This window comes from Lytechinus pictus, chromosome 7 (assembly GCF_037042905.1).
Source record: "Lytechinus pictus isolate F3 Inbred chromosome 7, Lp3.0, whole genome shotgun sequence".
NCBI classification, from domain to species: Eukaryota; Metazoa; Echinodermata; class Echinoidea; order Temnopleuroida; family Toxopneustidae; genus Lytechinus; species Lytechinus pictus.
This window is the reverse complement of record NC_087251.1, coordinates 20,188,200-20,260,288: the sequence shown is the minus strand read 5'-3', so window position 1 is coordinate 20,260,288 and position 72,089 is coordinate 20,188,200. Positions and strand designations below refer to the sequence as shown.

General features: G+C 35.7%; 1 protein-coding gene and 1 long non-coding RNA gene across 3 annotated transcripts; both read left to right on the top strand.

Annotated features, from left to right (window-relative positions):
- The first annotated feature begins 29,177 nt into the window (after positions 1–29,177).
- Positions 29,178–29,493, top strand: LOC135154625 (uncharacterized). Its single transcript, XR_010293995.1, has 2 exons — positions 29,178–29,247; positions 29,422–29,493. It is a non-coding gene; the product is annotated as an uncharacterized LOC135154625 (long non-coding RNA).
- An 11,634-nt stretch (positions 29,494–41,127) lies between these two features.
- LOC129264796 (vam6/Vps39-like protein) lies at positions 41,128–68,766 on the top strand. Of its 2 annotated transcripts, XM_064102174.1 has the most exons (20): positions 41,128–41,340; positions 41,916–41,981; positions 45,535–45,642; positions 48,446–48,540; positions 49,708–49,815; positions 50,988–51,080; positions 53,935–54,121; positions 54,661–54,781; positions 55,470–55,587; positions 56,565–56,694; positions 58,323–58,333; positions 58,479–58,646; positions 59,080–59,184; positions 60,260–60,401; positions 61,054–61,214; positions 62,003–62,219; positions 63,002–63,130; positions 63,774–63,922; positions 64,259–64,408; positions 65,986–68,766. In XM_064102174.1, the coding sequence occupies exons 1-20, from the start codon at positions 41,268–41,270 to the stop codon at positions 66,136–66,138; spliced, it is 2,484 nt and encodes an 827-aa protein (XP_063958244.1). In that variant the 5' UTR covers positions 41,128–41,267; the 3' UTR covers positions 66,139–68,766. The 2 variants fall into 2 exon arrangements, with proteins under 2 accessions (XP_063958244.1, XP_054758715.1); XM_054902740.2 differs by lacking the exon at positions 58,323–58,333 and having other exon boundaries at positions 58,468–58,646.
- Positions 68,767–72,089: the final 3,323 nt, after the last annotated feature.

The window sequence follows — 72,089 nt, the reverse complement described above, 5'->3', positions numbered from 1 at the left end:
TAGATTATTCAAATCTTCTTTCCGGATACATTCCAAGAGATTTCCACTTAGATCAAGATAATTAATTCTAGGTAAATTCGACAAGTCAGGGATAGTCATCAGATAATTGCCTCGCATATCCAAAAAGTTCAAATTAAAAGAACCCTGAAATGCTTCCTTCTTGACCATCCGAATCTGGTTGTAAGATACATTTAAATGGCGAAGGACATCAAGTCGCATGAAGTTCTCAAGAATTTGAAGTTGGTTATGAGACAGTGAAAAGTATCGAAGTCTGTTGTGTTGATCAGAGCGTCCCCAATCCACAGTCTGAACTTCGTTATGAGACAAAGACAAAATCTCTAAACGAGGGAGTTTTCTAAGAAACGTAATATCTCCAATAGAGTTCTGATCGAGATACAAAAACACGAGATTGTGTGGATGATAATGATCATCATTTATCATACTGTCGTTAATGCAATTATCAGAAATGTGGAATTGTTCGATCTTATTGTTGATCAGAAACAATCTTTGAAGATTAGGCATCAAACACAAGTCCAGTGTGAATGTGTTACTCACATGAGCATCTGAGATTTGAAGAGAGTCCTGTTCTTCTTGAAGAGGGTTTGCATTCAAGGACAGAATTCGTATATTTCCGTTTTCATTCTGTACCATATTGGGTGTAGTTTTCAAATAATTTCCGTCAAGAAACAATTGAGTGATGCTGCTGTTCTTGCTGACCCATGATTCTGGGACAGCCGAAAGATTGGCATATCTTATGTCTACGAAGAGCAAACCTTGAGGAACAGTTGTAGAAGGGAATATCGCCTGAATTGGGTTTCCAGAGAGGATAAGAATTTTGAGCGAAATCAAACCACTGAGGTCAGGCAGGAAAGTAATTTTGTTATTACTTAAATGTATCTCACTTAATTCATTTACATGACCAATTTCATGAAGGTCGAAGTTTATCAAGCAGTTAGATGTGGCTTTGAGACAAGTCATAGGTGGTGACAATGGAGATAACTTTGTAATGAAGTTGAAAGATAACTTAAGAATTAATGGTTTGACATTGGCGACGTCGTGAAAATCCCCTGGTTCAAGATTACGTATGAAGTTTGATTCGAGGTGGAGGAAAAAAAGATTCGGTAGATCACGTATGGCCGATATGTCAACAAGACGATTATTCCTGAGTCTGAGATCATATAGACGGCGAAGTCCCTGAAAAGCTAGTGGTTCCAAACTAGAAATTGTATTGTAGCCAAGACTCAATCGGCGAAGATACGAAAATGAGGAGAATGTGCCATCCTCAATGATGCTGATCTTATTACTATCTAAGATGAACTTGTCAATATCACTTGAAACATTGGAAGTTGGTACTGAAGTCAACAACCTGCTGTAGCAGATGACCGAGCGGGCCGGCCGGCACGTGCATTTATCAGGGCAAGTGGTAATGCATACGACAGAATGGTCCATTAAAAAAGAAAAAGTAAGTAGACCAAATATCCCGAAAATGCGCCCTGAAAACAACCAACAAAGAGTACAGGACTTCATCTTCAGATATTCTTCTCGCGGCAACGCAGACCTAGTTGTCGACTTGCAATACCGCGATCAGTACTTATCCATGGAATGACCAGTTGAAATGGGTGGATGGAGAAGGTACTTTGTACAACATGTTATTAATACTTCAGTCACATTTTCCTTATAAGGGAGGGGGCGTTATGCGCGTCGAAAACAGCCGTTTTATTCATTTTTATTTAAACCACCTATACGTAGCTGGTACCAAAAAAAATAAGCGGCTGTTTTCGACTCGCCGAAGGGGAAATGTGACTGAGGCATAAGCTCAGTTAAATTGGATGATTATATTTAATGGGAAAAGATTTAGGCATAAAATAAGGTTGGTACCGGGATAATTTCCAATTAGATATAGAGGTTTTCAAGAGTTGCACTATCAAAGAATAGCGCTCATTCTTCTTTTTCTTCTTAATTTCTTCTGTTTTCTCCTCTTTCTTATATGTTTTTCACTAATTGAAAAATGACAGCGGAGGCCGCCTTTGCTGTAGTGACGTGCCTGAACATAAAGCTTTCATCAATTTTTAGTGAAGTACTAGTCTAGGTGGATAAGGATTCAGACCCTATGAAAAGCGCACAATGGAAGTTATTGAGCCAAGATAAGCTACATACAGATATATCCTTGCAATGTCCTAAACAGTGGCGGATCCAGGTAGGGGCACAACCGGCCCTTGCCCCCACCCCCTTGAGAGGTATAACAAATATTCGTTACGGTAATAATGTCGTGCATGCGCAAGTAAGATTTTTTCAGGGGCGGGCGCTCGTCAAATTAGTCCTGAACTAAATCGCCGTTAATTGGGAGTGAATACCTTTTGGGGACTTGTTAGTTTTTTCTTTACAAAAATGCCCCCCCCCCCCCCCCCCGCCTTGGAAAATTATGGATCCGCTTCTGGCCTGAAAGGTTCATTTAAAGAGGAATCCAGGCAAGTAACTAGATAAATCAGGATATCCATTAAAAAGGTATGCCTTAATCAGTGACAAAATCATTCAAAATTAATTACTGGCACATTGTGGCCCAGTGGATAAGTCTTCTGACTTTGAAACAGAGGGTCGTGGGTTCGAATCCCAGCCATGGCGTAATTTCCTTCAGCAAGAAATTTATCCATATTGTGCTGCACTCGACCCAGGTGAGGTGAATGGGTACCCGGTAGGATTTATTCCTTGAATGCATGAGTGCTGAGAGGCAGCTCGAGCTAAAGCCGGGGTAATAATAATAATAACTACGCGCCTCGGAATAGAATATTTCTAGATAGATGGCGCTATATAAATGCCTATTATTATTACATTCTTGAATTACCCTTTAGAATGATTTTTTGAATTCTTGTTTTAATGGAATTGTACCAGTTTTGTTCTTTTGAGTAATTTTTACAAAAGATGTACCAAAGATGTGGCACGCGAAGCTGAGAAACGAGTATGACTTACCGCCCTTTCACGCGGTTAAAAAATATCGTAATTTGAATGCTGATTCCTGTGAATAATAAGGCTAATGACGAATATTTAGCACGGGTGAAACCAAACTAGAACATGATTAGAATCACGAACGCTAATCACAGACACGATTACGATAGCAATCATCATTACAATGATGATTCAAGATTCACGTGTGAAAAGGCACATACTTTTTCTCAACAGTTTTGTTCTTATAGGAAAAGAAACTCATTATGAATGACCAAATGAAGTGGATGGATATAGAAAATATTTCGCACAACTATGGGCATGCTGGAAAGAACACTAACCGCCTTTTCACACGGAAAAAAAATCGTAATTTGAATGATGATTCCGGTGAAAAATAAGGCTAATGACGAATTTTTAGCACGTGTGAAACCAAACTACATGTAGAATCACGAACGCTAATCACAAACAATCACAAATTCAAATTCTATACTCTGGTAGTGAATTCAGTTAAGTTTCACTCAAACTACGGTACGAATTTTTCCGTGTGAAAGGTCCGATGATATAAAGACGAATTGCAATCATCATTATGCTGATTCATGATTCACGTGTGAAAAGGCCCAGTGTCACATAGTGTGATCACATTGTGTTCACAGATGGACCATGTGAAAATATTATTTACATTGTTAATGCTCAAATTAAAAAGTGTGGACACCAGAACATCGTGCCTGTTTACAGCGTGTTCAACGTCATAGTTGATTAGGTGATAATGTGTATCGTGATAATGTGTATTGAAATGCTTAAAACTAACAGTGTGAGGGCGATTTCCCATTGTGTTCCAAACTGTGAACAGACTGCGGCACACACTATGGGACACTGTGTGCTTTCCAGTAGTAACATAATGTTCAAACAGAGTACGATCTCCCTCTCCGTGCGGACATCGCATGTTTTCCCCACGACTTCCGTATATACGATATACCTACAGTCTGTAATTCCGAAGGTTCGTAATTCCGAATCACGTAAATTGCCAAAACCTCGATGCTCGTTAATCCGAAAACGAAAAAAAAAAGGTTGTTTAATCCGAACATTTGAGACATTTTCCGAAGGTTCGTCATTCCGAAAGTTCGTTCCGAAAACGAAATAAGGTTCTTTATTCCGAAGGTTCGACCGTTGATCCGAAAACTGAAATAATCTGTGACGAAGCCGGGAAAACCGGAAGGGCATGCGTGGTGGAGGGGGGTGTAGAAACATCGATGCTGTTATGAGGATGGGATGGCAGGGGCGGTAGAACGTATTTTCGTTTGAGGTGGGGGCGAAGCCAAAAAAGGGCACTAATATAACAATATGGGAAATTTGCTACAAAGATCTGCCTGAAGTCGTAGTGTGTTTTGTAGTAATTAAGTTGAGTAAAGCCTTTTTCAAATGATTTCTGATTTGATAAGATATCAGGGTTGGCGATTTTTTTTCAAGTAAAAATAAAAGGATTTATTTGATTTATATCAGATTTGTTTTCTTTAAAACGGATTTTTTTTTTTTTAACAAAGCGCAAACACCAAAAATATAACCCTTTACACTGACATCGATTTTAAAATCATACATTTCACTGCTAAAATTATTCTTAACAATCTATTTCATAATTAAATCCAGTCAAAAAGATGACTTTTTTGCTGTGTCTGTATACTCGGGTGTACATAATGTAGAGAGCTTCTACTGACTGGTTCAATCCCAGTTGAGGAACTGTTTTGGTACAGGGAATGCTGTAAAGTTGGTGTTTCTATTCAAAGCTCTTAACATGAAATGAGGATCAGTTTATTTGGAAGAAATCCATGACTCGGAGATTTAAATTCTCAAAAAGAAAAAAAAATTGTATTCAGGCCAAGGAATGAAGATCATATGTTTGTATGTTTAAAACATAATTTAGGGTGTACAGTTATTGTGATTTTTTTTGGGCAATTTAACAGCGGTTTATTTACAAAAAAGTATGTGTGATACATAAAGAAGAAGCAAAAACATATTATTATTATTACTTATTATTTGTACTGCGCTTTTCCCATTAGGCCCAAAGCGCTAACAATGAATTAATTAAATGTAATATTTTAAAAACTACAAAGTACGAAAGAGATGAGTTTTTAATGACTTTTTGAAAATTGCTAATGTTGGAGACTGTCTAATTATTAGTGGTAGGTCGTTCCAGGATTTTGAAGCCGACACCGTAAAAGTTCTGTCACCAGCTAATGTACGAGTTAACGAATATGTGAGGCGAAGGTGATTTAAATGTACATCTTTGGTTTTGCAAGATTAACCTGATTTTGTTGATTTTATTTCAATTGTTATGAGTAGATATGAAGGTTTTATTCATGTTTTGATGGCATAATATTCACTATAAAATCTTTTTTTTTTGGTAAAAATAATACTGCCACTTCAGTAACGCAAAAAAAAATCAATCATTTTTACATGTTCCAATGTAAGTGATTTAAATCAATGATTTTTGTAAAAAAAATCATAGTGATTTAAATGTACATCTATGGTTTTGCAAGATTAACCTGGTTTTATTAATGACTGGATTCCAATTGCGTTGAGTAGATATGAAGGATTTATTCATGTTCTGATGATATAAAGTTGATAAAATCATTCTTTTTTTTAATATAAAACGTAAAACTGCTACACACAAAGAAAAATCAATAATTTGTACATGTTTCAATGGGAGTGATTTAAATCAATGTTTTATAAAAAAAAATCATAGTGATTTATATCGCGATTTAAATCACGATTTTAATCAACGTGATTATATTCAGCCAACCCTGTAAGATATATATTTAGGGTTTATTTTTCCGCAAGGGGGGGGGGTGAGCGGTTTGGAAAATTTTTCAAATCTTAACTTGTAAAACTTGCTTTTTTGGTCAAATTAATATAGCCCTATTACTATCAAAAGGGTATCCTTGCGAGCACGAATCTCAATCTAAACTTTTGAAAATTAAACAATTTTTGTAATCATGAAACAGATGTTTATCTAACTAAAGAATTAACGCGAAATATGAATAAGATGCCCGCCCTCCCCCGGTCGAAAATAAATTTGGCGCCCCTTGTTTCAGGGCACTTCTATATCATATGTCTTATATTTTACCTACTCTCCTAATAAGTCCATGTAAAACTGGGAAGCTGTTACTTTTAATAAACATGGTATATAGTCACACAAAATATCAAATCTCCACCAAAATGTTTAATGAGAAGATTAGACTACTGTTTCCATTCCATCTTCATTTTTATTAAAAAAAAATTGAATCCACAATAATTCGATTTCACTTGCACAGGAAAATTTAGCATCTTTTATCCCCCCCCCTTTATAGTATGAATACATTGTATTCCTATTGATATTGTCTTTCTTTCTTTTCCATAAGAAATCAAAAGTTAATTCATCCAATGATTCATAAACCCATTTATATAGGAACAGGAATAGATGCTCGATAAAGGACTTTGTTATAAAGAATAGACGTGCGCCTTCAATAGTTAAATCTTTCCCATGAGTGTTATATAAGTCCACCTCAACAAAAAGTTGATTTGAATAAAAGGGGGGAAATCCGTAAAGTAAATAACAATGTAAATTTCATCAGAATCAGATATAAAATAAGAAAGTTATGACATTTTAAAGTTTCACTTAATTAATATGCACATCCTGGTCGGTATGCAAATGAGCAGACTGATGATGTCACCGACTCACTATTTCTATTATCATGAAATATGAAAAATTCTAATTTTCTCTTCTAGTGAAACATTTCTATTCCTCCCTGAACTTGTGGAATTTTAACAGTTTATGGTTAAGTCCAGTTGGTCTTTATTTTTCAAATCTGTAAAATTGAAATACTGTATTATTCAAACAATTAACAAAAATAAATAGTGAGTGAGGGACATCATCGGCTCTCTCATTTGCATGTCACTGAGTTGTCGTGCATATAACTGTTTTGTGAAAAATAAGCAAAACTTAAAAATGTCATAACTTTCTAATTTTACATCCGATTTTGATGAAATTTTCAGCGTTGTGCTTGTTTGATTTTTCTCTATCAATTCAAATCAACGATTTTCTGGGGTGTACTCGACCATTAAGGTTTCTTTATAATGTCGATCAACGGTTTCAAGGGTAAAAAATACTCCTAAAACTGGAAGAAAACCAATTATTTCACCAAAGGAGATATCATAATATTTATGCCTTATGTTAACATGAACCTGAATTTAGTACTTTAGTTTTGTCATTATTAATCTTTAGTCCAGAAAGTTATTGAAAGTCTGCAAAAAGCACTTTTAGTCTATCAACTGATTTCACATTGTGAGCAAAAACTGTCATATCGTCTGCATAAAGTGCTACTTTTTTAGTTTCTTTATCTCCAAAGTTAATTCCTTCTATCACATTATCTGTTCATAATGTATGAGCCGTTACTTCAATCTAGACTAGCTAAAAAGATATAGAGGACTTAGAGGATCCCCTTGTTTTACTCTTACCCCCTTTTTAACCAGAGAATCCTCTTTCATTTAAAACGCAAGTTAAAGTGTCAGTATAAATTATATAAGTCTTTTAGTCCAGGATAGGCCCCATAGAAAATTGACCAAACCTTGTTTTTTGATATATACAATATTTTTTCATGGTTTCTTGTCAATTCGAGGGTGCTAATTACGAATCTGAATGATGCCACTCGTGTAACCTTCAGCATTTTCCGCAAATTGGCAAAATATAATATGGCCGCCAAAATAAACAAATTACACATGAAAATCATAAAACTGCCAGCAGATTGGCTATAAAATGTATGTAATTGTGTTGCAGGAGTGAAATACTCTCTGAAAAAACGATTTGCCGCCATAGACCGCTGTATTCAACATTATGTACAATATGAACGGGGGGAAATAATTTTCACAAAAGTGAGCACTAAATGCAAGTAATTGTGATTTTTAGTATTAAAAAAGCCACCAAACGCCCTGACAGTATCATATATAATGTTAATGGGGACAAAAGAAAGTCACAAGAGTGAGTACTAAAATGCATATTATTAAGATAAGCGAGTGGAATACTGGCTAAAAATTCAATTTTAACGGAATGTAATATTTAAGATGCAATTTATGTGATAATTGCTGTATTTTGAAATTCAAAATGGCCGCCATAGGCCCATTATACATTATGTACATTGCGAATGGAGAAACTAATTTTCACAAGAATAAGTACATAAAATGCATGTAATTGTGATATACAAGTAAAATATTGTCTGAAAACACGTTTTCTAGCTAAACATACATGTATCATTTCTCTTGTCATGCATGAGATAAATGCTGTATTGTTAAATCCAAAATGGCCCCTATAGGCCCTAACAGTATTATCTACAATGTAAATGGGGACATGTAATTTTGTAAGAATTTGGATTTGCTTGTCTATGAAGTCCATATAATCCTTTTGTATGAGTGAAATATTATTTCAAAGCAAGATTTTTTATAAAATATAGCATTTCTTTTGCCATGTAAGTGATAAATAATGTATTTTGACATTCAAAATAGCCGCTACAAGCCTTAACTAAATTATGTTACAAGCGTTTAGGGAAACTTATTTTCAGTGGGAATCATAAAATATGCATGTTGCTGTGATGTACGAGTAAAAATATTGTCTTAAATATGATTTCTAAATAAATATATCACATGTTGGTCATGGAGGTAATAAATGCTGTACTTTGAAATTCAAAATGGCTGCCATAGGCCCTAAAAGTATTATGTACATTGTAATTTGTTATATATAATTTTGACAGAATTTGGCTTTGCTTGACTATAAGTATTGCATATAATTGTGATGTAAGAGTGAACTATTGTCTAAAACCATGATTTCTAACGAGATATATCATATCTGGTGTAATTAAGGTGACAAATGCTGCATTCCGAAATTTAAAATGACCGCTATAGGCCCTTACTGTATTATGTACAATTTGAATGAGGACAGATAATTTTCACAAAAGGGCATATGGCGGCCATTTTGAATTTTGAAATATAACATTAATCACGTAAATTTTATATGACATGATACATTTCTTCAGTAATCATGTTTTCAGACAATTTACTCATACACCACCATTTAGTCAAGCAAGCGAAAATCTGTTAAAATAATTTGTCACCATTCACATTGTTACATAATAATGTTAGGGCCTGTAGCGGCTATTTTGACTTTCAAAATCCAGTATTTTCACCTACCTGGCAGGAGAACTGATATATCTTGTTAGAAATTATGATTTCAGACAATATTTTACTCCTGCAACACAATTACATACGTTTTGTAGCCAGTCTGCTGGCAATTTTATGATTTTCATGGGTAATTTGCATATTTTGGCGGCCATATTGGATTTTGCCAATTTTGCAGAAAATGCTCAAGGTTACACGAGTGGCATCATTCAGATTTGTAATCAGCGCCCTCGAATTGACAAGAAACCATGAAAAAATATTGTATATATGAAAAAACAAGGTTATGCCTCTTCTATCCTGGACTATTTGACCCATCTCTGAAAAGATGTACCAAAGCCAAAAGCCGTTAAACCCGGGCATCAGCCTCATAGGCGGATCTAGGGGAATTAGAATTGAACTGCTCTAGAAAGAAGGAGAATGTTCTTTTTAAAGACAATCCTAGAAGCTTCCAGAATAGTGGAAATTTATATATATAAGCTGGCAGTTTCTTCATCATATCAGAACAGAACTCAGAGTTTCGCACAAAATTTTATGTCAGAGCATAGTTTATTTCCAACTGGAATACAACATTTATCTTCTGTGGAATTATTTGCACGCCATCAATGAACTGTTTGCAGTTACTTTGAGAGAGGAATTCTCAGTTCTCATCGAGATCATCAACCTGTTTTAATGAACGTTTTTCAACCCCTTGGATTGCTGAAATTGACTGTTAATCATCATCAACATCGTCTTCACAGACATTTCAACTCGTTAAAGTGACTTATTCATCGTGGTTCAACAACAATTTCATTATCGCCATCATTGAGAACTTTAATTTAAGGAATCTTCGCCAACCAACTTGGATTTTATCTGGATTTAATACAGGACTATCATAACTTTGGATTGCACATCTAACTCTTCAAGACATGTAAGATGTTTGGTTTTGTTTTGTTAAGTGTATGATTGATCTATTTCCTGTAATAAAAGAAAATGAAATAAAATTTGAGACTTAATTTTCATTGTTATCTGTTGCAGTATCGCAACATAGGGCTTATGAGATTTTTGTTGTTTTATAAGAATAAAGCCAAACAGTGAATGTTAGGACAGGGCCCTGGGAACGATTTTTTCAGCGGGGGTGCTGAATTCTCTCCTCAAAGGTGGGGGACACAATTGGGTTTTCTATTGTTCTTATAAAAAAACATAGATATATAATTAAATAATGCGATCGCGAAGTGCGAGCTAAAATATTTGAAAATTTCATGTATTCTGTCCTGAAAATTGAACATTTTGAGCAATGTTTGTGGTCCCGAACAGGTGCGTATGTAATGAATATCACATTTACTGTGAGCGCGAGCAGATATTTCTAATATATGTTCTGGCCTGATCAAAAAGGGACCTGTCACAAAGATTGTTTGCAGTTTCCCATGAAGACGATACGTATTTCAACAATCAAAATATGCGAAGCGCGAGCTGAAATTTTTGACATTCCGCCTTAAAAACTGGACATTCTAAACAGTTTTTGTAACCATGAACAAGATAGGTATATATACAATTGATGCGAGCGCGAAGCGCAAGCGAAAAGAAAAATGAGATTTCAGACCTAAAAACGGGACATTATAAGCACTTTTCTAATCATGAACAGGATAGTTATTTATATAATTGATGCGAGCGCGGAGCGTGAGCGGAAAAAAAACGAGATTTCAAACCTAGAAACGGAATATTCTAAGCACTTTTCTAATCATGAACAGGATAGGTATATAACTATACAATTGATGCAAGCGCGAAGCGCAAGCGAAAAGAAAATTGAGATTTCAGACCTAAAAACTAGACATTCTTTTTATATTTTGTAATTCGGGAAAAGGATGGGTAATTGGGTATCTTCCTTATAATGTGAGCGCGAAGCGCGAGCATATTTTTTGTTTATATTCTGATCTGAAACTTTATTATTAAAGCACGTTTTAAAGGGGTATTCCGACTGGAGCTAATATGGTTTGAAATAAAATAATAAGACGAACAAAACAATGAAGGAATAACACAGTTATTGCATGTTAATCAAAGATTTGCATTATTCCGGTGAATTATTTCTAAGCATGTCTTCATGAAATATTGAATGAGCAAACTGATGATGTCCTATCCCCACTTGTTCTTTTGCTTTTTATTATATGACGTTAGGTGTATTCAATTTTCCCTTCAAGAACCAAAACAATTGAACTGACAACTGATTTAGTGCATTAGATACCCATTGCTGCCACTTATTTCATTACAAGGGAGATGTAACATTCACACAATGAAATAAAATGAAGCAATTTTGATTCCATTTAGATTTAGATTAGATTTAGATTTATTTATTTCCGTTCAACAAAATTTTCAAAATATAAACAAAGTAACAAAACATATTCAATAATAAATAATTCAATGTAATAACATTAAAAAAGGGATAGTGGGGATGGGACAACATCAACTCACCTATTAAACATTCATGACGACGTACATATCACTGTTTTCACAAAATATTGCTAAACATTAAAATTAACTAACTTCACTATTTGTTATCAGATTTTGATAAAATTTTCAGCATTTTGCTCTGTGAATTTACTCTATTTATGTAGGTATAAATATTTTCAGCCCGGAGTAACCCTTTAGATAATAATAATAGTAATAAAAAACAAGCTGCGAATCTGAATAAACATGCGTGCGTGTGTTTAAATTTGGGCATTCTTAATACATTTTTTTATTATGAAAATCAATAATGCGAGCGCGAAGCGCGAGCTGAAAATATTGATATTCCGATCTAAAAAAAGGGGGAATTAGGAGATATAAATGTTATTGGAATATGTGAAAGACAGTAGTAAATGATTTGTGATTGTCGGATGTGATAATTATGTACATAATAACTTGATTTCGTGGGGGTGCTGCCTATTGAAAATAATAAACGTAGCACCTCCAGCACCCCGCTTGCCAGGTCCATGTGTTAGAACTACTCCTTCAAGGAAACGAACAAAAATCAACTTTGAGCGGCCGATCAGGGAAAATATGGTTGAAAAATTCGCCCCCCCCCCCCTTGGCGAAAGCTGGACCGCCTCTGAGACCCTTCTGAAGAAAATAATGAGATAGCGAACCAAAGGCCTTCTCAAAGTCTGTGGCTAACAGAAAAACAGGTTATTCAACCGCGTAGCCAGGATTTAATTTTGGAGGGGGCGGTAAATGCACGCAAAGCGTGCCAACACTTACAGAGCGCGCGAAGCGCGCTCCCTAGGGGGTTGGTGCAGGGAGGGGAAGTTTCCCCCATCCGCGCGAAGCGCGAAGCTTTTGGTGTTTCATAAATTAAAATGAAAAGGAGCCGTCTCTCTTGTCTCTAGTACCTATATCAGCTCCAATTCAGTTGACTATATTGTGATTTTGAACCTTGTTTTCAAAAGTGATTGTGAACGCACAAAAAGGAATACAATGGAGGAAATTAAAATCATAATAACTCCACGCGAAGCGCGGAAGCTAAAGCGTTTTATCATTTTTTTTGCCATGAAAAGGGTCCCGAAAAAAGGGTGTTCTCAAAGATATATTTAATACTTCCCTTGTAAAGATCAGATTTGATTACAAACATTTTAGCGACAGTGCATATCTTTAACTCGCAAAACAGAGGAGAAGAAGTGTATATGCCGGGGGGAAGATATTCCTCCACGCGCAGAGCAATAAAAGTCTGAAATTTCAAAGAGCGGACGTTTCATCAAATGCAGATATCTCTAATACCCCATCGGCTCTAATTCAATTGATTTCCTAAGATTATTGAACTTCATTACAAGGAAAATAGTGCGCAAAAAGATGAAACTTCAGTGATTTATTGAAATTATATAAAAAAGGATGCCTAATTTCTTTGACCTATCCTGAAGCGCTTCATTCATTATAAAGAAACCTAAGTGTCATTCAAAATTTCAAACTGAGGGCGCAAAACAGGACAGGAGATGAATGTGCAGGGAAATAACATGAAGATTAATAGAATTTGAAAATAAATATTGTACTTTTTTATTCAATACGACACGAATTTTATACATTCCTCTTTTTAAATTAGGAACCTGTTTGCCCCAAATTATGGTTGTTTAGTACTGAGTTGAAAAGCGAGAGAAGTTGACTTTATGGAGGTGACGTCAGAAATTGATATAAAGATTTTACCCGCCCGGAGCCGACCCGACCAGAAGTTGCGCGATCAAAAAAAAAAGATAACTTCATATACTTCGGCCTAACCTTACTCTAATTTCATGCCCTAATGTATACATTTGAACTTTAACTGGCAAGAAACACATATAGCTGAGGTGGAAAAGCAGGTTAGGGAGGGGGAAACAATTGAGAACTTCGATCAATATTGTCATTTAACCGCGCGCAGCGCGGAAGCAAAATTCATTAATGAAATTTAAAGCAAGAGTGAAGGAGTTTTTCTTTGAGAAAAAAAATAAAGAATAAAAAGAAAAAAATGCCGACAAAGCTACCTTTCTTCCCTTTCCTCCCTTCCCTTTTCCTTTTTTTCTCTCTTTTTTCCCTTCTTTTTTTCTTTTTGGGACGTTTTTTTTGGGGGGGGCGACCGCCCCCACCGTCCCCCCCCCCCTGGCTACGCGCCTGACTGGTTATTATAAGAACGGGATTTATGAAAAATAATATAATCTATAGTAAGGATGGCCTCGCCAATATTTCTTCCTTGTATGTAACCCACCCAGGGGCGGCGAACGTATTTTCGTTGGGGGGGGGGGGCAAAACCAAATAAGGGCACTTATATGCCAAAAGGGCATTTTGGTGCAAACGGATATTTTCACCATGAGATTATCATCTGTGTGAAGAAGTTGTGTGTTTTGTAGTAATTAAGTTGATCAAAGTTTTTTCTTTGAAATGATTTCTGATTGATAAGATATTTTGAGGTTTTATTTTTCGCGAGCGAGCGGTTAATTTGGAAAAATTTTCAAATCTGAAGTTGTAAATCTCGCTTTTTGGTCAATGGAATCATGCAATTACTGTTAAAAATGCATCCTTGCGCGATGTTGCGAACGCGAATAACGAGCTCAAACTTTAGGAAATTGTATGTAATAAGACGTACAAAAGTAAACATTCCGAGCAGTTTTTGTGATCATTAAAATGGGATATGAATCAAACTAAAGAATTAACGCGAGCGCGAAGCGCGAGCTGAAAATTTTAATATCCTGACCAGAAAGGGAACCTTTCAAAGATTGAGTGACTTAGTGACTCATGAATAGGATACGGGCTACATATCTCACCAATCGAATGATATGAGCGCGAGGCGCGAGCTGAAAATTTGTGATGTTCTAACCATAAAACTGGACATTCTAGACAATTTATTTTTTAAAACCAGGAACAGTATGATAACCTTCATTAACTATAATTGGTGCGAGCGCAAAACACGAGCCAAAATGTGTGATAGGCCTACTCCAACCTGAAAACTGGACATTCTAAGCATTTTTGTATGAACAGGTTGAGTATCTTAAACGATTATTGATGCGAGCGCGAAGCACGAACCAGAAAATTGTTATTTTCTTACCTGAAAACTTGATATTCTAAGCATTGTTTGTAACCAGGAACAGAATGAGTATCTTAATAAACAATAATTGATGCGAGCGCGAAACATGTAATGAGCCAAAAATGTGTGAAAACTGGACATTATATGCATTTTTATTACCATGAACAGCGTCGCTAGGCCTTTTCCAGTCGGAAGTGTGGAGGCTGATTACAAACAAATATCGGTAACGATTACCGACGTCCGGCAACCATGAATCTTGGAAGTGTTCTTCATTCTCCTTAGTCACATTTTCTTTCGTCATACCCTGGATCAGTGATCAGTTCCAGCTTTCATCAATCGGGGGGGGGGGGGCGAGAATATTTTCACCAATATTTTCCCGTCGCGGCCGCCGAAAAAAAAAAATCTCACTATGGTGTGCGAGGGAAGGCCTTGGAGTGGTTCAGGAGCTACTTATTCAACAGACAACAACACGTGTTTGTTAAAGATCACAACTCCAATTCGAAATATGTTAACTGTGGTGTCCCTCAGGGCAGCTTATTGGGCCCGCTTCTTTTCACAATTTATATAAATGATTTCTGTAGATCTTCCCAAAATCTTGTCCCTTATCTTATTTGCAGATGATTCGACCTTATGTTTTTCTCATCGGAATCCACAAACTTTAGTTGATGTTATCAATTTTGAACTTATTAATGATACTGAATGGATAAGAGCCAATCGATTATCTTTGAACCTTAACAAAACTAAATACATGTTATTTAGTAATTCCATAGACAAGTTACCGATGAACATTATGTTTGATAATACCCCATTAGGAATGGTAACGTACACCAAATTTCTTGGAATAACAGTTGACAGTAAACTTTCTTGGAAAAATCATATTGAAAATATATCCAAAATAATTTCACAAAATATAGGTATTATTAATAGGCTAAAATTTTGCATTCCCTCCACATCATTAATCATGCTTTACTCATCCTTAATTTTGCCTTATTTAAACTACGGGATTCTTATTAGGGGTGATACCCATTAATATTTATTAGATAAATTGTTACTTTTGCAAAAGAAAGCACTTCGTATTATTTATAGTACAGCTTTCCGTTCTCATACGGACCCACTTTTTCTAGAAAGTAAACTGTTAAAAGTCAAAGACCTGTATTTACTACAGTTAGGGCACTTCATGTATAGTTATAATAATAATGCACTTCCCCATATTTTTGATGCCATGTTACCTAAAAATAAATTTTATCATAACTACCCCACGAGACACTCTGACGAACTTCATACGCCACTTTACAGAACTTTACTGGCCAAAAAATACATTTCTATTCAACGGTCCTAAATTCTGGAACTCCCTTTCTGATAATGTTAAAGACAGTGTCTCTTTAAATTCATTCAAACGTAAACTCAAACTTATCCTGCTTCCACTGGCGTAAATCCGTGTTGATGGGTGGGGGGATGACTGAAATATTTTGGCTTTTTTTTGCAATCATGTTTTTAGATATGCAAGGAATTGTCATTGATATGTCCACAGTGGCGTACCGTGGGTCACGGCATTGGGGAGGGGGGCACCAGCAAAAAGTTTGAATCACTGAGTGAGCGCACTCAGTTGCCTGTTATACTGACCTAATAGAGACATTTTCTGGACAATGTCATTAAACGGATATGCATCTCACTGATCAAATAATGCGAGCGCGAAGCGCGAGCTGAATTTTTTTTTATTCACACCTAAAAAGAGACATTATAATCAAATTTGTGTAATAATGATAGGTACCTGTCTCGCTAAACAATACGAGCGCGAAGCGCGAGCTGAAGTTTTCGTATATTTTGACCCCAAACAGCGAGATTTTGAGGAATCAATTAAGAGTATGCATATCTCACCATAGTCATCTAATGCGAGTGCCAAGCGCTTGCTGGTTTATAAGAATTACATCTGAACACATGAAACACTTTTTGTAGTCATTGCAATCATGATTATCATACGCATCTCACTAATCAAATATTACGAGCGCGAAGCGCGAGCTGAAAATTTAGATAATTCAGACCTGAAGTGGGGCGTTCTAAGGTTTCTTTGTAGGAATTAACTAATACCATACGTATTTCAATATCCAAATGATGCGAGCGCGAAGTGCGAGCTGAAAATTTTTGATATTCAGATCAGAAGAAGGGACATTTTAAGGACTGATTTTAGGAATTCATGAAGAGCAGACATATCTCACCAATCCACTAATGCGAACGTAATCACGGACAGGAAATGTTTCATATATACGAAGACCTTAACATGGGGCAATCACTTTTTGAGTCATGAAAAAGAAGCATATGTCACTACATAAAACAATGATAACTCAAGTGCTAGGAAATGTATTTGGTTTATATTGACTTGAAAACGGGATGTTTCAGTACAACAGTATTATATATCTCGTTAACAGACAATGCAAGCACCAGGAACAATGAATACGTAGGCCCTTGGCAAATTATGTTTCATGAAGTTATGATAAAAATGTTTCTTATGTAATGTAACATAACATAATTATAATATAACATTACAATGAATAATATTTTCTTCTTTCCCACTATACGCTTCTCTTCCTTTCTCCCTCTTTTCCCCTTTTCCCCGTTTTTTGTTTGGTCAGCCGATTGGGGGGGGGGGGGGCACGTGCCACCCATGCCCCCCCCCCCCCCGTAGTTACGCCACTGTATGTCCATATGGCAAATACCCCTCCAATATTATTATCTTTTTTACCCCATGATGGTTTAATGGTTTTATTAGAGATTACATTAAAAAAAGAATTGACAATCCATCTTAATCCCTTCCCAAAGACGCCAACATTGCTGAATTGGAAGAAACGGGAGTTTCTCTTCAATGTTATAATAAGGACATAAGCAGGGGCGGAAATCTCTCCCAAAAGGTAGGGGGGGACACAGGGGCGGATCCAGCCTTCGCCAATAGGGGGGGGGGGGCAGAAATTTGTTTCAGCCATATTTTCCCCGATCGGCAGCTCGAGGATGATTTTTGTTTGTTTCTTTGAAGGGTTAGTCCTCATTAGTCACTTCTTAGCTTTATTCTTATAAATTAATATATAATATCATAATCCTGATTTGTATGATGCGAGCGCGAAGCGCGAGCTAATTTTTTTGGAATTTTTTGGATTTTTTCCAAAAATTCGAACTGATTCTGGTCTTGTTTTTTTTATCCTGAAAAAGATGTGTATGCAACTTAATAATTACTACGAACGCAAAGCGCGAGCAAAAATGTACTGATGGAAAAGATACATGTTAAAGTAGCATTTAACAATCAAATAATGCGAGCGCGAAGCGCGAGCTGAATTTTCTTTGACATTTCACCTAAAGAATGGAAATTCTAAGCACTTTTTGTAACTCAAGCAGAATAGGTATATAAGTAAACAATTGATGCGAGCGCGAAGCGCGAGCGGAAAATTTCGAGATTTAGTCCTATAATATTTACTGAACGAGACACTCTATTCATGTTTTGTAAATCCTGAAAAGGATGAGTATTAATAATGTGAGCGCAAAGCACGAGCAGAAAATTTTTAAATATGTTTTGAACTGGTACCTGTTTAAAAGGTACCTGTTAAGGACTGCTTGCACTTAGCCATGAAGGCGTTACATATTTCAACAATCAAAAAAAAAAATGAACTTTCTAAAGAAAGAATTGAAATTTTTAATCAGTTTTTGTAATCGTGAACAGGATAGCTATATAATTTAACGATTGATGCGAGCGCGAAGCGCGAGCAAAAAAAAATCGAGATTTATAGACCTAAAAATGGCCCACTCTGTTCATGTTTTGTAAATCATCAAAAGGATGAGTAATATGGGGTCTTCCTACATTAATAATGCGAGCACAAAGCGCGAGCAGAAAATTTTTGATATTGTGATCTGAAACTGGGTAATGATTTAAATTAGAGAACAAGTTGAGTATCTGAATAAACATGCGTGAGCGTGATGTTGTTTGAAGGTTTGAATGGTGGCATGTACAATCGCTGATGTGGTTTACGGTACACCATGTGGAGTGTTATAGAAACAGTGGAAAGAGGAAGAAAAGGAATTGGATAGGCCGCGAGAAAGTGGAGATTTGAGAGTAGAGTATTCCTTTCTTGAAAGTAGTCCTGAAAAGGACTATAAACCAGAAGAGTTTGATGAGTTGAAGAAACAGCTTGAGTAGTAGGATGGATGAGGAGTTGCTGGCTTGAGTCGGCGAGTGGAGATGATGAGTAGAAGCAGTAGAGAGACTCGACGTTTCGGGCAGGTTGACTGTCCGTCTTCAGGAGTGAAGACGGACAGTCAACCTGCCCGAAACGTCGAGTCTTTATGGAATACACGAAAGCAGCAAGCAGCAAATGTTAACATTCAGACCATAAAACTGACATTTTTACAGAGCACTTTTTAAAAACCAATTTGTAAATTACACAAAATAATGAAAGTTCGATTTCCGAGGTGAAATATGTTTTGTATATTGACTTCCAAACTTGATATTCGAACTCCATATTGAACAAGATATGTAAATCACCCTAGATCCGCCTATGGGGACCACTGGCGTAAATCCCGGGGGGGATGGGGGGGATATATCCCCCCCACTTTTCGAGGAGGGGGGATGGCCTGTACAATCATCCCCCCCCCCCCCACTTTTTACGAAAGAAATAAAAAAAAATCACAAGAGATAATTGTTTTATTGGTGAAAATGCTTCCTAAAATACCGCTTAACAAATAAAACAATATTATTGAATCATAAAATGCAAATAAAGAGCCAGTTCACCATTTCCAAACGAAATACTTATGTCCTTATTATAACATTGAAGAGAAACCCCCGTTTCTTCCAATTCATCAATGTTGGGGTCTTTGGGAAGGGATTAAGATGGAATGTCAAAAAATTTTGAATGTAATCTCTAATAAAACCATTAAACCATCATGGGGTAAAAAAATAATAATATTGGAGGGGTATTTGCCATATGGACATACAGTGACGTAACTACGGGGGGGGGGGGGGCATGGGAGGCACATGCTCCCCCCATCGGCTGACAAAAAAACCCGGGGAAATGGGGAAAAAGAGAAAAGAGGGAGAAAGGAAAAGAAACGTAGTGGGAAAGAAGAAAGTATTATTCATTATAATGTTATATTATATTATAATTGTGTTATGTTACATTACATAAGAAACATTTTTATCATAACTTTATGAAACATAATTTGCCCAAGGCCTACGTCTTCATTGTTCCTGGTGCTCGCATTGTCTGTTCAACGATAATCCTGTTGTACTAAAACATCCCGTTTTCAAGTCAATATAAACCAAATATGTTTCCTAGCACTTGAGTTATCATTGTTTTATGTAGTGACATAGGCCTATGCTTCTTTTACATGACTCAAAAAGTGATTGCCCCATGTTAAGGTCTTCGTATATATAAAAACATTTCCTGTCCGTGATTACGTTCGCATTAGTGGATTGGTGAGATATGTCTGCTCTTCATGAATTCCTAAAATCAGTCCTTAAAATGTCCCTTTTTCTGATCTGAATATCAAAAATTTTCAGCTCGCGCTTCGCACTCGCATCATTTGGTTAATGAAATACGTATGGTCCAAGTTAATTCCTACAAAGAAACCTTAGAATGCCCCACTTCAGGTCTGAATTATCTAACTTATCTAAATTTTCTGCTCGCGCCTCACGCTCGCAATATTTGATTAGTGAGATGCGTATGATAATCATGATTGCAATGACTACAAAAAGTGTTTCATGTGTTCAGATGTAATTCTACTAAAATCAGCAAGCGCTTGGCACTCACATTAGATGACTATGGTGAGATATGCATACTCTTAATGGATTCCTAAAATATGTTCCTTAAAATCTCGCTGTTTGGGGTCAAAATATACAAAAATTTCAGCTCGCGCTTCGCGCTCGCATTGTTTAGCGAGACAGGTAACTATCATGATTACGCAAATTTGATTATAATGTCCCTTTTTAGGTGTGAATATTTAAAAAATTCAGCTCGCGCTTCGCGCTCGCATAATTTGATCAGTGAGATACATATCCGTTCAATGACATTGTCCTTAAAATGTCTCTATTAGGTCAGAATAACTAGCAACTGAGCGCGCGAAGTGATTCAAAGATTTTGCTGGTGCCCCCACAATGCCGTGACCCACGGTACGCCACTGTGGACATATCAATTACAATTCCTTGCATATCTAAAAACATGATTGCAAAAAAAATGCCAAAATATTTCAGTCATCCCCCCACCCCTCAACACGGATTTACGCCAGTGATGGGGACAAGGGGCGGGAAAATTTGACAAGCAAAAAAAATGGTTATCATCGTCACAAAGTAAGTTCATCTCGTCCCAAAATACATGTGTTATTTCGATTTATAATGATGTATTTCTTACCATCATAACAGACCAAAAATAGTAGGGAGGACATTTGATATTGTGTCCCCCCTACTATTTTGAGTAGGGGGGACACGTCCCCCCTGTCCCCCCTGGGATTTCCGCCCATGGACATAAGTATTTCGTTTGGAAATGGTGAACTGGCTCTTTATTTGCATTTTATGATTCAATAATATTGTTTTATTTGTTAAGCGGTATTTCAGGAAGAATTTTCACCAATAAAACAATTATCTCTTGTGATTTTTTTTCTTCATTTCTTTCGTAAAAAGTGGGGGGATGTTTGTACAGGCCACCACCCCCCCTCGAAAAGTGGGGGGATATATCCCCCCACCCCCCCCCCCCCGGGATTTACGCCAGTGGATAGAACTACCGGTATACTCTACTACTAAAAAGTTAGATTGGTAGCTCCAAAGATACTGTCTAAGTTGGGGTCGGCACCGGCACCGGGGCCGGGGTTCCATCGGTTAACTACGAACACAGATATCAGATCAGACTCTTGAGAAGTTTTGACGAGCATATATAGCCAATAGGTCTAGGCATACCGGTACTCACACTTATGTTTAGGTAAGCAAAAGTAAATTTAATCAATTCATGATATGTACCGGTACTGTATCAATATTTTGTCATTAATTTAACCTTGCCTTCGTTCAAAATTGTGATTAACGCAACGTTAGAATAATTAAATTAGCAACACACAGTACCGGTACAATACCGTACAGTGGTAGGCCTAGGCCGGCCGTTTGTATTTTCGGCGTGTGCTATTTCTAATGCATGCAAGTGAATCGGGGATATCACTTTTCCGTGAAACGTCTGTTGGAATATCACGTGAGCTAAATCACAGGAACAGCACATTGGTTGTGCAAGAATATGTTACAAAGTGTGAATGACGTAGAATATTGAATGTCTGGATGTATACGATTACGATGCAGGGCCATCCTGGGCATAAATGCATCAGGTGACTTGACATGAATTTTTGCTGGGTGAACACCCTACTCTTTGACAAATAGTGTACCTCGGGCAAAGTTCGTGCAGGTTCCACTTCACTACCGCTACACTACGCTCCACTTACCATAGCATAGGCATAGTACCAGTAGAGGCGAACGGCCAATATGGGAGACAATCTCCCACATTCAACATTGGAGACTTGCTTTGCAAAAGGACAAAAGAAACAACACCAACAAAAGCATTATTTTTTCCACCCAAAATTTTGTCTCACTGAGGTCAGAAGCCCATTTATTTTGTGTGTGATTGACAACAAAATTCCCCCCGACCTTATCAAAATAAAAGTAGACGGTGAATTTTTAAAGTAGACGGGGTAATTTTTCATGAGGAATCTGCTTATCACATTTTTATTTGCCGCCAAGGTAATCCTTTTGCAGCAAATGTAAACAAAGGAAATTGGTCTCCAAAACTGGAGACTGTCTCTGAAATTGGATACCCAAACTCTTTACAAAAGTTTCTGATATTGGAGATAATCTCCCACAATGGAGACAGTCTCCAATATTGGCCGTGCGCCTCTACTGCCTACCCGAACTTCGGGACGGTGAACCATTTCGGATACCGAGTGACAAAGGTGGGATGAAATGATGGTTTATTGTGTGAGTCACACGTATTATTCACGGCCGATTTCAAAACATTGTATGCGCGTAAGTATCGAGTACGAGTGGCCCCTTCCTGATCCTAATATAATAGCAACACTGATGTGACTGATGTGTGTTGCTGCCCTCTACGTTCGTTGCATACAATGTTTTGAAATCGGCCGTGAATAATACGTGTGAGGACTTTGATACTGGCCCAAAATCACAAATTTTGAGGATAACCGGAGGATGGACACGGAGTGAAATACGGGTGTAGAGTAAGATATTAAGCTATTTATCTTTCTCGTTATATTTATTTTCTGTAATTTTTACAATAAACCATCATTTCATCCCACCTTTGTCACTCGGTATATCCGAAATAGTTCACCGTCCCGAAGTTCGGGTAGGTGGAGCGTAGTGTAGCGGTAGTGAAGTGGAGTGGAGCCTGCACGAACTTCGCCCGAGGTAAAATAGTGTAGACTGTGGCAATTTGGTTTAAACGATAACGTGCCACATGTGCGTGCTGCAGGTTGTGAATTACCTCAAGTTAGGCATTGCAGGTGATTTTTAGAACTTGTGATAATAGCTTTGCAATTGATACCATTGGAAAGAGGAACTCTTCCAGATCTCAGAACACTTTGAATTTTGAAAATTGACCCAACGAGTCATTAGTTATGCCCAATTATGTTTCGGCAATTGGACATAATCAGAGATGCCAAGTTCAAAGAAATGTTATGCGTGAGATTTTCATGACTTGGCGTCTCTGCGCGCGCGCGGCCAGTACTTACACTTGAACGTTTCGAAAAGGCGCGCGCGAGATATGGGCTTCATCATGATATCGATCCATACTACAAAACCATTGATGCACGCACGCGATTCATCGTATCACGTACAAGCTGTGCGCTGACTGCACTCTCGATTCGTCTCGCGTGCCGGGGTAGACACGAAGCGGTCGGCCAGTGCGTATAATCCAGCGAAAAATGCTACTTTTTCTTTTTTTTCTGTCGGGTCCCGATGCGTGAGAGAAAAGGGTGCTGTGCGTGAGATCGTAAGACGGACCCTGAATGCGTGAGTCTCACGCACAATGCGTGAGACTTGGTAGCTCTGCATAATATTTGACCAAAGGTCAAAGGTCATTCTTATGTTTTACTTTGATGTGAGAATGCCACCATGAAAAACCTGACATAATATTTTCAAACTTGCGTTATTCCCGTGTTTTTTGCATAACAGCTATGAAACTTGGCAGGATGTTAGTAGAGATATTATATTTTGCTTTGATGTATTTTTTGCATGGTTAAGGTCATTAATTATAAATTTATGAAATATTAAATCATAATTTTTGCATATTTTTCAATATTTTTGCCTTTCTGGTCAATTAAAGTGGAAATATTTAGTTGAATATGCTGTGTAATGCTATTCAAAGCAGGGTGCGACATAAGCGCTTGTCCGATTGCCCGGGGCAAGTAAAAGTTAGAGTCGGGCAATTGTTTTGAAGCAAAGACAAAAACTGCTTGCCAGAATCGGGCAAGCAAAATTCTCTTATGGAAATTATATTTAGAAAGATTCCCCATATTTCACCATCAAAATATAGAAAAGAAAAAGAGACAAAAAAAAGCAATATCATTAATTTCTTTTTATAATTCGAATTTTCTGCAATAAACACACAGCTCAGAGATGTACACACACACACAGAATCAATGGCAGTCTAGCACACCTAGCTAGCTAGCGCCTAGTCCACGCAGCCGATGCATGTCGTTAAGTTTCTATGGAGTACGGTGCTGCACGAACGAAGTTTGCTCTGGAAGAAATCTCCCACAGAACTGTCAAAATTCACATTTCTTACCATTGAAAATTCTTGTAATGTCCATATTTCCTAAAAATTGGGGTAGCTCTGTCATTTGTAAGTAGTAAAAGGGGAAATTTTCACTTCTGTTATGCTTAAAAAAGATCGGGTTTCGAACGATCATCTGTATCGCACACACTGAAATACATTGGTTGACAGTCCCACATATGCATTTGTTTGTATGTTGATAAACGTGGTTTCTTTCGTAACTATTTTTTTTAGCCAAGGAAATTGATAAATTTTCTTCTTTATTTATGACTGGATAGTTTGAGCTTTCTTCCTCTCTATTTTCTTTCTTTCTGCCTATCTTTCCTTCTTTGAATCTCTCTTTATTTCTTTAAATTTCCTTCCTTCTTTTGTTCATTTTTTCTGTTACTATAGCTGTCTTTCTTTTTGTCATTCTTTTCTGTCTATCTTTTTTCTTTCTTCCTTCCATCCAACCTTTGTGTACCTCTTTCTTTAATCCTTCATTCTTTTTCCCCTTCCTTTCATTCTTTCTTACTGTCTTCCTTCCTTCCGTCCATCCATTCTTTACCTTTTCTTCCTGTCTTTTTTTTCTTCCTTACTTTCTTCATCCCTTTCATTCTTTTCTTTCTTTATTTCTTTCCTTCCTTTCTTTTTGTCTTTCATTCTTTCTCCTTCCTTCCTTTCTTTCCTTCTTTCTTTATTTCTGTCTTTCGTTCTTTTGATCTTTCTTTTTTCCATCCATCCTTTCTTTTCTTCCCTTATTTTTTCTTTCTGCCTTCCTTCATCTCTTTCCTTCATTCCTTCCTTCATTTCTTTCTGTCTTTCGTTGTATCTGTCTTTTCTTTTTTTCCCTTTCTTCCATCTATCCTTATACCTTTTCTTTCTTCCTATCTTCCTTCTTTCCTTTCTCTCATTTTCTTTCTTTCTCTTTTCCTTCCTTCCATCAATCATTTACCTTTTCTTTTTCTTTCTTCCTTTCTTTCTTTTTACCTTTTTTCTTTTTTTATTCGTTCCTTTCTTTCCTTCCTTTCTCTTCAGTTTTTTTCTATTTTTTTTTCTTTCCTTCCTTCTTTCTTCCTTTCTTTCTTTCTTTCTTTCTTTCTTTCTTTCTTTCTTTCTTTCTTTCTTTCTTTCTTTCTTTCTTTCTTTCTTTCTTTCTTTCTTTCTTTCTTTCTTTCTTTCTTTCTTTCTTTCTTTTCTGATTTTCTTTTTTTTTTCTTTTGATCTTTTTTTTTTCCATCCATCCTTTCTTTTCTTCCTTATTTTTTCTTTCTGCCTTCCTTCATCTCTTTCCTTCATTCCTTCCTTCATTTCTTTCTGTCTTTTGTTGTATCTTTCTTTTCTTTTTTTTCTTTTTTCCTTTCTTCCATCTATCCTTATACCTTTTCTTTCTTCCTTTCTTCCTTCTTTCCTTTCTCTCGTTTTCTTTCTTTCCCTTTTCATTCCTTTCTGTTTACCTTTTTTCTTGTTTTCCTTTTATTCATTCCTCTCTTTCCTTCCTTTCTCTTCCTCTAATTTTTTTTCTATTTTTTTTCTTTCTTCCTTTTTTCTTTCCATCCTCCTTTTCCCCTTTTCTTCCTTTCTTTCTTTCTTTCTTTCCATCTTTACCTTCCCCGCAGCCATTCTCTCTCTCTCTTTATTTCTTTTTTTTTCTTTCTTCCTTTATTTCTTTGTCCTTTCTGTCTTTCTTCTTACTTTTTTTCTTTCATTCTCTCCCCCTCTCTTAATTTTTTTTTCTCTGGTTATTTTCAGTGATTTCCCCTTTTTTCATTGTGTGTCCTAGTCCCCTCCAAAATATATGGAAAATATATGAGATTAGGAAATTAATTAAAGAGCAACTTACCTTTTATTTTGTCATGATGTTCAAGATAAAAATCATTTAAAAAAAAGAAATACAACTACAAGGTACATAAATATATTGTTAAAGCCGTCAATGGTATGGTATGTAAAACTATAAGGCTATAACTTGTTTTGAAGCAATAAAACTTTGTTTTGAAGGATTTTTTTCGGGCAAGTGAAATCTATATTCGGGCAAGTATTTTCCAACTATTTAAAAATTTACTTGCCCGACTGGGCAAGTGCTTCAAAAAAGTTATGTAGCACCCTGTTCAAAGGCATGAAAATATATTTTTAGACAACCACCTGGAATATCAGAAGTGTTATTACCTTGAACTTGACCTTGAAATATGAAATCATAATCTTTATTACATTTTCCCTCTAGAGTCAGTTCAACAGGAATTTAAATGCAGATTGAGCTTTATTATGTCATTTATTAGTAAGCACATAGACCCTTCTTCTATATTTTTGTAACCATTGGTGGGAAATTCACATGTTATAACCTTGAACTTGATAATGAAATATGAAATCATAATTTCATTACATTTTTCCCCTTAGTGTCAATTATACCGGAATTTTAATGCAGATTGAGCATTATAATGTCATTTAGCCCATGAATTTTTAACCATTCTTGTTTGTGGAAAATTCACATGCGTTATGACATTGAACTTGATTTATGAAATATTAAATCATAATTCTGTTAGTTAGATCTAGATCTACAGCATTTTAGCTGTTGCTGTAAATGTAGTTTCCAACTTTCTTTCCCTATTTGATATCAATATTCATTTGATATTATAAAGGGAAGTTTGATAACCTTGGAATTTGATATTTCATTTTCAAAGACATTCATTGATTGAATGATTGATCGACATTGTTGTTATTGATTTTTCTCGTGTTTGAATTTGCCCCCCCCCCTCCCCCACCCAACCAGGCCATGTCAGTCTAATAATGCAATATTCCTTAAAAACTTTTCATATCTTAGCCTTTAAGGAGCCGCTGAATTCCACAAAAAAAGAAAATAATTGATAAATTCTGACTTTTATTGACAAGACTCTGTACTCTTCCGAAGATGTCTAGTACCGCCCCACTCATAGATTTTCGTGTTGTAAAAATATGGTGTGTTCGTTCCGGACGACATTATGAAATAAAATGTTCGTAAGTGTTTTTATAGTTAGATCTAGACGGTCACACTTACATTTTCCCGTAGTTCATACGCAGATCATCGTTATAAAAATAGTAGATACACTCGGTAAAGTGTCAAAGATGATAAATTTATTGATTGAAGACGGTCTATCTTGTTTAATGGCAAAAGAATTGAGCATGATCCAAGCGGTGTATTACAAAATCTCGCTGTGGCACGATACCATTCGTCACAGGGAACAAAGTATTCCAACAGTGGAATTCATTTTCAATAGATGATTTTAATGATCATTTGAGCTCTTTATCGATCTTATAATTCTATGAAATCGTATAAGATTATTTTTCAATAATTTTCAAACATGTTAGATAAAGACATTTACGTAAAAATCGTGACCCTCCTTTTTTCCACCCCTCTTGATCAGTGGACGAATTCACTCGGAGTATGATGATGACATCATTATCGACTGGGGGGTTCTGCCTCTGCTCGCTCGGACCGAGTAAGAAATCGTTCAAAAAAATGACTGGGACATCATGTTACTCTGCCGAGCAAGGCATAGCCATTTTTCAATAAAAAATCAAGAAACTCCATAAATAGCAACAAATAATAATGATAATGCTACGTACCAAAATATAGCCTTCCGGGGGTGCCAGCTGAAGATATTCTTTCAACAACCATTTCACTTCTAAGACAATGATAGACATGGCTATTTTTGGGGTATGTTACCGTAATTTTTCATGTTTATTCATTAGTTCCTTTGTAATTATGAGGAGGTTTGACCAATCAGAACGATGCCTGGAGCCTTTGAAAACAATGCGTCACTAGTATGTCTTTCTCAGTTCATTCACAAATCGCGTGCCAAAAGCGGACAGAATACGACTTCCATTAACAATACCATATTCTAGACATTCAGACGCATTCTAACAACAAATCACTTATCAAACAAAATTCTTGAATTTTACTTGCAGTTTTGCTCTTAATACTTATTTTGCACAAATTCTACAAAATTATTTTCAAAATAACAATTAAAATTTCATAATTAACAGAGCTCAAATTGTAATCTAAAAATATATACAATGAATGAAACGAAATGTGTCTAAATATCCAGACTAATCCCGATGCCCATTGCAGCGGGGAGTCAGATTTGCAAACACCTGACAATACTCAAAATTGAAGTTCAGAACCGCTGGCTATTTACAAAATGTTCTCAAATTTCAATACTCACCGACTTTTACTAAGATTCGATGATTACAAGAAGGCAATTTTAAGCAAAGAAGAAGAAATACCCTAATATTAGGTCTTTCCATCTCACAAAGGTAAGTGAAACTCCGTGTTGTATATTTCTGATGTTTACCGAAGATGTACCAAGCAACCTTGAGAATTTTTGACCAATCAAAATCAGTGGAATAAAGGAAGAAACTGACTCTGTTTTTTCGAGCTATTCCGAATGCCACTCCAGCACTCGGCAAAAGTGACGAGCGGAGCGAACTGTGTGTGTTAGATAGATGCGCTTGCCATTCACTGCAATGCAAAAATCTACGTCCAGCTGATCTGTCTACACGATCGCTCGCGCAACTGCAGTGCCTAGCTATAGCATTTGGTCATTTTCAAACGTGTGTGACACGACAATCGGAGAGGGTTAAGGGCTCATATCTTTAAACTTAAAGGTTATGAAGCAATCATGACTACTATATTATATACAATGTAGGACTGGCATGGGCCACTACCAGTTTGATTTGAATTCTACAATTTGTTTAGTAGATATGACTGAAAAATGATGCGTGAGTGACACGACAAATTTTGGACATGGGTTTCTGACCATTATCACTTATGATTGGATTCGTGCCCAAGTAGCTGTCCAGGTGGGTGTTTCATAAAGCTGTTCGTAAGTTAAGAGCGACTTTAAGAACGACTGGTGATCCTTTCTTGTGGAAAATGGTATATTCATTGGCGCTGGTTAAGCGCGTAAGAAAGGTTCACCAGTCGTTCTTAAAGTCGCTCTTAACTTACGAACAGCTTTATGAAACAGCCCCCAGGAGTACTGTGAGTACCCATACATGTACGTAAATAGTGTACCTATCTAGCACATATAGTCAGAATCAATCAAACCTTCTCTATGGAAAATGGTGCCCTCCTATATACCGTGAGTGACACGACATCCAAAACGTGAGTGACACGACAAGTGCAAAAATACAACATTTATCTCAACAACGAAAGTATTTTTGGCATGATGCACAAGAGTGAAATCCCATCAACCAAAAAACAAGCTTAATTACATAACAACTGCCTTCTTCAAAGTTGATAATGTGTCATCCTAATGATTTATTCTTGTTTATGGTCATATTTGCCCATCAACTCACATTCCCTATACCATAGCACATTATTGTCACACTTGGCCTTCTACCACTCTCCTCTTTGGAGGAGGAGGCACTTGAAGGTGTTATGTGGTCTTGGCATTGACATCAACTCAAACAATCTTTTTTGTGGCCTGATTTCATTCAAAACTTTAACTCTTTCTTCCTATCTGTATATGAAAGTTTACGGGTTTACAATTCAGCATCCACAACTGATGGAATAATTTTTCCTTGTAAGAAAGGTATTCGCAATAGTCACTCGCATCATCTGGCATGGTCTGGTAGCCAATGATGTCATGTATGACTCCTTTTTCTTGAAATATTGGATTACAATATTATCCTCCTTAAATATTTTAGGCATCATTGTCCAAATAGGTCTTGGCAGCTTCAATGTCTTTTTTTTGTACACTGTACCAAACCACAGTTACTTGGCTGCACATTTCAGATGGACTATAGCAAATCCTTGAGAAACTTTTATAGGGATCAAGTTCAACTCATCAAGCATTGGTTTTCTCCTGAACACTGCTTGTATGTGAACCCCTCCAAAGGCACTGTACCAAGATTCAGAGCTATGATTTTCAGCAGGAATCTTGCTGCTTTTCATTGCTAATTATCATATTTGATAATAAACCAAACCACGGGTAATACATGGAAAGCCACAAAGTGAAAGACCATAGTCAGTGAGTACCTGATTCTTGCAAAAAGCCACAGCACAGTCTGTTGGTATTACCTACAACTACAAGTCATTAGCCATTCCTTTGATGAGCCCTTGGATGTTACACACTGAAATTCAATTCAGCATCCCCAACCATCAAATACTCCCCCTATACCTCCATATGGCATAGCTTTTGTCCAGCTCAGTTCTAACCAGGGTACCCCCCCCCCCCAAGAAAAATTGATCTACATGAAAACACGGTAACTCACCAAAGTTGCTCAAATGCAAATTCGGTCTTGGTTGGGACTTGTTGGGACCTACATAATTTACTCTATCAATTTGTTGCGTGCAATGCAAATCTGCTCTGAACCCACATTGGCCCACTCACGGTAGTTTGCTGTGCAGACCCTAGTTCATCACTAGTGGTATGAATGGTGGCCGAACAAAGAATGATTTTGAACCAGGCATGTAGCTACTTCAAGCAATATCCAAAATGCTCTTTTAAATCTCAGTATATTCTCACCTGAGATGTTCTTGCAAAAAAAATTGTTTATTTCATGTCCTCGAATACAAGCTTTGTGGCAAAAAAGGTTAATTTTAATTAATCAGAAGGGAAAGAGTTTTATCTGATTTTGAAAGAATGTTTGTTGTTCACGGAGATCTCTTCATACACTTTTCTACCATTAGAATATTTTATATATTTCTGCAAATTTCAAAATAAGATCCCTGACCTTGCTAGCTTTAAACCTTTCTTAATTAGTAAGACAAAGAAATAACATTCCTAAAAAATGGAGACAGAGAATGTTCAAGTCATACCTGACTAACTTGAACCATCACCAAATCTTTATGCACTGTAAATATGTTCATTACTATGTATAGTGGTGTTTCTCTTGATATATTAATAACTTTGTGTTGATTATGTTATTATATTCTTTTATCTCAGTACATCATTAAAATATCAATTAGGATCTGAGTCTTCACACAAATGGAAAGTTGTCAGGATTTTTGAAACTGAGGAAACCATGGAGAGGAAAGAAAATAGATGAACTCAACGTCAAATTCAATATTTCCATTGATAGGGGTGAAGTTAGGAAAACAGAAAAAAAATATTAGCCTTACATAGGCCTAAATGATGTCAGGAACAACATATTGACCCTATCCCCTAATTTATCTCGTAAAATGCTTTAAAAATTATTCGATGTCCTTTTTTATACACAATATGAGACCGTGAGTGACACGACATTTCGTGAGTGACACAACATTGTGAGTGACACGACACAACTTTAACAGTTAATTTTAGCTTAGCCTTTACATATTGGACAAAGTAACTTTATATACAATAAGGTTTTGGAAAACTGTATTTGCTCCTGTACTGGGATAAATTAATTTTCAGAATACACAGCTCTAGAAAACTTTTTGTCTTTAAAACGTGAGTGACACGACAACCAGTTTTGAAAACTTTAAAGATCTACTTTTTTCAGAAAAACACTTCAGATAATTTTTTTTTGTTATATAGGAGTTAGATACAATACAGAGCTTGTATCTTGCCAACAAATATGCTTCTAATACAAATTTTATATTGTGATAGGCAATATGTGAATTTTAATGCAAAAATCAGCATTTTGTAATATTAAATTTCCCTTGCACTAAATTCACTGTATTTCAAGACACAATGAATAATTTTATGTAACTGAAATGGAAAAACATACTTTGAGATGTCTAGTTTCAAAAACCATTGAAGCCTACTGATTTCTAGCAAGTTTTAATTTTCACCCCCATGTCCACTTATGTTTGAAAATGACCATTTAGCATAAGATTTTTTGTTAGACGCGTTTCGGCATGAGCGGGACTCGAACCCCTCACATTGAGTATCCGAAACATGCGCTCTAACCGACTGAGCTACGCTGCCTGTGGTTGTATGTCGACTGGAGCTTTTAGAAAAGCTTCAGTCTCTTCACTCACACTAGTGTGAGGTTTCAGGGTTCCCAGCCCATCAGGGAAAATTATTTTACTTTTTTCCAATTAGGGAAAAATCAGGGAATTTGATAGAAAATACCTCAAATCAGGGAAAAATGCTTCAAATGAGGGAAAAATCAGGGAAATTTGATCAGCTCAAAAGTTGAAAGCACGGTAGTCAGTCTTTCTCTGTTATATTTTGTTGCATATCAATCTCTTTCTGTATCATCATTTATGTGCATACACTGTAGGACCTTGTGTCCCTTCGCTCTCCTACGGGTGATCCTTTTCCATTCAGTTCTACCCTGGGCTAGGTCTTCAGCATCCAGTATAGAGGGAGACCCACATCTCGTCTGACTTGGTCCCTCCATCTGGAAGGGGGACGTCCTGGTGGTCTCCCCTTGTCAAAGTCATTTCTGTACGCCTGAACTGGAAAGCGGTTTTGTGGCATACGGCATATGTGCCCAAATCACCTCAGGCATTTTTTGTAGCTTCCTCACATATTGTGTTTTTGATATGTAATCTCCTCCTGATGTCCGCATTCCTGACTTTGTCCAATAAATGTACACCTAACATGGCGCGAAGGCATCTCATTTCAAAGACTGCAAGCCTATCTTGATCCACTTTCCGTAGGGTCCATGTTTCTGCACCATATAGTGCAATAGGAAGAATGAGGGATTTGTAGATCCTGATCTTCAGTGACCTTGGGATGTTTTGGTTGGACCAGATGTTACTTTTTAGCCTCCCAAATGCCCAGGCGGCTAAGGATATGCTTCATTTTTTTATGCATTTTCCACGGAGGGGACTGCACTTCCCAGGAAAACAAAAGAATCAACTTTGTCAATACTAGTGTCATTTAGGGTAATGTCACGATGGTCTTCAGTCATAACTCGGCACTTGAGGCATTAATCTGCATTCCCCATTTTCGGCAGGCCTTCTCCAGGGTATCGGTTGAGAGTTGGAGTTTTTCAAAGACAAGTTCTAAAAGCTTGGTATCGTCAGCATATCTGATGTTATTTATATTCATGTTGCCCATCTTCAATCCACTTCCTAGTTTTTTGGTGTCCTCCATCACAAACTCGAGAAATAGGTTAAAGAGGCTTGGAGAAAGAAGGTAGCCTTGTCTTACACCGACAAGAACATCAAACCAATCTGATATCTTCCCATTTACCATGTTAGAACATATATTTTGTTTGTAAATGCATTCTATCAAGTCAACTAGAACTTTATCCACTCCAATTGATCTCAGGCACTTCCAAAGGGCTTCTCTCCAAATAGTGTCGAATGCTGCCTTAAAGTCAACAAAATTCCAGTGTCCAGACAGGCACATGTCTTTCTTTGGCTTTTTCAAGTATTTGTCTGGCCACGAAAATGGCATCGGTCTTTCCTCGTGAGCTGCGAAAACCACATTGTTCTTCTGCAAGATGATCGTCGATGGTTGCCTGAATTCTATTAAGAATCATTCTGCAAAAAACTTTTCCAGGTATAGATAGCAACGTGATCGCTCTATAATTAGCTGGATTTAGTTTGTCTCCTTTCTTGTGTACAGGAGTTACATGTATAAGACCCCTGCTGCAGTCTTGAGGAGTTATACATTCAGACCATGCAACATTGATGATTTTGAGTAGAAACTCTCTCATTTTCAGACCTGCTTACAGAGTTTCAGCAGCTATCTTGTCCCAACCGCATGCTTTGTTTTTAAGCAGTTTTATAGCAGACTCTGCTTCCTCTATTGTGAATGGACTACTTTGAGTGTTTGCTGGTGGTGGATCAGGAATGCCTTGTAAAGCATCTTTATCCCAAGGAAATTTAGTGTTCAGATGGAAATCAAAATGCCACGAAAAAAACTTAAATTTTCGCCTCTGAGATTTCTACTTTCCTTCTAAAAGATCTAGCCCTAGATCATTTAAATGGGATGCAACTTCATTTCTGACATTTATACGATATTGATTTTTTTTTTAACGAAAATCCATCAAAAAAAACAAAAATACTTTGAGAAGGCAGGGAAAACCTTGCCGATGTTTATTTCGCCATCTTGTTTTCTTTGTTCTTTGCCAAGCTACGAGACGCATATCAGAGAACGCAATGCCTGGCTCCTCAAGTGGAGAATAAGCACATGTTAGTGAATGATTTTTACTCTCTAAGAGCCTACTGGCTACACCGAACCGCGTTTGGCCCTGGAATGTAGTCGGCAAACATTGCTTCATAATATTTGCCGACACTCTTTCTCACTACTCACCGGGGCTCTTTGCGGTGAGTAGCCATACCATCGTAATTTTGTTCAAAATTTATCAAAATCATGCAAAAAGAGGAAATTTGGACTGGAAAGTGACATCGCATGTCTCGTCTACGGAAATAAAAGGAAGCCTGATGGTGGCACTAATGAATAAATTTCACAACCTTAATTCAGCTCCTCGGTAGCTACATGTATATAACTGTGTCTAGATTCTTTGAATGTGCAATTCTTATGATTACTTGATTAAATATGGGCACCAATAAATGAAATACCTTCAAAAATATAATTTAAGATTATCATTGGCGATGATAACACTTTTGCAAATAATTCAAAACGATTAGTAATTTTTTTAAATAGAAAAAAATCTATGTAGGAGGTCTACCTTGAACAAAACCAGCAGTACATGCTTTGTTCGTTTGTCAATAAACGGTCCACCAAAGTAATGCTGTAAGTCAAAGCTGTGATCGGATCGGATGATCGGTGACGCACACCAATACCTAAAATCGATATCGGCAAAACATATTGGCAAAAATATCGGAATTTTAAGTTGTTGTTTATCTCAAAGTTTGGAGATATTTTTTTGTCTGGACATGTTTTAAAGTGTTTTGAGGTGCTAGCGATATATTAAAGGAAAGAACTCTTGTTTTTTCAAAAAAGAAATGTATCTGTATCTGTAGAAGACGCATTTTCCTAGAAAGTCGGAAAGGCAAATAAATAAAAGTCCCCAGCGTCACATATCAATAAACCATCGATCAGGAGGTGTTTCAAGATTGTTTCAGGAATTGGTTAGAATCAATTTCATAAACCTTCCGTTATGAACTCCCGTCCTAAAAGAATGATAAAAGTCGCATTATTCAGACAACAGCGGAAAGGAAAGTAAAACAAAATAGAGGTCGTAAATTTCTCAGATTACTAAACGGACGATCAGGAGCAGTTTTAAATTGTTTTGAGGTATTAACAATTAGAAATATATTTGATAAACCTTCCGTTATGAACTCCATTCCCCCCAAAAGAAATATAAATGACGCATTATTCTGACAAAGGCGGAAAGGAAAATGAAATAGAAAAGAAGTCAGTCAAGTCACAAACATCTCAGATTAATAAACAATCGATTGGGAATGTTTTAAAATTGTTTTCGGGTACTAACGGCTTAGATTTAGTTTTATATACATTTCGTTATGATCTCCCGTTCTCCAAGAAGAAATATTGCATTTTCTTGACATCGTCGGAAAGGAAAATAAAAATGAATAGATGTCATGGTGATCTCAAATTAATTGCACGATCTATCAGGAAGTTGCTTTTACTTCAAAACTGTTTAAATATTGTGCCAAGAGGTATTTCAAATGGCCACTGACCATACCGATACACTTTGTGCGATTGGCGTGAAAAAGCCGATCAGCCGTGATTAGATCGTTATCGGCTGCCGATCCGATGATCAGTTACAGGGTTACACCAAAGTCTATAAAATGAAAATATTGGACACTTCACTGATCGATAAGTGTGTAAAATAGTTTAGGTGCCTAGTCTTTCCCTTGTAGCGTCTTTGATATGAATATAAATCTGATATGAATATAAATCGCGCACCTTCTTTAGGCCAAAAATTGATGTCGCGGTGTTACACAGGCAACGACGTCAAGATCAAGAAAAGATATTGTTTACTAGGAACAGAATGCTAAAAGAAGTCACCAAAGGGACTTTATATTGATCGGTAATACCTTGGTCACATTTGCTCTACGGCGGCCGTATGCCAGCTTGAAAACAGCCATTTTAACATTTTTTGTACCAGCTGCATATAGGTGATTTGAATTAAAATTAATAAAACAGCTGTTTTTGACTCGCCGTACGGCCGCCGTAGAGCAAATGTGACCAAGGTATTAGTGTAATTGAACAATTAGATTAGATTTTAGATTTCGTCAAAGTATCTAATTTTATGCAATCCCATGGAAGTGTTTCATCTGGACTCCTGGAATCTCCAAAGAAGTGGAAGGGTCAGCTCAGCCTTGATTTTCCTGTGCACGGCGGCATGTAATGAACCCTTGAGTGCAGTCTCTGTATGACTGTAAGTGTAACGTATATGTACATTGAGTGTTCTGTTGGTTACACTCAGGCTCAGCAAATCAGATTTTATAAAAATTTAGGCCTTTGACTTTTTTTCCACCACCCAACCTCATGGCCTGAACATCCAAGAGGGGAACGACTGATTTTTCTTTCCTATCCACTTTCAATTTATATATACATATAATTTTTCCCCTCAGCTCTTTTGAATAGTTACATTATAGTTTCTTACTCTACTTTCCTCCCATATCTCATACAAGCTCAGCTCCATTTTTTCCTTCCTTATTCAGGCGATATAATAATTATTATTATTATATATATATATATATTTGTTATTTCTCCACTCACCTCTTTTAGATTTACCACATTTGCTTATTTACATGTATACTATGGTTTCTTCATAATACACCCCCTCTCTTCTATATTTGCTTTTACCTTTTTAGGCAATTTGCTTCCTCTTTTTCACATATACAGGTTTTTTTTTTTTTTTTTTTTTTCCTACTATATAGTCTTATGTTTTTTTCCCGTCACACCTAGCGGATTACAATATCAGTTACACCATATGTGTATTTATATATTTTTTCATATACATTTCTTTTTTGGATATATTTATATACATATCACTTATAGATACATATTTACACTTACCTTCTTCTCTTAGTTTGTTTAATGCTTTATCATATATACTTATATGTCTTTTGCACATTATCAGTTGTTCCCCATTCTTTTTCTTTTTTTCCCCCCACTCTTTTTCTTTTTTCCCCCCCACTCTTATGCACCAGTTTATTAAGCCTTTCTTTGTAACCTGTTTGACCCACCTCTCACTAATTCTCTTGTTTTTCATCCCATTATCACTGTTTTGTTCCAGATCCTGTTTGATGTTGCCTGCCTCATTATTTTAATCCCTCTTGGCTTGAGGTCTTTTACTGGCCTTACTTACACTAACTTCCCTTTGTGTCTGCCTATACTCCTTTTCTTTCATCCCCTTCACTAACCTGATTGGTCTTCTCTACTCACTAATGCCTCTTTTGTCTCCTTGTTTCTAGTGTTGCTGTAGCTTGTTTGTGGTCTATATTATGGTTGTTCCACTTTATATGTTTGTCATTTTGCCTCCGACGAAGATTCTGCTAGGATCGAAAGCTTAGGCCCCTTTTTTACTTTCTAATTTTTCCAAAAGAAATAGAACCTAGACTAGATATAGCCTTTCAAGGTTGATTAAACCCGAAATTATGTCTATATCTGATAAGATCTAGGCTCTGCCTAGCTACATGTAGATAGGACAAAATATACATGGGCAAGTCCAAGAAAGGGTCACCCTAGAAGACAAAATTTCATTATTTTAAGAAGTTATCTTTGATGGAGTAAGAAAGCCCAAATGTTGAATTTTAAAAGTTCATTAAGAAAATGTTTATAATATTCAAATTTATGCTAATTTGGGGCACTTAATTTGCATAATTGGTAAAATGGGTGTTACGTATGGGACAATTATAAAAAATCATAGAAAATCAAAACAAAACTTGTGAGATTTAGTCATAGATGGGACATGGACCCCCTAAAATCTTATTACTCTCGGGGGACAAAAGTGGTGTCATCTAATTGAATATGCAAATTGGTTCTTGTCTAAGGATGGAATGTCCCATACCAAAATTTTGAGGATATTTTTAAAGTTATTTCTCAGAATACAATACATATTTGCATGATGCATCTCTGGGAAGTTTTATTTTATTGAGTATGAAAATATTATACCACAAAAAGTTTCAAAAATGTAGGTTACTTTTTAATTAAAAGTTAATCAAAAAATTGTTACGTAATGTACATGTATGTGACATGTATTTACACACAATGTCAATGGGGAGCTTTGTGTACAAAGTGAATGGAGAAAAAAATATTTCAAGAGTGCTCTTAATAGTGATTTATTTACCTTTTCTTTAGTTTCTAAAATCTGATTTGTTATAAATACTGATTAAAAAAAATTCAAGCAAAAAAAAATAATTGTGAAAATGGAAAAATATGAAAAAATAAAAACCATAGAAATATGCAAGAAATTCATGAAACCATGGAAAACATGAAAAAAATGTTGAAATGGCTAATTTCCTTTTCAGTCAGATCAAATATATCTCAGAACATCTTAAAAGAAAAAACTCTTGTTATTTCCATATTTCAAATTCTAATTTTCAAAATTATGGAGAAAATTGCGTTCGTTCTCTATGGGGACAAAATGTCCCATACGTAACATGTCATTAATTTGTTTAATTAGAGTCTGTAATTAGAATGACATGAAACTTGCCTTAGATATACTAGAGTGTTGTGACTTTTATCACACTAAGTTGCAAGTTGTCAAATGAAATTCTTTCAGAGAATTCTCAACTTGAAAAAATATTTGAAAATTGTCTTTTTCTGCGTCCCATAGGCTTTCAATCAGGGTCTGTGCCTGCAGACTAGATTCTATCCTTCATTTGACCATGGACCTATGAAAAGATGGAATTCATCGCTTACGGTAGATAATAAATTCACAGGTGACTGTTATTGTCATCTGAATAACATTCTCTTCATACTTGTCTACTTTGGTCCTATGATCGCTACCGCGAGAATGGCCTTGAAGCAGTTCGTGATTGGAACTTTATATTTCACAGATTGTATGCGCAGTTGATAACAAATCACTTGAATCATGGAAAATCGATGTGCAGTTCTTGTTTACCTTTTGTAATCTTAATTCCATGTGTTTTATTTGGGAAAATGTTGTCATATTACTAGGCACACTTGTCATTGATTGCTAATCATTTCAAATTTCTCCATAATATTCCAGATATATGTGGCACATAACGTGTATAGATCATGTATCTCTCAATGCTATTGAGGTCCTTACGTGCGTCCAGAAGTGTCTGGATAGAATGATATCATATTTCATATCACAGAAATCGTCTGTTCTCAAGTTTGTTGCTCCACATTAGCATGTTGATTGAAAGGCACAAGCTGAAACGGTATCAGCCAACAAAACTACATGTAAGACCTTGGGAAACTGATCCGTCTTTAAGTGATCAGATACATCTTGGTAGTCATGGTAATTGCTATTGTCACAACACAGGTATGTTCTTATTATGATGCACATAACCAGGTGACGGTAACTATCATTGGATCAAAGAAATGCTCGTGTTAATCGTCCATCTCTTCATAGGTCCATGATTGGACATGTGTCACAAATCATGCGTTCAACGTCAATCCATGCTAGAGCCACTGAATTGCACCACACTGCAGGCAATATGTAACCCGGAAGTCGCAACAGCCATTCGTATCTGTATCACGCTCAAATTCAATGTTGAGTGAAGGCAACTCGGACGTTTCACTTGACATTATTTTAATACGAGTTCAATGTGGTTGACTTTCTCCCTTGTTTGTTTTATTTTCTGTTTGAAGATACAAATCTAAATTCACAAGAAAACTATGAAACTTGGAACAAAACCACAGATTTCTTGATTTTAGCTATTTTTTTGGTGATACTGTTTCTTAAATCCGGGCTAAGCCTCTGTGTGCTTTGGAAATATTGCAGAGATTCTACAATTTTTTATGGAAAAATAAGGCCTTCTAGATAGATGGAATTTTGGAGTTGAAAACTTTATTCGATGGATATAACAAATTGTGTTTAACAATTTACGGAACCAATGTTTGTTTGTTTTTCAAATCTCTATTAAAATGATCTGAGAATGTGTCAAAACTTAAAACAAAAGAGCTTCCAGAATTTTTAAAGTTTTCATTGCTTTTCAAATTTCATAGTACAGTGTGGCTCGTCAATATTGAATAATTAGGTCTGCAGAATCAAATTCATTTTCCAGTAGATCTGGTAAAAAATTTAATATTTAAATTGTATGATATGTGTTTTGAAATTTATGCAAAAATCAATATTACACTTTTTAAACTGGAAACTAGTATTTGTATATATCTACAGGAAGCTGCCATCTTGCTCAATTCTGACCCAAAATCAAGGTTTACTTCCGGGTCAGTTTCACTCCTTCTTCAACAATTCCTTCTTCAAAAATTTGGTGGACACGGTGTGCCATCTATCAGTTGCAGCAGACAGGCCAATTTCTATTAAACTTCAGGGTTTTAATCAGGCGCAGACAGCAGAAAGTGCTAGTGTACTGTAATGTGACTGTGATGATTCGAAAATGAAAACCATATTAGGGCCAGGGCCCGTATTCCACTAACGAGATAAGCATGCTTAGGTAAAAAATTGAAGCATTTTGTCTTATTTTCTGTCTGAGACAAAATTGTTAGCCAAAACGCGTATTCCATAAAGAATTGGCTAAGAATTTTGTCTTAGAATTTGGCTAAGAGTTTTTTTTCGCGTGACAGATATAGGGTAATTGGCTAAGTAACTTTTCTTAAAACTGCAGAGTCTGTATCTCATAAATACAACATGGCTAAGAATTTTGCCCTAACTTTAAAACAGTTGTGAGTTGGAGTATTTGGGGAATTTGATTTTTAATTGATGTTTTAAAGATTTGATCTTAACTGTTCACAGATAACATGTCGGAGTCAGTGGGCATACCTGCAACATGTTAAATTAATCAAGAACCAGGAACAACACAGAGTGATCTTCTAGCTGCCAAGATTACTCTCTGATCCACCATGCATGATGCTTATGAGGCACGTCCTATCTTGGAGAAGCTTCCTCTACCTATAGAATCAATAGCCTGCCATGGTAAGTCTATGTTTTGCACAAGTTTTGCAGGCCACAAGTAGGTCTGCATCTTAGTATTTATTTCCCATCCTTCCTTTTGTAATGGGTTGAGGTTAATGACCTGATGCCTCTGATCACCTCTGGTGAATAATAAGGAATTTTCGCATGCAGAACTAAATGCCCTTCATGATGAAGTTTTTGTCAAGGGTTAGTGAATCGAAACGGACTAAAAACTTTTCACCCAGTGAGCCAAATAAAGAGGCATTCCTTTGACCTTTTAGTAATTAATATTAAAGTCATATACTTGGAATCCAGTGTGCATTGAATATTGTAACATGATTTGAAAATCAGCTGCATAAAAATCACAATTTTCAGATATCGAGCTCATGAAATTTGTCGCTTTCAAAGTAGATTTACATGTAGCAGTAAAATTATTAGCATTTGGTTTTTTATTGTAAGAATAAAAATCAGTTTTATGATGCAGTGTACATATGGATGTTTTAAGCTGGATTATTTCCATGGCTTAGTTGCAATAGCACCATAATGGATGTGCTGTATTTTGTAAGAATTTATGATTATCTTTCATTCATTTGCAGGAGATCAATTGCTTGTGGGAACAAAACCAGGACACCTTCTGGTATACAGCATCACAGGAGGGCAATGTAAGTAGTCCATCATTGGAATGACTTTGTAAATAATATTGTATATTATCAATAGATTTTGGAACAAATTGCATTTTGCTTATTTTCTGAAAAAGTGAATAAAAAGTTTAGTTTTATTTAAGTTTCATATTAACCGCAAAAAACAATTATGGATGATTGTAGGCCTGTATTTTGTAGTAAAGGCCAAATTGGTTTAAAATCATAGCCAGTCATAGAAACTTTGCTATGACGTTTTTCTAATATTAGGGATGGTAGCATATTTTAAACAGCAAGATGTTCTGTGTATCAATATTTGCATCAAGTTTTACTTTGTTTTATTCCAAAATTGGGTTGCAGTCCAATCGCAAGTTGTTTGATGGCCATTAAAAGAAAAGAAAACAGAAAACTGTTGGTTGTTTTTATTAAGATACATTGTAAGGCATTGGTCTGATTTCAGTATATAACTTCTTTTATTTAATGACCTCAATATTTCCTCTTGAATGTAGCTGAATTGTTTATTCAAACTGGTTTTGTGGTCATGTTTGTGGCTTGGAAATATCTAACAAAAACTAAAATCACCAGAAACACACTTTGTTACAGCTACAGTACATCAGATGCAGGGCAATACCTTGATAAGATGTTTAATATGTTTTATTTTTAATTTGTTTTATTAATTTGTTTATACATGTACATCTTTTCCTTTGATTCTTTTGATTGCTAAATCAAATCTTAACTTGCATCGTTTGCATAATTTTACACTTTTGTTAGGTCATTCAAAATTATTTTATGGGTCATCTATCTATAGTTAATTTTTCAAAATCAGACAAGTTTAAAAATAGGTTAATGTACTGAAAGTCACATGGTTGTACTGTAAGTTGATCCCAATTGAAATACTGGTATAAATTCTGTTTCAAATTTGTGTGCTATATACAAAGTATATACGCACTTGTTTGTATTAAGAGTATTTATTACTGTATGGTCTAGAGCACTGACATGTACATAATATGGTCCTCATGTTGTGTGTTGTTCAGAGTATGACACTTCATAGGCAGTGAAAGTAATCTCCCAAGTGTTTGATGTAAGTCATATTCATGTGACTGATTCAGGATTTAGGTGTCAGCTGTGCAGTTACCCAGCTGACTACATGTAGGTCTGTGTTCACACTAGGCTCTAGTTTCAAAAAAAAGTTAGGGACATGTGCGAGCAGTCTTTTGAAGGTGATATTATTGAATACCTGTGTTTGTGAAGCTATGATAGCTTACAAATTGTGCAGGTGCTTCCACATAATTGATAAATGATTCCATATAGAGTACACTCTATGAAACAGATATGAATTTGATTGTATTGAACATTTGTACATGTAAGTAATGCGGCATTATCCATCATGAGTAGATGATGTGATGAAGCATACTGTACAGTAGAAGTGGAATTACATGTATATTATATTTCTGAACACAAGTTACTAAAGTCTGCGTGAGACAGGCTTAATTGTAGACATTGTTCACAATTATTGTAAATTGTTTACAATGAAGCCTGCCTTACAGTGCAATCTGCTGCGATCCAACTTTGGCAATAAAATCACAAATCAGTAAAAGTTTTGAACTTTATGTACCCAATTTTTTATGTAAAAAATATGGATATAAACTACATTGCATATGAATTTGGTGCAAGGTTAGTCACATATTTGAAGTAAAGGGCTAATCAGGGTCCCGTAACATAACGGTTAGCGATCAATCGTACACATGATTTTTACGATTGATTGTACATTGTATTGTAGTAAATGCAATCAATCGTAAAAAATGTTCTATGATGATTGCTATTAAAGCTTTGTGTTACGGGCCCCTGTTTTTAAATCACAACTGATATGCTCTGAAGTCACTATGATTGAATTTTTTTAATGAATTAGACTTTTTCGGAAAAAAAAAGCATCTTGTCTCAAAATTATGATCAGTTATCTATTTATGATGGCATTCATAATCTCAAATGAATTATATGTGTAGTCATGGTAGGCGGTGCTGCACCATCCCGAGTTTGCTCAATCTCGAGATTTTAGCCCGATCAGCCCTCTTCGCGATTAATCTCGAGATTCAAGAAACCCCGTCTGCACCATCCCACGAGGAGCTATATCTGCTCGAGCGAGGCAACAAGCCCGATATTCCGGGCATGCGCACTTTCGGATCTTGGAGTTTCAACGGCCCGCGCTTTTGAATAACTTCCCGCGATATGCAAGCAATGAACTCCTTTCACTAGTACTTTCGCCGAATTCAACCGGTGTTATGCAACAATCCTTTCAGCTCAGCGAGTGAAGAAGTGATGTATTCTTCGTGAAATATGATGGCGGAGTAGGAGGCAACGACAGAGATAGAGAGAGAGAGAGAGGGAGAAGGAGGAAAGAAATGCTATTTGCTCACATTTTGCGAAGGAATAAGACAACACTGCTGTCAGTGTTGTTATTGAATATGACCATCGTCGATGCGATGCTGAGCGCCTCCCCCTTCGGTCTGGTCTCTCCCGGGGTCTCTCCCAAAATCCATTCACTGGTGGGGACACCATCGTTGCTTATGAACGCTATTCGCATGTATAAAGTTGACTTTCGCACGTGTTTATGTTTTGACCAAGGCGGAAGTGGAACGCGAATTGCATTATGGACTGACGTCATGAATAAATTACCCCGAGTCCAATCTCGAGTGCGTCTGCACCGACGAATTAGCGGGATAATTCGTAAAATAGCGCGCTATTTTGCAAATAAACCCGAGTTGACTTGGGATTGCAATCTCGAGATTAATCCTACGAACTAGCGCGATAATTGCGTCTGCACCGCCAACTATCTCGAGATTTTTCAGATCGGGATAATTTGCCGGATCAGAAATAGCGCGCTAATTTGAAACTTCGGGATGGTGCAGACGGCCCTGGTGAGGGAATTCTATTTTCTGAACGAGAGGGATAGGGCTTTGTCGTACGTACTTCTGTTCATGTGGGCGCGTCGTGGTCTAGTGGTTCTGACTCTCGCCTTTCAGACAGAAGGTCGTGGGTTCGAATCCTAGCCATGGCATGTTTTCCTTCGGCAAGAAATTTATCCACACTGTGCTGCACTCGACCCAGGTGAGGTAAATGGGTACCGGCAGGAAGTAATTCCTCAAAAAGCTGTGCGCACCAGAATCGGTAGACTAGCTTAGCAAGGGTAATATAGGAGCACCTTGAGCACCTAGCAAGGTGGATACGTGCGCTATACAAATCCTATATTATTATTTGTTATTATGAAAAAATACACTTTGTCCTGGACCAAGTAATTGGGGCTGAGGACTATTTTCAGCAATTTGGAGGCAAGTTCCCCCCCCCCTTTATCATTTTTTTTCTTGCCCGATGATGGTGATCTATTGCAACATACTGTACATGTACATGTATCATATACGTGTAGTAATACACAGTTTGTAAATAAAGCTGACAGATGATTTTGTGATAATGGAATTACTGAACATTGTAGCTGAATCTATTCTAACAGTTTTTCTCTCTGTATGTAGAACTAACTTTTTCACATGTTTTTTTTTAATTATTATTTCTAAATGTTTATCAGTGGGTACATTTAAAGTGGATCTCCTCAAGTCTTTCAAGTCATTTTCTAAGAAGCCAATTCAACAACTGGAATGCATTCCGGAGATGCAGATTGTCATTAGTCTTTCAGGTAAGATAATCACAGTAATCATCTTGCTCAATCCCTTCACTGTGTTGATGTCAACACATACAAAATCAGTAGTTAGGCCTATATTTGTGTACATGTATGTTGTCACTGTTTTCATTATAAAAAAAGTGTGCCAGCATTTATTGCACTTCTCAGAAATGTTATAGAAATTTTGTACTTTTTTAGATTATGTTTTGGTCATCTTTCACACCATTTGAAAGAAATGAAGGTGCTGCTAGCGTTAAAGGGAAAATGAATAGCAATATATTCTTCAGTAGACAATTCTTCACTAAACTGTGAAATTTGATGAAAGTTACATGAATTTTGACTCAGCGATCGACTCGTTTAATCTCAGGCTTAATGTAGTGATCTCGTTGGTGCTCTCGTGCTAGTACTAAAGTGAATGCATGCATGCGATTATTCAGCGCTGGCCAACACGGCTCGACCGTATGCTGTTTACTGGGGTCCAGGAGGTAGAGAAATTTGCCCGCATATTTCTTTGCAAACTTTAGACCCTTTTTGGTGAATTTTGCCGTATGTTTTTCATTTTTCAAGCACTAGCACTGTGCGCTGCCTGCGCCTGAGCACGATGTCTACCCCAAAGTTAGAAATTTGGCCTGTTCGCTGCAACTGATAGATGACGCACCATATTGAGAATCCACCATTGGGTGAACTTCAAAGCTCAATAGCAAAAAACCTAACACATGAACCCAGGTTATTTTTTGCGTATGGGGATTCAAAATATTCAGGTGCAAAAGAAGCTGCAAAATTTGGTGAAAATGACATGGATTTCATTTTAACTATGGAACGTCGTTAATTCATTTTGGCTTTTAAAAAAATCTAGATGAAACCTTTAATTCATTTCAATAGCTCTTTATGCACCTTGAGGACTCTAGAGAGTGGATTTTGCACTTTACAAGTCACCTACAGTATTATATTTTATTTTTGAGGTCTTTAATATAAAGGTATGTGATTTGATTTGATTTTATCAAAACATTGTTTATAGTACAATATCTAGGGATATAAGTGAGACCATCAGAGATCGAATTGTTGTGAAATTGTAGGTTCTCAGTCTATATGTAGTCTAGTTTAAGTATGAAAAATAAGTTTAAAAATATATTTTTATTTATATTTTCCCTCAATAAACGTTCATGATATCCAAAACTGGTTACCTTGCATGGGGTATAGTGTTGCTAAGAACATGGTTAAGGCAAGATACACTTACGAATACTTATCACAAGGTTTGTAAACTAACCTTTAACTAACCTCTCACTTTACTGGCAATTTTTTTTAACATTCTAGCTGAGCATTGATGATTCATCTTTATTCATAGTTTAGTAATAAACTGTGTCTGTGTGTGAAACATACGTGTACAAGTTATGTGTAAGATTTTTTGTTAAGTGGCATGACTAATACTGTATCTGCAATTTGGAGATTCCTTGGTTGTAGATTACAAGCCAAATTGTTGAAGCCTTTGCAGAGCTTGTTTGACACAACCTGGAACATGTAATATTAAGCTTAGTGATCAATAGTACAGTTGAATTAATGATCGATCACACATAATGATCAATGGATTCAATGATGAATATCCCATGATCAATCCAGAAAGTTTGTGTGACTGGTCCCTTGTTACAGGTTTCTTGAAAGTATTGGTGTATTGTATGATTCATATAACTTTGGTGTGTTGGGTCGTGTTCAGGTGAATTCAATCAAAACATTTGATTAGGGGGACAAGCTCTCCTAATGAATGCCACATTTTCTCAAATAATCTCATGATACCTTTCAATAGCAAGTTAGCATATCTATGAAAAGTGTCATTTTAAAATGCTCATTGTGTTAATCTGCTCTGCCTTTTTATTCATTGTAAAATAAAGTTATTTGTAGGGAACCCCAATGTGTTGTCAGTCATGGTAACCTGAAAACCATATTATATTCCAAATGAGCTAAATATAGGTTATAATTATAATATAAACACATTTACACAAGTCATGATTGATATTTGTGTCTCAGTCAAAATTAGCTTTTAAATGTAATCTCCCAAGGTAGATACTTCACAATCTCACTGTCTCTCCATGGTCAAATAAAACAATTATTTGATGTGAATGTACCAATACTACTAGTGTTATTCTAGATAATTTTAGCAACAGACTCAGGGCTGTCTGTATACATGTAGATTTTGACATTAACGCTGACAGAATACTACTCTGATGAGTGTTATGAGTCATTCAATTCTCCAGTTCAAGTGGATAATCCCAGTGGTCTGTGACATGACATTTTTATTCAACTGGTTGTAGTTTTGATATGCTGTGTTTTTACTTGGTAAATTTAATGCCATTGATGAAAGCTCTCCAAGGTCTTGTTTTGCTATCACCTGGGATAATACCCCCCCCCCTTCACGATATCATTGTTTCCTGCAGAAACTTGTATCTCCATGAAATTCTAGCAATCATACTTCCTATTAGTGACTTCATAGTGATTGTAGCCTACGACAGATATCCACACAGATTATTGCCAAATTCTTCCTATTCAAATCATTTTCTGACTATTCTTATTTTTGTCATGTTGATACTGAAGTGTAATAGTTCATTGACAATTTTTGTTGTCATTTTACTTACATCTACTCTTCAAAAAATATTTTATTACCAAGGGCTATTTAGTTGTGATTTTGCCAAAAATGTTAGCATAATTACCATTGAAAGCATTTACTGGACTATACATGTAGCTTGAACATCTTAAAACGGATAGAACATACAAGCATTATGAATTTGATACAGTCAATGGATATCATTATTTGTTGTCCCAATAGATGCTGTTATTAACGTGCATGAGCTGAATCATTTCACATCAATCACAAGCATTGCCAAAACCAAGGGAGCTACCCTATTTTCTACATACATGCAGGTGAGATAAAAGTTGTAATCATTAGAAAACAGAATTCAGAGAATATTGACTGTCTTTATATTCTAAAATATCAATCAAGGTTTGACATGGATATAGTGTAGGAAATAATCCTGAATAATGTTTGTGGCAGATCTTGGGGTGACTCTAGAAAGAAAGGTCGCCCAACAGCATGCATTTTGGGGGAATTTTGAGGTTGATTTGGGCCGTCATGAGGGCAAAATCCCCTGTCGCCCTCAGGTATTTTCTATGCTTCATGGATGAAAATTTAGTTTATGAATATGGCTTATAAATTGAGTTAAACATTGGAAACTGTTGCTTGTACCTGAGGCCATCTTGTGTGTAATTTGTATCCTGAAGTCCACCAAGAAGTGACTGAAATGAATGATAAATTTAAAAAAAATCCTCACTGGACCAACACAAAATTTGTTCTTCATTTACTTTAAATGAAGTATCATGGACTTGGGTCATCCTTATATTCATATGTACTCAATTTGATTTTGTGAATTCACATGCAAGCATATGCCCAATATGTTGTGTAATATAAAATCCATTATTTCCCATTTAAATTCCTCATGTACATGTATGTGTCTGTTAAATGCATGAATGACTTGTTTTTCATTTTCTGACAAAATGTAATTTTATAGAACATCACATGACCTGCTTGCATGTGACATTATAAATCAAAACTTATTCTTCCATTCTTTTATTTTATTGACGTCCGAGTGAATTTCCTCTTTAAAAATGATAATCGTGGCCGTGTGGTTTAGGGTTTATAAGTCATTAAACCTAAGGTCCATACCTTCAATACAGGGTGAAAATCATTGAAATGAGCAGTAATTGTTAGTCCGTGAAGTTAATGTATGTTTTACTAGCAGCATGGTCCAGAGCTCTGTTGCAAGTTTACTTTTGAGTCAGCATCATAACTATATTATATTTCATTAATTCAAGATTTCCATTATGGTAAACAAAATAATAATGCACAATCAGATATACATGTAAAATTTAAAGTGATTGATTTAAACAATTGTAATTAACCGTTAACTTTGTACTGCTGTCACAGGATGTTGTCCGTTCACGTATTGGCTATAGCCAGGGTAATAATGACAATTAGTGCTTGAGAACTCGGCAGAATGGATATCATATAATTTTGTCATATTTTATCAACAGAAAGTGAATATTGGAGGAGGTGTCCAGTTTACTTTGAAGCTATGTGTAGCTGTCAAAAGAAAACTTCAACTATTCATCTGGAAAAATAGAACATTTGAAGAACTCAAGGTAAGGGGTTATATTATATTATTTCAGTCAAATGAGAATGTTCTTCACTCCTCTTACATTTCCTTTTTCGATACCTGTTGAAATTTCAGAAATGTTCATTGAAAGAAAGAAATCATGTTCACTAAATTTATAAATTTGAGATGAATCTTCAAAATTCTGTACAATCTAGATTGCTCACAACATGAATCAACTTTTATTGGTGTACAAGTGGAAGCTGAAAATAGTTGTGTGTTTTATTAAGTAATTTTGACCTTGTGGAAAATAACCAGTGGTCACTAGTGTCACATTTCATAGTTGCTATTACAGACTACAGAATTAAGTATTGAGAAATTAGTCATTTATAACAGTTGATTTTTGTTGTTGGTACAAAAAGTCAGATATATTTAAAGCCACACTGGAGAAGTCACAGTTTGCAATAATTTTGAGTCTTTATAACAAGATGATTTTTTTTCTTCATTTTATTAGTCAGGTAAGATCTGACACACCCCGTTAGAGATTAAGTTGAAATAGTTGTTTGTGAGCAATATCCTAGAAAATTATGAAGATTCATTTATTAAAATGCAGTAAAGGTGATTTCTTTCTTTTGAAGAACACCTTTGATAACTCAGAGAATGTAAAAAAAAAACCAAGAAATGTGAAATGATGATTAGTAGCTCAATCCAGGGCCCTGTCTTACAAAGAGTTGCGATTGATCCGATCAATCACAACTATGGACGGCCAGCGACGTTCAACATCTAAAATGCATATTTTCTTCAAAATATTTTCTAGATATGATGTATATTCATACATTCATCATTCTCTTGAAGATTCAGTGTGATTCTCTCTTTTACTATCAAAAAGGATATTGTGTAAATGTCCTGTAGAAGAAATTATGGTATGGATGGATTTCCATACAGTTGTGATCAATCGTAACTCTTTGTAAGACGGGGCCCGTAATGTTGAACGTGTGAAAGCACAGGTGTGCATACATTGTACATGTATGGATTTGTAAAATCTTGGAAATAGACCAGTATAATAATATAATGACAGGCTTATTTTCTTCCAGAATCATTTGACATGTACATATCGTTGGTACAAATACTTCAACTCATTCTGAAATTGTATTAAACTACTACTGAAAATTTTTATTTTCTATTTTTTTTTATGATAATTTTCTGTTTGAATGATTTCAGCCTGATCTAGGAGTTCCCGATGTTCCGAAAGCTATGTCATGGTGTGAAAACTCCCTCTGTGTTGGCTTCAAAAGAGACTACTTTCTCATCAATGTAAGCACAGTTTTCTTCTTTTTGTCTCGCCTGCGTAGCGGAGCGAGACATAGGTATCACTATTTCCGGCGTCGTCGTCAACAATTGTGTTGTACACCCAATAACTTTCTATAGCTTCGAGGTGGGATCACCAAATTCATACCAGAGGTCCATCTCCTGAAGGCACAGGTCAAGTTCGAATATGAGTCGAATTTGAATAAGGTCAAAGGTCAAAGGTCAATGAACTTTCCATGACTGGCACTGTGCTATGTTGTACACATAATAACTTTCTATATCTTCGAGGTGGGATCGCCAAATTCATACCAGAGGTCCATCTCCTGAAGGCACAGGTCAAGTTTGAATATGAGTCGAAATGTGAATAAGGTCAAAGGTAAAAGGTCAATGAACTTTCCATGACTGGCACTGTGCTGTGTTGTACACACAATAACTTTCTACAGCTTCGAGTTGGGATCGCCAAATTCATACCAGAGGTCCATCTCCTGAAGGCACAGGTCAAGTTTGAATATTAGTCGAATGTGAATAAGGTCAAAGGTCAATGAACTTGCCATGACTGGCACTGTGCTGTGTTGTACACACAATAACTTTCTATAGCTTCGAGGTGAGATCGCCAAATTCATAACAGAGGTCCATCTCTTAAAGGTGCAGGTCAAGTTCAAATGTGAGCCAAATTTGAATAAGGTCAAAGGTCAATGAACTTTCCATGACTGGCACTGTGCTGTGCTGTACACACAATAACTTTCTATATCTTCGAGGTAGGATTGCCAAATTCATACAAGAGGTCCATCTTTTGAAGGTGCAGGTCAAGTTCGAATGTGAGTTGAGTTTGATTAAGGTCAAAGGTCAATGAACTTTCCATGACTGGCACTGTGCTGTGTTGTACACATAATAACTTTTTATATCTTCAAGGTAGGATTGCCAAATTCATACAAGAGGTCCATCTCTTGAAGGTGCAGGTCAAGTTCAAATGTGAGTTGAATTTGATTAAGGTCAAAGGTCAATGAACTTTCCATGACTGGCACTGTGCTATTTTGTACACACAATACATTTCTATAGCTTCGAGGTGGGATCGCCAAACTCGTAACAGAGGTCCATCTCTTGAAGGTGCAGGTCAGGTTCGAATGTAAGTTGAATTTGATTAAGGTCAAAGGTCAATGAACTTTCACACTACTTTGTTCCTCTAGTGACATGAACTTTATAATTTTATACTTTTTAACACTAACATTTTACTTCAGAACTCAGTACTCTCTATACCTGAACCAGATTTTGTATTTTACTTGTTTATTCTTCAAAAACTGTTGTTATTTATTTAATGAGCTATAGTTCTTGGCACCATTTATAAATGGTACAATAGAAAAGCTGTCAAAGTTTCTTAAATGTCACCCTTCAGATTTGACATGCAGTCTCTACATGACTGCAATATGCAGGCGAGACAACGCTTGGCATTTGCCTTGTTAATATTGTAAAATGTTTAGGTTCTTGTGAATTTGATAAAGATACATGTAGTATATCAAAGAGTCCATTGAATATATAATAAGCTTGAGGGAAATGAACAGGAAATATGGAAAAAATAACAGGAAATATAAGTATTTTCAAATTAGGTATTCAGGAAAATCTTTCTCGTCTTATCTCTCAATAGATTTAGCCATTCTGTATCTAAGTAATTGTATGATAGGGGGACCTAAAGCTAGCACTTTGTTTTCAAACGGTAAAAACTATGCCAATTTTAATATTTGAATAAATTATCTTTCACTAATTTGTGGCAAATATTTTAAAGATCACTAACCAAGAAGAAAATATCACAAAACGCCCGTATTACGAAAAACCCGCCGTGTTTTCCAAACACCTCTTGATTTCACCGCCCGATGTAGAAGGGGTCCTAAAGTTACGCACTCGATTTATCATGCAAAAAAATAGTATTTCCTGTGCCTCAATTTCTAAAATATGTTCACATTATTATAGGATAAAATGAAATTAAAACGAATATAACTCCAAAATTCCAAACAGTTGTTGGTTTTCTCTGCATTTAGAGATTTACTGCAGCCTCTGTAGAAAAAAATTGAATAGGTATCGTTTGTCACTCTGCAGTTACAGTTAAGTTCCACACACAGAGTGCGCATTTGCAATTAAAAACTGCATGCGCGATGATTGGTGCGTAGCTTTAGGACCCCCTACCATACATCAATATCTATATCCATGTGATAAAAAAACACATTCTAAAAGAAAAGCAATCAACCCTATCAACATTTATCAAAATAATTTCTATTCACTAAGTTGGTGGTGAATCACTGATAAGTGGGGGAAAATTTTGGTGATGCAACTTTATCAGACATGCCTATTTTGGGGTCATGCACAATATGTATTTAGATTTCATATTGGAATCACTGTGTTCAAACTTTAAAAAAAAATTACACTACAGATGATATATTCTGCTGTGAATAACTAATGACATACTTTTTTTTAGCTTCTTGTCTTACCAGTGATTCAGTGGAAAAGTGAATCAAGTAAATTATATGAAGTAATAAAGACTTTCTGGTGATGAAATTTAGTCTCCACATTATGGTCATAAGTCTAGAGACTGAATTTTATCACCAGAAGTCGTCTACATGTATTACATCATTCAAAGAAGCATAAAAATTAGTATTGTGAAATTGGCATCTTTCCAAACTTCCAACTGTTTGAACTGAGCAGGTTCATTATTTCATTCACTATTCAATCTGCTTTATTGCTTTAAAAGGAGTCCCTACAATATCAAACTCTGAAATTTTGTAATACTGAATTCAGAACTTTCCATAGGCTTTTTCCAGTAGGCAATGGTTTAAATGTTAATATATATATGTAATTCTTTCTCTTATAGATTGACAATGGTCAGCCCAAGGATCTGTTCACAACAGGTAATGCTTCTCAAGCTGAACCCACCGTCACCAAACTTTCTGAGGACATGCTTGCCCTGGGAAGGGATAACATGAGTATTATCATCGATTCAGAGGGACAACCAGCCAAAAAATATGCCCTTACTTGGTCAGACATTCCATTAGTATTAGGTAAGACTAGGTAGCATATATATAGTAATGTCCTGATTATTTATTAGTTGTGATATGAACTAGGCATATTATACAGAACAAAGTCTTCATGATGATGAACTTATCAAGGTATGACTTCCACTCTGAAAGATCCACAAAATGGCAATTTACTCCAGAGTGTTCCTTTCCCAAATTAATTGACCACTCCCCAGGAAATATTTGTATACTATTAATGAGCTAGGTATTTCTATTTCTTGATCTGTTCATATGTATTTTTTTATCATGGAAATGAATAAATTCAATAAATAAATTAATTGATTAATAGTAGATGAATGAATAGATAAAATGAGTAGATAGATCGATAGATAGATAGTTGAAACTGTTGGCAGAATGTAGCATCAACAGTAATGTTCCATCTTGTGATTTAATTCTTATTCAGTAGCATCTTGGTAAAGACAGTGTTTTTTTTAAACTTTAATAAAAACTACTTTGCTTTCTTCTTGATTTTCATGTCTTGGTATTGTATATACAAATGCCATTTTTTCTTGATATATAATCAGAACATGACCAGCCATATATCATCGCTGTGCTTCCAAAGTATGTAGAAGTGAGAACTGTTGACCCAAGGTTACTAGTACAGAGTATAGAAGTAGACAAACCAAAGTACATTACACAAGGAAGGTAAGTGTACTCTCCTTAGGCTGCAATAGGTATTTCATGTTATTATATCATGTAGCTACAATCAGGTCATTAGATTTGAGAGAAATATGATGAGGAATTTTCTTTTCATTATGGACTTTATTACATTTCTCTTTTGTTATTAACCATCAAAGCTTGGAATTAGTTTCAGGTACATGTACGTAATAGTTCATTTAATTGATGACATATTTTAGTTTATTTGGTTTCGTATTTCCTCTACCTTTATTATTTTGCTAGCCATAGATGGTTTGTCTCCTGTCACTTCCACTATTTTATCTAATTTGTTTTGTTTTATCTATTAGTCTAAGACTGGTCCCTTATCTCTCTGATACAGCTTATTTTTTATCCACAAGCAAAAATTATATATGCATGTATATAATTATTTTCTCTGTTTTTTCTGAATTTTGTATTTTGTCATGTGTTTTACTAAAAAAGATGCATCTGTGATGAAACTCATGAAGTAAAGTCAAATGAAAATCAAATGAAAATCAAATGAAATCATACATGGTTTTTTTCAGACTAAAAACTTAAAATGAAGGTACACATGCTGTTGTTGACTGTAATGTTTTTTTTTTATGATTATCAAATCATCGGATGCATTCTCTCTTGAACTCTAAATACACCTACCCGTTACTTTCCATTGTAACATTTTTATTTTTTATTTTTGCAGTGGTCATGTGTATGTAGCATCTAATAATTTCATCTGGAGGTTAGAGCCTGTTCCATTGCCGAGACAGATTCAACAACTAGTAGATGACAAACAGTTTGAATTAGCCCTCCATCTTGCTGTGAGTATATCTGATGAAGTATACACTAATCTTCTTGATCAAATTTGAGTTGAGGGAGAGTAAAAATACTCTCATTTATTTCTTTCAATAATATATACATGTAAAAACATACAAATACCATACATTTGAACATAAATATACAAATATAATCATGAAACATTAAGATGAGATATAAAAAAAAAATAATGAAAGAAAAAGGTGTCCCAAAAAGCCTCAAAGGCTTGAAAAAAGGGAAACCAAGAATGACTATAGAAAATGATTCACAAATAGAAAAGAGTACCGGAATGTGTCGCCACAACAGTAACATTAACCATCATGATTTTTATACACAGAGCTGGATACATGTATGAAGAGAGGTAAAAGACTAGAGTTTGATTGCGATGATCGGCGGGCACGTCGTCAGTATTTTCTTTCAAACCAAAACACTGACGACATGCCAGCCGGTCACTAAGAAAATCATTAAGAAAAAAAAAACAAGAAAATTCTGAGTATGATGAACACATTATTCATGACAGTAATTTAATACTTATTTCATATATACTATCAGTACTTAAAGCTTTGAAGAAAAAATTCTCAAAGCACTTTATTGTATTGCAGCATACTTTCCCATAGCTTCCCTTTGTTGTCATTATAATGTTGGAGAATTTAGGGACCAAGGGAGTTTTGCCAGAACCTATTTCCATTGATTGTAAATTTTGATTTGCAGCTTTCCAATTGAAAGATCAATGTTAACTATATATTCATCGCAGCTGAAATTGATCTATCAATTGTATATTGTATATTTGTACTTGATAAATACTGCAGCTAATTTGCAAGAATGTGATTGATGTTGGGATCTAAACTTGACTTGAAATTGATTGCAATTTCATTGAAACTTCCCCTTTTATTGGTCAGGTCAAAACAAGAAAATCTGTCGCAGCTTATATTTTACAGAAGGCTATGAAAATCTATTTGGTTTTTGTTTCTTCCGTATTCAGTACATGACAGATGAGGTAGAGGCTGATCGACAGAGGAGAATACAGCACATTCAGAACCTATATGCCTTTGAGCTGTTTCAGCAACACCGCTTTGAAGAGTCTATGAAAATGTTTGCCAAACTAGGAACAGGTAAGCAGCTCATTGTGTAATCTTGTAAAGAAGTGATTGACAGGTTTTAGAAAAATTGTAATGGCATGGATATCATTCCTGTTAGTTCCATTAGTACAAACCAATCATTCTGTATATGTTATTACTGCAAACACTTTGATTAATGGTGTAACTGTTTTGTTTTGTCAAATGATTGATATATAGCTAAAGCTATGAAAATTTAATGTAAATTGAAAATATGAAATAAGTGCTGTTGATTGTGGAGTGATCTTGATATGTTCCACTCTTGTTGGGTAGAATACAGGTCTTTTTCAGACCTTTGCCCCATGGAGTTCTGACAATTTGTGTGTCCCAGCATAACTACCAAGCGGGGGGGGGGGGGGGGGGGGGGGATAAGGTGAAGAAAGATGTTTTGGCTTAAAATCAAAAGAATATTTTCCTTTGAAATTGCACTATGCAACTAGTGTGATAGGATTGGTGTTTTTGTCTTTTTTATAGATCCAGCACAGGTGATCAGTCTGTTTCTAGATTTACTACCCAAGGATGAGACAGGTGTTACAGTACCGTAGTACACCTACAAAAACTCTGTAAAACAAGACTGAAGCAAAATTATCTTCTTCCTTCTAAATCATATGCCTTGTATTACTAGAATGATATCAATTACTGGTACCTGTTTTGGTAGATCCAGTGCAGGTGATTGGTCTGTAACCAGCCTTCTACCCAAGTAGTAAAGACATGTATTACAGTTCCCCAGCACACCTACAGAACTCTGTAAATCTTGGCTGAAGAAAAGTGTTGTCTCTTGTTTTTGATAAATCCCACATAGGTGATTGGTCTCTTCCCAGACCTGTAACCCATGGAGTTTAGATAGGTGTTACAGCACTTCAGCCCATCAACAGACCTGTGTAAAACTAAATTACTTGTCGCTTGTTTTGATAGATCCAACATAGGTGATTGGTCTCTTCCCGGACCTACTACCCAAGGAGTCTAGGCAGGTGTTACAGTACACCAGCACACCTACAGGACTATGTTAAACATAACTGAATTACTTGTATCTTGTTCTTGATAGATCCAGCACAAGTAATTGGTCTCTTTCCAGACCTACTACCCAAAGAGTACAGACAGGTGTTACAGTACCCCAGCACACCTACAGGACTCTGTAAAACTAGGCTGAAAAATAGTGTGATAACTGAGTTGTATCTTGTTCTTGATAGATCCAGCACAGGTGATTGGTCTCTTTCCAGACCTACTACCCAAAGAGTACAGACAGGTGTTACAGTACCCCAGCACACATACAGGACTCTGTAAAACTAGGCTGAAAAATAGTGTGATAACTGAGTTGTATCTTGTTCTTGATAGATCCAGCACAGGTGATTGGTCTCTTTCCAGACCTACTACCCAAAGAGTACAGACAGGTGTTACAGTACCCCAGCACACCTACAGGACTCTGTAAAACTAGGCTGAAAAATAGTGTGATAACTGAGTTGTATCTTGTTCTTGATAGATCCAGCACAGGTGATTGGTCTCTTTCCAGACCTACTACCCAAAGAGTACAGACAGGTGTTACAGTACCCCAGCACACCTACAGGACTCTGTAAAACTAGGCTGAAAAATAGTGTGATAACTGAGTTGTATCTTGTTCCTGATAGATCCAGCACAGGTGATTGGTCTCTTCCCGGACCTACTACCCAAAGAGTACAGACAGGTGTTACAGTACCCCAGCACACCTACAGGACTCTGTAAAACTAGGCTGAAGAATAGTGTGATAACTGAGTTGTATCTTGTTCTTGATAGATCCAGCGCAGGTGATTGGTCTCTTCCCAGACCTTCTACCCAAGGAGTATAGACAGGTGTTACAGTACCCCAGCACACCTACAGAGCTTGGTGGAGCTGAACTAGAGAAAGGTCTGACTGCCTTGGTAGAGTATCTTACCCAGAAGAGACAAGACCTTGCCAAGGAATCCTCTCAACAGGTAATCAGCAGGTGTAGATTTGTGATGCCACACTCTTGATGTACTTATCTGACAAATCCATCGCTCTTGCATCAGCTAATGTCTCATTTTATTTCTTAATAATTCAAGGGAAATGTTGTATGGAACTTTAATACATTTTATTGACTGAAACCTGACATCCTTTGAAATATATGTTTGCAGAGATACAAGTTTTTATTTAAGATTACTATTAGTTGAATAGTTTAGCTCAATCATAAATTTAGTAATAAAAAAGGAACGTATATTTCAGGTTGTATTTTCTTTTTGTGGAAGAGACCTTGAATTTAGGAAATATGGATAATGTACTTATTTATCTGATTATACCTTAATAGAAATCAGATTTGTTGTGTGAAATCTTGCATGTCTTATTTAAGCCTACTATTCAACTCTTTCAATCATACTTGTATACATACAGACTGCAGCCACGCCTTCAACTATCTGCGAGGGATCAAAGATAGTAACTTCAAGAAGACAAAGGAGTCTCATCATCGACACAACTCTGCTCAAATGCTATCTACAGGTAAGGTGATACTAAATCTCAGTGGGGAAGTCTACCCAGACATCATGTTGGATTTTACAAAAGTAGAAAGAGAGAAATATATTTTCGAAGGTTTGGCAAAAATTTATTAAAGAAGCACAGATTTAAGAAACTTAACATTTTCAATTTTGTGATATCCATGCAAACAGCTCCCCTATCCCCCCTCCCCATTGATATAATCTCTACATCGTTCAAATTATTTTAGAATTCTGAAATTGTTAGGAACTATAAATTCACAGATATATATAAACACTTTGGTGGTAATTTCATTAGATTATATTCAAACTAATTTTGAGATCCTAATTTTAATCTGTTTTTGTCTCGCCTGCATAGCAGAGCGAGACTATAGGCGCCGCTTTTCCGACGGCGGCGGCGGCGTCAACCTCAAATCTTAACCTAAGGTTAAGTTTTTGAAATGACATCATAACTTAGAAAGTATATGGACCTAGTTCATGAAACTTGGACATAAGGTTAATCAAGTATTACTGAACATTCTGCTCGAGTTTCAGGTCACATGACCAAGGTCAAAGGTCATGTAGGGTCAATGAACTTTGGTCAAGTTGGGGGTATTTGTTGAATTACTATCATAACTTTGAAAATTTATGGATCTAGTTCATGAAACTTAGACATAAGATTAATCAAGTACCACTGAATATCCTGTGCGAGTTTGGTTACATGACCATGGTCAATGGTCATTTAAGGTCAATGAACTTTGGCCGTGTTAGGGTAATTGTTGAATTACCATCATAACTTTGACAGTTTATGGATAGAGTGAATGAAATGTGGACATGGGTGTAGTTGACAAGTCTTAAGTCACCGTTCAAATGTCATTTATGGTCAATGAACATGGTATTATGTCATTATATGAATGGTGTTTTTGTGAATGATTATTTTATAGTAGTTTTCAAAGTTAGCACTGCTGCTATATTAAATCGCGTAATGCAGGCGAGACTGCCAGAGGCGTTCCACTTGTTTCGTATAAATGTCATATGTTATTTTTCAAATACTAATGAATTTCTGCCCTCAGTCATTTATTCATTTCTATTCTTACACCCAGACCAACGATGCCCTAGTAGCTCCACTACTTAGATTGAAAGATAACAACTGCCATCTAGAGGAGAGTGAAAGGGTACTGAAAAAATACCAAAAGTACAGTGAACTTATTATTCTCTATGAGAAGAAAGACCTTCATAAGAAAGGTGAGGCTACAAGGATAGTTTCATTAAGCTATTTGTAAGTTGCGCATTAAGATCCTATGGACATTTGAAACGTGCTCTCAGTAGCTAAATCAACAAGAGCTGCATCCTTTGGCTTTGCCATGTGCAAGATATCAAAGCAGCTTTGCTGATCTTCCAATGTTTTTGTTTATGTATAGAAAGGAAAAGATGCTGAAAATGACCCAGGTTCTTTTATTATAACTGTGATATATCAATGAAAGAAAATTCCCAATATTTGAAATATTTCTTGTTGATATGAAAAGTATCATTATTTTTAGTTTTTAATTTTTTTGACATTGATTTTACTTCTTTGCCTAAGCTGATACCAATTTGATTAGCAAAAAGAGGAGAATGGTTTCATAAGAGTATTTTTTTTCCCTTGTGCAACATCACTTTTGGAAATAGTTTTCTGCAGATATTCACCTTCACCTTCATATCACACTCAGATTACCAAACTTACTCCATATCACCAAGCTTTATCATTATTTTGAATAGCACAACATCAGTCAGTCCGTTTGCAGTTGGTGTCTTAACTGTAACATTGCAACACATTTATTTTACCCCACAAATCTTGTGGTAATGATGCATGTTACTTTTCCTTTGTAATAAATAATACTATTTTTAATCATTACAGCTTTGGACCTGTTACTGCGTCAATCACAAAAACCAAACAGTTCCCTCAAGGGTCATGAAAGGACAGTATCCTACCTTCAAAGGCTAGGCAAAGAACACTTCAATCTCATCTGTGAATATGCTCAATGGGTGCTCAAAACATATCCTGAAGATGGGCTAAAGGTGAGATATGGTACCACTCTATTGTTGATTATATGTGATAATCTCAAATGGAATTGAGTGATTCACATGGTTTACAAATTATTTACATGTGAATATTTATCACAGTTGTAGAGAATGAATTTGTCATTACTTTCAGAATACAACAGGATTAAGGATATCCAATATATTTAGAATCTTTTGACCCATTGAGTACTGAATTCTGTAATTTCTGAAGACTGTGTACACTTATGATCACTTTCCAGTCGGCAATGAGTTAAGAATGCATGAATAGAACAGCATAATAGAACATTATAATGAACAACCCCTAGATCTACATAACAGGTAATTAGCTTATTCCATGTCATGTAAATTAGGCTTTTTGATTTCATTATTACAACACAAATGCAATACCAAGTAATATGATGTATGGTGGTGGCATTGATGCCCACCGATGAAAAAAATGCTATGGTAGATTATTTCTTGTGCACTTTAACCTGGGGTTCCTTCACCCCAAAATTGTGAAAATATTATTATGAACTTGGTCATGCTAATACACAAATAGAGCGCTGTAAAGAAGCTGATCTGACCAGTCACCCTATTTCAAGTCTCAATCTTTTATTTCGAGTTCCAGTGATCCACTCTTTACAAGCCTATTTGGTTTTTTTTAGCACATGCTTTTCTGTCCTTTATTTGTACTTCTTTGTAAATGTATTTTGATATTTTTTTAATCTATATGTTTTTTTTTATTGTAAATATTCTTCAAATGAATTACAGTTGAATGCTCTCTACCAATCAATCAATATAATCAGATATTCACCGAGGATATTCCTGAAGTAGAAGGGTTACCGAGGGATCAAGTCCTGGACTACCTGACGACAGTAGCTAGTAATCTATCTGTACCATACCTAGAGCATATCATACTCAACTGTTCAGACGAGACTCCAGAATTCCACAACAGGCTTGTCAATCTCTACAAAGACAAGATACAGGTTCTTATGGAAGACTACAGACAGACACTTCCAGAAGGTAGGATGTTGTGTCTTGTACTTGGTAAATCAGGATGGAGTACTCCATTGACCATCCATCCGTTTTCAAACTTCATTGTTGTTTTGAATTCAACTTGAAGGAAAATTCGAGTTGCTAGAAAAATCAAACATTTTGAGCTTCAATTTTTTTTTTCGTGTAATTTAACGAGAATATAATAGTAAAAAGATCCAATGCAAAGCATTACTCTCCAGTGCTTACCTATCAACAATGAAGGGAGGGGGTTACAGCTGAAATGTTCAGGCTTAACATGTCTACTGTACTGTATGTGCGGTGTCTTTGACTCTGAGCAATAAAGATCTAATTTCTGGGAATGTTTCGTCAACACTTGAAATCCTCCATGTTGTCAGAGCTGATCAATCACTTCCATGGTTTTTACTTTCTGAAAAGCACTGGTGCCTGACTGTTGAATTTGTAGGATAAAACATCTGACAAGTATTTTTGTTAAATGCTCCCATGTTCATGATTTCAATATCTTATTGGAGTAGCACGTTCCTCTTCAACTCAATCTCACCACAACTTGTCATTATCTTTCAAGTTTAACTTTGTCAAACAATATTAGGTCCAGGACCAGTTTCTGTCAGATGGGGTTGGACTAAACTTTATTAAAACTGATATTGTCATGAATACTGCATCAGAAAATATTGTAAGAATTGCATGTAATATGTTTTATTTATGTATTCAAATTTCTCAGAAAAGGTGTTATTATGATGTTTCCCAGTCCTGAACTTTGACAATGTTTAATCCTTTTCCTTACTCTCTAGGTCAGTCATTTGTCAGAGCCGGTACCGAGCCTGGTGAACTAGGTGCAATGAGAAAGAAGCTTCTCTTCTTCCTTGAGACGTCACAATATTACAGACCGGAGAGACTCCTAACTAGGTTCCCTTTTGACAGTAAGTTATTTCTTTCATGAGAATGTTGATCCAGGTAATTTCTGTCTAATGTTGTTTGTCCTAATGCATTATCCAAATATTTGTATCCAAATAGCTTAGACTGACCAAACAATATTCCAAGTTAATTTTTCATATTTCTAAGGTTCCTTAATGAATTGTAGAAAGTTGACTTGTGATTGTTAGTGGTGGAATGGTGATTTTTTTTTTACAAACTTTAGTGGGGTGATTTATTGGTGATGTACCAGAGATCTGATTTATTGTCCTTTGATTGCTTACGTTGGGACCATTAGTCCTTTGTATTTGAAATTCTGCTGTGCCATAGTGTATCACTGATTTTCTACATTGAACCGAAGATGCACCTTGATGTAACATTGATTTTCTATAATGTAGGGCTCATGATTTTATTTCATACCATCTATTTTCTACACAACACCTAAGATATACCATGTACAATAGATTTACAGTGTACCACTGATGTGCCATGGTGTGATATTGATTTTCTTCACTGCACTTAACATGCGCTGTGGTACACCATTGATAGTGTACCACCTATGATTTGTTTTGTACCATAGATTTCCCTTGCAACACCTCAGATATGTGATGTTGTACCACGGAAATGTCATGGTGTACCATTATTTTGCAGGTTTCTTTGAGGAGAGAGCTCTATTGCTTGGTAGATTAGGAAGACACGAGCAGGCTTTAGCTGTCTACGCACATATACTCAAGGACACAAGACAAGCTGAAGAGTACTGTCGAAGAACGGCCATGATCAGTCGAGAAAGTGAAACAGATGTGAGTTTGTTATTAACTCAATGATACCTCAGAGACCCAAAATGAAGTTGCTCTGTTCTTTAATGATTTCAACAATGATTCTGTACTTTTTTACAGCCTTGTCATAATATACCATATTTAATGAACAGACATCTAGCATGTTCTGTACATATGTAATTTGGATTATATTGGAGTACTTTGATTGTGCTATGGGTCAATTCTAAATGTCTATTCATCAGCACTTTCTCATGACTTTGTAATATGTATTCTTTGTTAATTTATATAATTTGTATTCCTCATTTTTTTTTATTCATTGTGTATTATTCATCCTTTCTGCCATTATTCCCTGTATCACAGGTTTATCTTAGTCTTTTCCAAACGTACATCAAACCGCCAGACCCAGAGTCCATGCGATTGATGATGCAGAATACACCAGCTCCAGAACCAAACATAAAGGCTGCCCTCAATGTCCTAGAAATTCATCATGACAAGATTGATACTGCCAGGGTGAGTCTCAAGACTGCTTCTGCAGCTTTAAAAAAATAAAAATAAATAAGGCATAATCATCACTGAAGAAAAAATAATGAAAGTGGTTCTGTGTATAGTTTTATTTTATCATGTGTGATGTCAGAAATATGCTTTGGATAGTAAAAGAAAGCTTAAAAACTATTATTTTTAGCTCAATAATTCACTTTTTTGAATTAGATCTTGATAACCCTTGATTACTTAACTTGTCTCTAAGAAAGCACAAGACAATAGTATCAAATGAGTATTTGGTCATTTCATTAAAAAAATGTGCATTATTTGAAATATTCCTTTGTGTCAGAACAAAGAGCAGAGTCTTCAGTTTTTGTCTCACCTGCATAGCAGAGTGAGACTATAGGCGCCGCTTTTCCGACGGCGGCGGCGGCGTCAACACCAAATCTTAACCTGAGGTTAAGTTTTTGAAATGACAGCATAACTTAGAAAGTATATGGACCTAGTTCATGAAACTTGGCCATAAGGTTAATCAAGTATTACTGAACATCCTGCCTGAGTTTCATGTCACATGACCAAGGTCAAGGGTCATTTAGGGTCAATGAACTAAGACCATGTTGGGGGAATCAACATCAAAATCTTAACCTAAGGTTAAGTTTTTGAAATGTCATCATAACTTAGAAAATATATGGACCTAGTTCATGAAACTTATACATAAGGTTAATCAAGTATCACTGAACATCCTGCATGAGTTTCACATCACATGACCAAGGTCAAAGGTCATTTAGGGTCAATGAACTTTGGCCAAATTGGGGGTATCTGTTGAATTACCATCATAACTTTGAAAGTTTATGGATCTGATTCATGAAACTTGGACATAATAGTAATCAAGTATTACTAAACATCCTGTGCAAGTTTCAGGTCACATGATCAAGGTCAAAGGTCATTTAGGGTCAATGAACTTTGGCCAAATTGGGGTATTTGTTGAATTACAGCCATAAATTTGAAAGTGTGTTGGTCTAGTTCATAAAACTTGGACATAATAGTAATCAAGTATCACTGAACATCCTGTGCGAGTTTCAGGTCACATGATCAAGGTCAAAGGTCATGTAAGGTCAAAGAACTTTGGCCACGTTGGGGGTATTTGTTGAATTGCCATCATATCTCTATAAGTGTATTGGTCTAGTTCATAAAACGTGGAAATAAGAGTAACCAAGTATCACTGAACATCTTGTGCGAGTTATAGTAGTTTTCAAAATCAGCACTGCTGCTATATTGAATCGCGTGATGCAGGTGAGACGGCCAGAGGCATTCCACTTGTTTATTGTAATCATTTCTTTATTTCAAAGAAAAGCAGCATGCAAATGAACAAAGTGAATCAATGAAAGAGTAACAAGCGAAACCAGGTCCATGAACCTATACTGGTTCAAGGCAGGTTGAAATGTACATTAGAAGTAAATTACAAAGACATAAGATATTGATTGCGAACAAAAAGCAATCATACAATAAAACTGAGTAGGTGAATTTGCATTAACTTTAAAAAAAAAAATAGCTTTAAATAAAAACTTGCTTACATGAGCAAATATTTGATATTGATTTGATTGTAGGCTCTTGAGATGTTACCTGATACCATCCAAGTGAGAGATATATGTGGTTTCCTCGAGAAGGTGATGGAAGGAAAGGCCATTCAGAAGAGAGATAGTCAAGTCCTTAAGAGTCTCTTCTACTCAGAAAACTTACAGGTAAGACCCTCTTATTAAAAAAATGAAGTGGTCAGATGTGGCTAAAGCAGATAAAAAATCCTTTGGAAATTTATTGTTAAGACTTTATGATTGCTCTTTGGCCCTAAAATTGATTTGCAGTTGATTGATTGCAAGTCAAAGTCCTCTATATTATGTTTTTCCGAAGGGAGACATTGTCCTTTGAACACAGTATGAACAAAGAATTACTTAGGTAATCTGAAAGATAACATTTATTAGTATTGTTAAATCATTCCTTGAAACAGTAAAAAAAAAAAATCTTGGATGAATCCTTGAAATATTTTGGCTATGGAATTAACCTGTAAACTGCAGATGTCTTCATACCCATATTGCTTCAATAATTTGTTATCACTCATGGTTAATACGAATATAGCCTGCAATGAGAAATAGCATTACATTCAGTCATTCGCATAGAACAACGCTTCTTTTTTAATAACCTCTTTAATCAGTCATTCCCGAAATGGAGCAAATGATGTGGTAATTCTACCTACCCACATCATTACCATTATCACTGGTATATCTGCATTTGACTTTAGAATAAATATTGTGACAATGTTGTATTGTGTCTGATCAATGGTTTGTGGTGATGGATGTTGGAGATGATGTACTGTACAACAAACAAATGTGTAGATGGTGATATGATGTCTGAGGGATGGGATGGGAATCAAGGGGTAAGATGGAAGAAACAACATCACAATTATTATTTAAAGGGGAAGTTCACTCTGACAAAAAATTGTTTAAAAAAAGTTGTACAAATTGTAAAATAGCAGAAAAAAATATTGCCGAAGGTTTGAAAAAAATCCATTAAGAATAGAATTCTAATTATTTGATTTGTGAGGTCATATGCGAGCATCTTTCCAACATATCGTATGGTTAAAAATCAATGAAAAGCAAATTTTCTCAGAAAATTGGAAGAGGTTGTTACTATACCTTCAGTATATCAATAAACAAATAATTTCACACCCTTTTCTGAAAAGAAAACAAAAATAATTCATCACAAATCATTAAAAATTAAAAATTTATGCATTTTATATTACATAACATATGGGGCAGCTGCTCATTAATGATGTCACAAATCCAAAACTCAAAACCCTTTAATGGAATTTCCTCAAATCTTCAGTAATTTTTTTTCTGCTATTTTTACATAAACTTTTCTTCAGGGTGAACTTTCCCCTTAAATGAAAGAAAATAATTTTCATAGCATGTGCATCTTGTAAGGGATGAAGTGGATTCAATCTAAAGTTTTATGCATGAATGTACATCTATATACTGCCATTATACTATTGTAAGATTAGGTTTAAAGGGGCATTGACTACACTTGCTTGAAAGAAAATTAACCAGTTTGCATTGGAATTTATGTGACGGAGCATATCATTGAATAGTTAGACAGAAAGAGAAGTAATGGGAAATGTTGGAGAAGGAAAAGAAAGATTTGAAATTTACTTACCCAACAAGAAAACTGACCTACATGCTCTTTGGGAATGCCATATTAAACATGACAATTATGAGCAGTATTATGCCTTTTCTTTATCTGTAATGTATATTTGCATTACTAGCTCAATCTGTGTTGATATGTACAGGTAGGAAAACTCTGTCAGATGTCTACATGTAATTGACTAACCTGTATTTTTGTACTTGCTTGCAAGCAAAATCAGGTTTCAAAAGGCAATAAGAATGCAGTATTGGAGAAATATTGTACAATTTAAAAAGAAAGCAATTCCTAGAGCAAGAAGACAATTAACCTCAGTAAAAATAAATAAATAAATGAATAAAAGATATACCAAGCTCAGTAAACCTTAGGTCAACAATAATTGGAATTTGTTGCATATACATGTATATTCAAGCCAGGCAATGAAAACATAGTGAGTTTATGTGATGGAATGGATTGAAGACTCAAAGGAGATTTTGGAGTTGAGCTTCTTTTTCTTCCTGTTGGGCAAGTGCAATCAACTAGCGTATTATCATGTCACGTTTACTTTAAGGGAAGCTGAAAGCGTTGCAGTAGTGTATTTATTGATTTTTATTTTTTTTGTTATGGTACCAAATAATGAATGCAAATAAAATGAATACACAGTGCTGCTGTTTAGGCTGAGTTGTGTACACTTTATTATTAGATGGTGAAGAAACCATTGATGCATAAAGTTTTTATTCCAGCTTCACCAACTGAATCAAAGTAGGCCTGGTTCACATACTACATACAAACTAATTCTGGCAGCTGGTGAAGTGATTCAAAATCCATATTTTTTATATTTTATTGTTCGAAATAGACATGAAATGAAATTCTCCAAAAATTTGTTTGCCCAATTGATCGTGGGCCCGGCAGCCGCTGTGTAGCGCCAGATCGACGAAGCTCTATCCCTTTAATCATTGAATGCCAAACAGGGTAGCAGCAACTCCCATCTTTTAACGTCTTTTGGTCTGACGCAGCCGGGGTTTGAACCCCCGACCTCCGGTTGTGAGACGGATTCTCTACCAACTGAGCAAACACACCGGTGTTAGTTTAATTTAAATAATTAAATTTTTAAATTTAATTCAATTCATGAATTGAATATAATATGACACATACATTTAATTCATGAATTGAATATGATATAACACATGAATTAAATTTAATTCATATGTGTATTCAAAAAAAAAAGAAGAAAAAGAAGAAGAATAAAAGTCAGAATGGTGGATCACCGTTTCTGTATGAATCTATAGGGGGAAGGCGGGGTAAGTTGAGCATAGGGGCAAGTTGAGCCATCACCCCCAGGCCAATAATGAATGAGTCGGACATCGTGGTGGTGCCATGTATTGATGACCCATTGCATAACCCCTAACCCCACCACATTTTTTTCAACTTTGAAACAGAAAGTACTTTTTAAGAGGGAAAAATACAAATTTCAGCCAAAAAAGTAAAAAAGGGTGTGAAATAGATAAGTGCTTTTTACACGCACACGTCTTTAAATATAATAAAGACATAAGAACAACATTGTTAGTCCAGGTATGGATCTTCATCTTTGTCATAGTTTTTTACATGATGGATGCATAAGAAATGTGTGGATGCGAAATTATCGCATTAAGTTAGGACTGGGGTAAGTTGAGCAAACCAATATGGGGCAAGTTGAGCCATGGTAATTCTTATGGTAATGTACATATAAAAAACAAACAAACCTAAAAAAGCCATCGATATGCAGGCAGAAAGGAGCAAATTTACATGACTGTTCTTTTCCTTTTGGAGGATGTTGGTATTTATAGAGAATGAGCGAGTGAAAAGACTTTTTACAAAAAATTGACATGGTGGTTCTTACCCCATACATTTTGTACATAGTTTTTGTGGCTCAACTTACCCCAGAAGGTGGCTCAACTTACCCCCACAGATGGGGCAAGTTGAGCCATTTGACATCTCTTTTTTCAAAGGTTACAGTGACTTTCAATGTGGGGGTAGAAAATTTTATATAGGCGAAAAATATTTCAGAAGAATTAGATTATAAGGCAAGGTACTTTTTTCTACAAGATCATTAGTCATATCAATTCTAACATGCAAAAAGCAAAAAGTGTCACAACTTACCCCGCCTTCCCCTACTTATGCCTACATTTTATTATGAGATGTTTTACCTGTACATGTACATGCATTAAAAGAAGTAGGTTATCCCACTATAAATGGCTTACAGTAAATTCATTTCAATTTATATAATGGGGTTAAATACATTGCAGTTATTCTAAATAGGGCAATCTACTTTTTCCCTCTTAATATGTGTTGGTATGACAAATTCTTTGAGTCTTCATTCATTGTTCTTTATTATATTAGATAAAATTAGGAAAATATATTAAAGTTGTAAAGTGACTTTACAAATGATACTGTAAATGCAAGACAAGCAATTCTTGTGCGAATTTTATGTTGTTTCTGAATTCATACTGAGATAACTTTTGTAGAGAGAAAAACAAATTTTCATGCACAGCTTTGAGGTGTAAAAGAACCAGGAACTTTATACTCTTTGTTCTGTAATCCTTTATTTTTTAGTTCTTTTTCTCTTTTTTTATACCTGTCTTGTAATATTAAGTTTTTTTTTTTTTTTTTTTTTTTTTTTTTTAATGGAGTGAATCAAACAAGTATATTAGTATTGAAATAAATGAAAGCTCTTGAGAAATTATTTTTTTTTATCCAGGAACTCAAATCAACTTAACAAAAAAATAGAAAGTTTTGGCTGGTGATAGGATATGTACATGTACGTAGCTACAATAAATGCTAAACCATAAACAATTAACAAATGTGCAGAATAGATAAATTATTATGAAAGTATAAACAGATATGTGGAAGTGATTTATCAAACACAATTCTCTCTTCATCAATACAATATATAATCGAATCTTACTTACAGATTCTTTTGAGATAATATTAGGAAAATTATAGCTGTTTCAGTATCATATATACTTTAATTTTGTGAAATATCATTTTCCAAGATGAATACTGCCATACACTGTACAATGAAAAAATGCTTAAGCATGACATGGAATGAGCAATCCAGCATACTCTGAATTCAAATTATGTATGAATACAAATGGATTATTAGATGTTTGGTAGATTTTCTTCTTGTGTTGGCTGCTTTAATTCTAATGAACTTTATTCAATTGACCCAGTGTCTTATATAATGTACATGTATGATTGAATATTATCTAGGGGAGTTGTGGTCTGAAAAACTTAAATGTACATTTATCATTTAAATGTATAAGCACCCACCATTTCAAATACTTTTTTCATGATCTAATGATAATTTTTTTTCGACCAGATTAGCAAAATCAGATATTTGAGGAAAAAATTATAATCATTTAATGAATTCTACATCTACATGTACATGTACATGTATGGCAAATACTTTCGGAAGATTGATCCACCTCGATACAAAGGGTTGCGATAGTATCAATTCATACTCAAAATTAAGATTAATCTCAATATCTCAAATTACCTAATTAAGAGATATCAAATGTACATCCATCATAACTTGAGTTTTATTTGAGTCTATTGCAACTCTTGTAAAGACAGGTCCCGGGGCAATTAATTATCATATCCATGCCAATGATGTCATTACTTACATCCATGGATCCCGGGTCCTCTGTTGAATGTCTGTATTGGGATTCCCCCATGCATGTTCATAATTATTGTATTTTGCAAGTAGAATGTTTAATGTCCATGCTCTGTATAGGGATGAGTCACCTTGACCGTAATACTTCATCACCTGACATTACATTGCTTCAATCAATCAATGCACTCAAAATGAGTCATGTTCTACATTCAATGCTACCTCAAGTGGCTGCTCATTAACATAAAAGTAAGGGATCTTCACATTCAGCATCCATTTGTTGAATTCACCATTTACATGTATATTAAATACTTTTATTGAATCTTGCTAGTACTTAATAGTATTCTTGAATCAAGTATTTCCAACTCATTTTTGCTAGTGTTTTTATACATTTATTTAAATTTACATTTCTATTTAGTTAAAAAAAATTAAAAGTTATTTTGCATGGATTGAAATTTTCTATATCTTATTTATATACTTTTTGTAAAGAAATATATAAATGTTATGAATTTAAGACTATATTCAATGTCACCTTTAATTAGCATGACTTGAATGTCAGCTTGAGCCTGCTTGTTATCCCGTAATCCTGGTTCTATTTCTGAACTTGTACAGTCCGCACTTCCCAAACCAATAACTTGCATTAATCCTATTGAGCTGATCAGAGGCAGTAAACAGGAGGCACTCTCGCCCCCTGCAAATTATAGAGAAGAGAGAAATTATTCATTAGCCACCAGCAGGGCTAACCTCTACCTGAGCTAATGCCCCGTGGCTTCAGCTGATTCACGCATGGCATGATGTGCCTGCATCTCTTAATTATACCTAAATTGGATCGTGGATATAGACATAATGTCTAGGTTTGCTAGCGGCATCATAGTACACACTCATACCGTG

Bases quoted from the DNA above. Each gene is read 5' to 3' on its own strand.
- LOC129264796 (XM_054902740.2), top strand. From the start codon at position 41,268: ATGCATGATGCTTATGAGGCACGTCCTATCTTGGAGAAGCTTCCTCTA. The intron at 41,341-41,915 runs GTAAGTCTATGT...ATTCATTTGCAG, and splicing joins AGAATCAATAGCCTGCCATG to GAGATCAATTGCTTGTGGGA. The intron at 49,816-50,987 runs GTAAGGGGTTAT...GAATGATTTCAG, and splicing joins GAACATTTGAAGAACTCAAG to CCTGATCTAGGAGTTCCCGA.